Genomic DNA, 72,089 nt, shown 5'->3' with positions numbered 1-72,089 from the left:
GGTGTACTTGTTTCCCATTCTTATGCCCGCATCAAAAAGCTGTCTCCGAAAATATATGGCTATCGGCTCCAGTCCCAAGATGTACAGCATTGGTGACAGTGGGCATCCCTGTCTGGTACCCCTTTGTATGTCCCAGGGTTCAGATATCATACCTCCGGTCCGGACTCTTGCCACTGGTGAATTGTAAAGTACCTTGATCCATTTCACAAAGCCCTCTCCGAAGCCAAATTCTCTCAGCACTTCGATCAGCCACTCCCAGAATATGGAGTCGAAGGCCTTGATGGCGTCGAGCGACAACACTGCCAGATCCTCGTCTCTCGTGTATGTCTCAGCCATGATGTGTTGTAGCCTTCTGAGGTTGGCTGTTGTATTGTGTCCTGGGACGAAGCCGTTTTGGTCGTTATGGACTATAGAACCCACCACTCTTGCTAGTCTCTTGGCCAGGATGGCGGTGAGGATCTTACTGTCATAATTTAACATCGCTAACGGGCGATAGGAGTCGCATTCAGAGTGGGGTTTGTTCGGTTTGAGGATTGGGGTTATTATCGTTTCCTTCATGGAGTTAGGCAGGATCCCATTCTCGTATGATTCTCGGTAGACCTCTTGGAGTATTTGTGTGGGAGGCCGTCACTTCTGGGGGTCTTGCATGTCGCTAGGGATCTGATCGCTTCAGCTACATCTTCCGGGGTGATCTCCATTTCTAGGGATTCTCTTTGTTCATCAGAGAGTTTTGGGAGTCCTATTTCTTCCAAGGTATCTCTGATTTCATCCCTGGGCACCTGTTTGTCGTGGGCGTACAGTTTGGCATAAAATTCCGCAAATGCCTCGTTTATGTCTTGTTGTGTTCTATGTGTTGTCCCATTGTCGTCTGTGATTTCGGTTGGGAGGTGTCTTGGGTGCTCTCTTTTGCAGAGCCAGGCCAGCAATCTTCCAGGTTTGTCGGTTTCTTTATGTGTTCTAGCGGTGTGGATTGCAAAATCAAACTTAGCGAGCCTATCCCAGGCTGAGGCACATTCTTCTCGGACTTCCGTCATTTTAGTTTCCCCCTCCGGTCCAGCTTTGGGGTTCGTTTCCAGTTTCGTTATTTCCTCTTCGAGTCCTTCTAGTTCAGCCTTCAGTCTTTTGCGGATACCTCCCGCTTTTGCTATGGCTTCCCCGCGTGTTACCACCTTCATGGCTTCCCATAGTGTGCCCCAACTTGCCACTGAGCCTTTGTTGTTGTTAATGTATTCTTCCAGCGTTGTGTTCAAGTTTTCTCTGAATTCTTGGTCGGTGAGTGCTGCAGTGGGCATTCTCCACGTTGGGATCGGTGGTCTAGGTCCCCTAACCTTCCACTGCATGAGTAGGGGGAGTGGTCCGAAATTGTTCTGCCAAGGTATGTCGTTGAGTCTGCCATCGAAATTTGTTCCCGGTCTATGAACAAGTGGTCAATCCTAGTGTGGATCTTGTGCGGGGCTGAGTAATAGGAGTAGCTCCGATCCGTGGGATGTTGTTCTCTCCAAACATCCACCAGATTTAGATGATCGAGCGCACTGTTCAGCGACTGGGTTGCGGCGTTTCAGAGTTGGTGTGGAGGTTAGGACCTATCTATGGTTTCGTCCCTGACGCAGTTGAAGTCTCCTCCCCATATAAAAGTTCTATCCCTGTGGTGTGTCATTTTTTTGCACAGGGCCTTGAGGTGTGCAGGTATGCCGTGTTGTGGGAAGTAGGAGTTTACCAGGCAAATGGGCATGTGTTCAATGGTTCCCCACATAATTAGGTACCTGCCTTCTTTATCAGCTTCAAAGCCCTGTAGTTGAAATGGCACGTTCGGGTTCACCCAGGTGAATACCCCTCTAGCATATTTGGAATAGTGTGCTCCCCTTCCGGTGCCACCCCAACGCTCCGATATTTTGGACGTGGATTCTTCTGTGAGGTGGGTCTCTTGTAGCATTGCAATTGAGATCTTTTTTCTGCGGAGGTAGGATAGGATCCGGTTTCTCCTTAAGTATGAGCCCATTCCCCTCACATTCCATGTCATAATTTTAAGTTGGGATGTCATTTAGTTGGTATCTGGGTTCTGTCCCCTCAGATGCCCCCCTGTTTTCTCGGGGTGGTTCTCCCTCCAGCTGCGGGTTTTCGGGTGTTGGTTCAGGAATCTCTTTATCCCCGGGTCCTGAGTTCATCCTATCCTGTGCCTCTTTGGTTTTAGTGGTTCGAAGACTCTATAACTAACGTAACAATTAACAAAACTGGAACTGGTGCGCCCAGCGGCTGCATTCATCCTGCGGCGCTCGGGCGCTCTCGTGTCATCCAGACCCATCCGGGTATCAGGCACGAGCGGGGTCGAACTGTCTGTGGGGGTAGCGTCCTGTGCCTGGTGGGAGGCCGAGCGAGGGCCGCTTCTATTTAGCCAACTGTTGTATGGATTACCTGCTTATTTTCTGGTCGCCCTGTATTTTGCTTCAGTTGTGCTGGTGCTTGGGTAGCTGTGATCCTCACTTACCCGGGTTGGGTGTGTCTCTGGGATCTGTTGAGTGGGCATCTTTGCCTTCTGCGAGGTTATTGTCCTCCAGCCACATGTTGGCGGCTTCCGGGTTTTCCAAAAATATCGCTCGACCTTTGAAGATGACTTTCAGTCTCGAGGGGTAGAGGAGCATATATTTCAGGTTGAGCTGACGGAGTCTTGCTTTTACTGGTACAAAGGAGTTCCTTTCCCTTTGCACTTTTTGGGTGTAGTCTGGGTAAATGGATATTTTGGAGTTGTCCCGTTCTATCGGCCCTTCCTCCCTGGAGTGCCTCAGGATGATTTCTCTATCTTGGAAGTTGAGTATTTTGGCAATTACGGGGTGAGGGTGTGAGCCTGGCGGGGGCCTCTTTTGTAGGGATCTATGTGCCCTTTCAACTGAGAATCCCTGTGTTAGCTTCCCGGCGCCTACCTCTTGTTGTATCAGGGACTCTATATAGGTAGTTGGGTTCGGGCCTTCACTCCCTTCTGGCACCCCAAGTATTCGGACATTACCTCTCCTCGCCCGTCCTTCAGCTTCCTCGGATCTTGTCTCTAGCATCGCCACTTTCCTTTCTAAGTCCAACACCTTCGCCTTCAGGACTCCTGTATCTTCAGATGTTTCTTTTATGGCCGTCTCAGTGTTTGCTACTCTCCCTGTTAGGTTTCGGGCATCCTGACGCATTAGTTGGAGATCAGATTTAAATTCTTCAATCCTTGTATCTATGAACGTCCGTAGTGACGCAATGGCCTCTAACACCTGTGATTGGTTGTCGGCGGGCTCATCTGCCCTTGTATGTGGCGGTTCTGGGGTGGAAAGGCATGGTTGTGCAGGGTTTCTTGTCTTTGCAGAGACATAATTGTCCAGGGTTGTTGGTTTCCCTTTGTTTCTGTTAGCCATACTGTGGTTTTGTTGGGGCGTTGTTCAGTTGTTCTGGCTAGGGTGCCTCTGAGCCAACGGGGTATTCCAGTTGTTGGTTGTTGTGCCTTTCTGTGTGGGAAGGGGTCAGTTCCGTATCTTCCCTGGGATATGGTTAAATGTTTGGGTGACACCAGGTGTGTTGCCAGCGTGTTACTATGTTGTGCAATGTCACCCCGGCGTATTGTCGCGGCCCGGCAGCCAGCTCCTAGGGGGGGCCTTTGGCCATTTGGGTGGTTCAAGCCCCTGCTTTACATCCTGTGGAACGTGCGGTGTGTTACCGTTGGTGCACCCTCCCCATGGATCTCCTCACCTCTGGTCTCACGCACCCGCCAGGTGCTGGAGCTGAGTGGGGAAAAGGTGCCCTCAGCCGGCTGCTCCGCGCGTTGTCTTTCGCTCCGTCTCTCCCCGTACCGCTCCCGCCACAAGCGTCCCAGTAGGCATCCCAGCAGGCGTTCTCCGCCGCGGCGAGCGGTTTGTTAGGATGGCCGTTCCTGGTGGTCCTAGAAGTCGTCCCGTTCTCCTTCCTCAAGCGGGAGGCAGGATTACTGCCTCCGGGCACTTGTTCACCGATTCGCGGGTCTAGCTGGGTCTCTGCCGGTGGTTGTCGGCTCCCGGTTTTGTGTGTCTCTGGGCGGGAGGGAGAGGCAGCTCCCGGCCGCAACTGCCTCAAGGACCTCGCTGCGTGTATTTTGCACAGCGGAGACAAGAGGCGCTGTTGGTGCTGGCGGCCCCAAAGTCACTGGGCAGGCGCCATCTTGGATGCGTGTGGAGGTTGGGGGAGACCCCGTTCCCGTCGACCATCTACTTGCTGACTTGTTCGGCAGGGATAGGGAGGATCGCATGGAATTGCGTTCCCAGTGTCGGTGGGCAGTTTGTTTGTTTGGTCGTGCCTCTCCGCTTCCTCAGGCACAGGTACCTCCCTGCCGATTTGCATCTGCTGGGTCGCAGTCAATAGGTGTCCCTTGAGAGGACTGCGTGTTTCTGGGCAGGAGGGAGAAGCTCTCCTGAGCCGCGGTTTTTCCAGGAGGGTCGCCTTGGTTGTATCGCGCGGAGGGGGTCGGGTGGGATTATTGTTGCCGGCAACTCCAGTGTCACTAGTTAGGCGCCATCTTGGATGCGGGTGAAGGCTGGGGGGGATCTCCGTTCTTTTGGACCCTCACAAGTTCCACGGGTCCGATTCTTCTGTAGGTTTGCTGAAGTCTGCCGGGAAGTGCTTCTGCTACCCTCGTAGCTGCTTTCCAGCGCTGGGGGTGAGGATTAAATGCGGCGGAAAGGATCTAGAAGCGGCGCCTCGGTCAGAGCTTCGTAGCTCAACCTCTTCTCGCCATGAGCTCCAGGCCACGCCCCCAATCTTAATGTATAACCAAATCTTTGTGTGAATATTAATTAAGAGGCAATATTCTGCATAGATTCTGGCCAGGCCCATTTTTTCATTTATAGCTTAAAAAATAAAACATCACCTAGATGATGGATAGTTGCACCATAGTTGTAGGCATGGCTGTATTTGGAATTTTTGCAGACACTCTATATTGTGTGCCTCTACTCTCCTGCTATTCACCAGCAACCACGCCATGTATAATATATAATGTATCCTAGCAGTGAAACTTTGTTCTACTACAGTTATTAATTCATATTGTGCCATGGAGGCCAAAGCGGAAGCTTAGAAGGCAGCTGAAAGTGTCCTTCATTGATTAAGTACAAATGTTATTATTTATATCAATCCAACTGTTTAGGGATCACATTTCTTATGCAGGCAATTCACCTCACCATGTTTTGTACACATCATTGCTTATAATACAATCTGTAGTTGCATGTCATGATGATTTGTGTTAATATTATATATTGTGCTATATGTCCAGGCTGATATGCAACAGCTGGTTATGGATGCCAACGTCCCCACCAGATTTAGAGGTATAATTGTTCCAAAGCGAGAGCTCTACAGACTTTTGGAGGGGGCTGAAGCTGCTCGAGTTGGTGCAAGCTTCCTTTTGAATCGGGTCAGCGAGCTTCTCTTTTCCCAGAATGAGTTTGCTTCTGCTAAAGGAGTAACAACAGCCAGCGCTGGGAGTGATGTCCTTGATGTAAAAAAGGTTGATGCTTTGCACGGTAGGTCATTGAAAAGTCTCATTCTTTTTCTGAAGCTAATGCTCAATCATCACTTTGACGTATTAGTTGTATTGGTTTTGAAAACTGTACATGTCCACTTATGCATTCTATTTCTAATTGTGTGATATAAATCAATATTGCTCCAATAAAGACCATAAATCTTCTGCAGCCACAGAAAACCATGATTCATTTTCAGTTCAAATCTATCTTTTAAGTCTGTTTCATCCTTTGTGTACAAATGCATTTAAATGTAGTGACACATTTGTAAGTTGACATTTTAACATTTAGTTAATCTGGTATGTATTCTGCAATAAGGAATTTAACAGTGCCTATTCGGGTGTCCGTTTATATTCATATATCATTTTTTATTTTTTTTATTTTTTGTAGAATTTTTGAGATCTATCTGCAAGGCTAACAGCTGGCCTACTATGGACTGTCGAGTGATGAGGAGGAAGCTTGCCACCAACATTTGCAATGCCAGAAGAGGCCTAAAAAAGACTCCACCTTTCGAAATGCAGGATCAATGATTGTTTGTTTGTATTTTTGTAAACCTATTTATTCTTATGCAATACAGCTATGCCGTTAAACTGAATTTGTTGAATAAAAAAGTTGTACACTTTCTGAGCCTATGTTTGATTGAAGATATTTTATAGCCAGAGCAATACAATATTAAAATATCAGCAATTTATAGCTGCAGAATTTTACTATCACAATATGAACTAGGTAATTGTTAGCTGCTCTTAGTGATATTGAGTGAAGTGACTGGCGTAAGTCTGTCATGCCGGTAGACCTTTAACAGATTCTGTTTAGGTAGCTGGAAGTGTGTATTTTAGTGTAGCGCTTTGGAACTGTGGGGGTTTATTGGGTGTGAGGCCATGTTGTCTAGAGGTGAGAATTGAAATGCGGGAGTTGGTTTGTGACATGGGGGTTGTAGTTGTGTGCACTAAATCAGCAAACCTGGTTAACGGGTGCTCTTGCAAAGATGAAAAGTGACAGCTGCAAGATTTTTTTTCCAGTAAACTATCCAGAAGTCTAACTAGAGTCATTGTAAAGTAATGCCACCAATGTTACTCAAAAGGGATTCATCCTGTGGTAATCCAATCCCTTTTCCTAAATCTTTTGGAACCATCTTGAAATCATTTAAACTCATCCTGGAGTGGTCTGCAATAATCATTTCCAATTTAAAACCCATCCTAATGTTATCATGAAGTCATCCTGGAGTTGTCATGGAGTCATCCTAGAGTAATCCAAACTCATCCTGAACTTGTCGTGGAGTCATCCTGAAGTTGTCGTGGAGTCATCCTGGAGTTGTCGTGGAGTCATCCTGGAGTTGTCGTGGAGTCATCCTAGAGTAATCCAAACTCATCCTGAAGTTGTCGTGGAGTCATCCTGAAGTTGTCGTGGAGTCATCCTTGAGTTATCGTGGAGTCATCCTAGAGTAATCCGAAGTCATCCTGGAGTAATCCCAACTCATCTTGAAGTTGGCATGGAGTCATCCTGGAGCAATCCAAGATCATCACTGGAAGTAATCCAAACTCATCCTGGAAGTAGTTTCTGCGATAACTCTAGAGTCATCATCTAATTAAATATTTTGGCCTGTGTGAATACATCAGATGATCTTCCTGAACTATCCATGGATGACTCTAGAATGGAGTCATCGGATGACTCCAGAATGATTCCAGGATGATCTTCCTTTTTGACTGGGGCTTGGGGGGGGCATAGCCCTGGGTCTTTTGGTTGTAGTCCTGCATAGAAGCTCAGGGGCTACAATCATAAGGCGAGCCCGACTGTCTCGACATTAGCGCATCCCAGGAGTTTATAGAAACCTAGCAACAGCCCTGGCCAAATTCCTTCCCGTGGTTTTCATGCCATGTGAGTAACCATGGGGCCCGTGAGGAAAACTAGCGAAATTCACCGCTAACTACACTTTGCTTGAGTGAGTATCAGTCTTTTTCACAATTCACCACTTTTGAGCAATTTGCATTTTCCATCCCGAAATGTCAGATTTATGCCTGAAATATGAGACAATTAGGCGGACGAAATGCTGCTCAGCCCCCTAATTGGCCGAAAATTCAGATAACAATCCAAAATTCAGGCAAAAATGAAATTCCGGCCTGGAAAAGACACTAAATGGCGACATTCACTCCGTCTGCAAAATTGGTGAAGTGCCCAGATCTTGAGCAGAATTCGCAAATTTCTCTACAGAGTGAATTTTTGCCATTTCGCCAACCCCTAGATAGGCGAGATGTACCTAGAAAGAAAACAAGCTCAAATATCTGTGGTGACTGTAGCAGATTCTTTCTGAGTAGGTTACTGTGTAGGTGTCTGAGTAGGTTTCTGAGTAGGCTTCTGAGTACGTTACTGAGTAGGTTTCTGAGTACTGAGTAGGTTTCTGAGTAGGTTACTGAGTAGGTTACTGAGTAGGTTTCTGAGTCGGTTACTGAGTAGGTTCTGAGTAGGTTACTGAGGAGGTTTCTGAGTAGGTTTCTGAGAGGGTTTCTGAGTAGGTTACTGAGTAGGTTTCTTAGTAGGTTTCTGAGTAGGTTACTGAGTAGGTTTCAGAGTAGGTTACAGCTGGTAGAACTTGCATTCCAATGCGAGGATTTCTCACATCATTCCCTAACTTTGAATCAACTTAAGTGACTGATGAATGCACATGTGGACAGTCAATTGTGAGGGATCATGGAACTCATTGTCCAACACATCTGGAGAGTCATGGGTTCCAACCTCTTGCATAGGGGAATCCTGATGTGCAAGCCTGCTTCTTGCTCTACGCATCTTCTCTTCTGCTCCCCTCAACAAAGTCTTCAATTCCTACCCTTTGCAACCTACCCAGATCCTCCCCCACCTCTATCACCACGCTAGATGACTCTCAGTGCAAAATCACAATCTCTTCAATCCCTGCTGCTCATCCATCAATCCATTCAGGGTCTTGTCCCCCACTCGCTACCTGTATCCATCTCCCTCGACTCTCTCTCTCAAACTCAACGCTCCTTGTCTCTTCACAACCCATCAGGCCCCCACCTCAGCTTCCTGGTACTTCTGCTCCTTTTTCGTTCTTGCTTACTCCATTGGAATGCTGTCCTCCCAGACATCAAAGTCATATCTTCAATAGAACTCTTCAATATGAGGCACAAGCTCCACCTGTTAGCAGTGGAAGGTGCTTCCCAACTCCATGCAGCCTCCAATCCAAACTAAGCACCCAACCCACTATTTCTGCATACTGCCTTCGGAACTGCTCTGTGTACATTTTAGTATGTACCTCCTGGCCTCAGACTCTCAATTCTAAAAAAAAATACTGTAATGTCCTCCAGTCCTTATTTAAAGTTTCTGCCCTTACCCCTTCACTCCCTGTTCTTTGTCCTTCAATACAACAATGTTATTTTATAGACGGAACTGACGCTGGGACCACCGCTGCTCTCTGTTATTGCCTACTTTGTATGTCATTTCTTCAAAACAACATCTTGTCTTAAATAAATATAAGTAAATACAGAGGTGGACGCTTGCTCTCTGTGCATAAAGAGGCAGGCACACCTAGTGGAAGGGGTCAGATTTATATGCAGTGGTCCTCTCCTCTGGTATGATTCTTAGGACTTAACACGATTGGGGGCGTCCTGAGTGAATTGCAGCCTGCAGAACTTGGCATTTTTGTTTGTTCTCAGTAGAGGATTGCTCACATGGTGGATTTTATTTTATTTTTTTTTATAGCCAAGAACACTTTGCATACTGGGACTTGTCGGCTGATACCTGTAATTGGAATGAACAAGGACTAGTCCCAGAATGGAAAATGGGGTTGGCTGCAAAGGCAGGACTGGCCCTAGGTCTCACACATGGCATGGTGGTCTTGGAAGCTATAAATACATTTCACTTGGCAATAATGGGGGTATCATGTGGCCCCAACGTACACAGGTTGATGTTGGTGGCTGCAGCAGTGGTCAGGCAACCCACTGCATGAGAAGGTGCATATGGAAAGTGAGTGGGATTGGAAAGTGTTCAGGAGTGTTATGTGTTCTGAAGTTCTATAGAAGTTATTTTCATGAGCCTGCATCTGGGTTTTTGTTAATCTGAGAATGAAAAGGATGAACTGGTGTTACACTTCCAAGACGTGCTTGTCAAAGGAAGTTGCTAGTTTGCTCTAAAGCCAAGTGGTTGCAAATCTGAAGGGGTCTGTGGGAGGATGGCGTTCCTCAGTCCCCCAGGTCCATTGTTGCTGTTAGCATGCACAATGATCCCACACAAGCATGTCCCCTGTGACTGGTTGTCAGGGAGATGAAGCAAAGTGCACATGCCACAGTCCCACGCAAGCAAGTGTTGCAGGTTGCTTCCACCGTGTGGCTCATCTGCCCACCCAACCCTCGCGAGGTAACACCTGTGGTGGATCATATTGGTGGGGCAGGGGGTTAATAGGTGTTTCAAGTTCATCAAAAGGGTGGAGTATATTGGGCTCATTTCTTGTTTGTCAGTGCACTAATTCCTTCATAGAGGTGTATAGGGGATGTCAGAATTCAATTCTGCTGATGATGATGCCTGGAAGACTTGAATGGGGATTTTGGCCTGGGATGAAGGAGGGACACAGTGGTCCAAGGAATGGTTCAAAAAAAGAGCGTCAAAATGGAAGATAGTGCTAGAAAGTCATGGTCGAGAGAAGGAATCAAGTGGTGAATGAGTGAGGCTTGTTGCCTGTATTTCAAGGGGGCAGTTTAGATGACTGCGTCAAGGAGAGTATCCGGAAGGGGATATAATAGTGTGTAAAATATTGATGTTGAGGGTGCATATTCTGAGAGTCTGAAGTATCCACCATTAAATGCAACCTTTTTTAAACATACCTGTGTGAGTGTGGGAGGGGGGTCTGTGTTGCCCAGTTTACTCCCAGTGACTGATCTCAATGAGGCGGCCCTGGACTTGCTGAGCTGCTCTGCCTTAGAAGACCTCATTTGCTAAAGAGATATGCAGATTTTCTTCTGTGGATTGAATATGATGAAGATGTTTTAACGTGATCTGAAATATGATGGTGCCAGTGGAGTTGGCAAAGTGGAGGCCGGCGATGTGGTTTCTTGACCTGAATGGAGGTCAGGGTGTCAGTGGCCTCAGAAGAGGGAGTTGCAAATACCAGCCTGGAGGCTGTAGGTTTGAGGTTTTGTGGAGATCTGGGGGGCGGCAAACGTAAGCAAGCGCGAATGAGCGATTAAGGCTCAAACAGAGCTCTTGCTGATTCTGCTTCTTGTCTGATTTAGAAAGAGTTGCAGAAGGTGCCATTGGTCAAATGGACTTTACTTGTGTTTTTATGTTTCCTTGTTTTGCCCCCTAATTAAGAACTTTGTCTTGGGGTCATTGGGAACGAGCCAGTTGCCAGACAACCATCTGTGAATGCAGTCAATCCAGTTGGCTAGCAACTCTAGTGTCACAGAGCTCTTGAACTGTGGCCAACCACTGAGTGGAGCATTATAAACTCCTTCACTTTGAGTGGGGCCTCGTAGGTAAGGGTATGCAATCGAAAGAAGAGGGGAACACAACCAATTCTATAGGGTCCTCCGCTCCACAAGTGTGACGAACCGGATCCTGCTCCACAGGAGTACAAGGATGAGTAGGGGTTGTAAAAGTATATTTTGCAAGAATACCTCCTGATAGTAATCCATTGCCCTAAGCACATTCGTATCGCACTATAAATTGCATTGAATTAACCTGAAACAGGCTGAGTATGCCGCCATTTTGAGTTATCCGCCACTTTGATCTCTTCTTGCTTTCTGTTCCATGTTTAGAATTGTGTTTTCGGCAACAGCAGAGCAAAATGAACTTGGTACTGTTTCCATGATGTCAACGTAGATAAGAATGTTGAAGATGCTAAAGTGGATTGTTTGTCCTACACTGAGAAACCTTGGAGTTAAACAAAAGCCGTACTAATTCCGTAATTTAGATACCATCTGTTCCAATAGTACCTTCTCCGTTCAAACAGCAAAGTAGAATGATGAATAGTTGAACGTGCTCTTCTTGCAGAAATCTTTGTTTTCACTCCTTGAAACTAAGCTGACTTTAAACTCAAGAACAAATGACAAATATAAGCGAGCAAAATAAGGAATGTTATCTTTGTGTCTTATGTTTGGAAAACACGTGAAATGTTTAAAGGAAAACAACAAACTATTCAAAGATTTTTAAGCATGACTTAGTTATGTGGATAGGCCATGAACCCTAGGTAAATGAAAGACACGAAGAGGGGCTGGACGATGTGTCCGGGATTGTGTAAACTTGTATAAATACTTGTGTTTTTGAAATGTCCAGCACTCTCTCATCTCGCGGTGTCTGCTTGCACACATTGCGGGGGTGTTGAGAGACCAGACAGCTGCCTGTTAATAAATGTACATGGTACCTTTGGACTCATGACTGGTGTACTTCTATTATGTGGTATTAATCCTCGATATTTTTTATCTTTCAGGGTAAATTGTCCCACTTAGCCTTCACACTTCTACAAACCAAAACCCCACACAATCCTAAAGGTAAAACAGGGACAATCAAGAGATATACCCCCTTGCCCTTTGGTGGTAACGTGGGCAGAGGCATGGCTATGCTCTTAAGAGGGGTGTGAATGTGATTCAGTAGTGACCCAAACAGCACAGTAACACAGTCCGAAAAAATGGGAATGTCCAATCAAGGTTCTATAAAAATACATGTACTTTAATAAAATAAGTCATCTGTAATTGAATGAAACAGAAACACTGTACAAAGTCCACCTTTGTGAAAGACAACAAGGAAGGAACAGACTGAGGAAAGTAGCCCTGTAGGCATGTGTAGAGGGGTAATAGGCACATACCAATCACAAAATGATATGTCTTATTGAAAGAAGGTGCTGAGACCAAGTGGACTGAGGGGGCAGTTTGTGGTCAAGGGTACCTGTTTTTGGTTCTTGGTGATTTGAGGGATGTCGAACCCACTTAGGCTCTGCCCTGCAACATCCCTGTTTGCTGATGGTGCCAGAATCATCAAAATGGCCGCAAAGCCTGATGTGCGCCAAAACCTAAGGAAATTGCACTTTGAAACACAAAAAAGATGGCTGCCAAATCTACCTTGCCTGTGTCAGTGGTGGAACGGAGACCTCACTACTGAAACATGTCACTGGGCTGCCCACCAAGTAAAAATGGAAACTGCATGAAAGGCAGTGCTTTATTGAAAGAAACCCAGAAATTGTTCTTAAATCCCTTTTTCTTGGTTGCTGAAAATACAAAATGCCGGTCCAAAACACCATAAAACATCCAATATCCTTGCTGGGTGTTACCCGTCACTATATTTAAGAAATCATTATGAAGATACAATGTCATGAAAAGCTGAATCTGTCATCAAAATATCCACAGTAAAAAGTGTGCCTGCCTGTGAAATCGGTCAAAATATGGGCGCAGTACCAGTGGGCCGCCTGTATGACAGCTGTCAGTAGTTTGCAACAGAAGTTTAAACTTGTGCAATTGAAATCAAATGTCTGGAAACTAAGTGACCTGTTATTAAGAGGAACCTAGGTTGTAACTATTTAACTTCCATGGTTTAGAAGCTGGAATAAGAGTTCTAGCTGCTCGTTTGAAAATTGCAAGTTTTGTTTTAAACCAAGAAAAATGTAATAAAATGACATTGGCCCTCATTAGGACTCTGGCGCTAAACCATGGTGCTATTTGCAACATGGTCCATGCCGGAGTCCGCCATGGAGAAAGGGGGAATTACCACCCCATTCCAAGGTTGGCGGGGCGGTAATTTCCTCTTTCTCCATGACCCTTCCCCATTCCCATTTTTGCCCCATAGGGCTCAATGGGAAAGGAGAAGGCGGCAATTACGGTACCTCAAATTGCGGTACCGTAATTGCCATCAAGGTCCCTTTGCGGGTCCCTACTTTAACGGCTGGTCCAGACCAGCCGTTCAGGTTGGGAGCCGCAAAGGGACTTCGTAGTAAGGCGTTAAGGGGTTAATGGCGCCGCAGCCTTTTACAGCGCCGTTAACCCCTTAACGCCAGGGTCCTAATGAGGGCTATTGAATTTATGCTGAACTCAAAGCCACCAAACCAGTTCCACAGCTTCCCCCAACAAAAGACATCTCCCTCCTGCTTCCCTCCAAGGCCAGGAAATCACACCTTTGTGAGAATTCAATCAGGGGAGGAGATCTTGGGCTGCAGCAGAAGGGGACAATGGACTGTTTCTGGCTGAAAGGATATGCAGATTGTGAAGTGTCAAAAGTGGCCTCTCCCAGAAGGAAGGGGGCGGATTGCTTCAGACCTGCCAGAAGGAAAAGAAGGTGGGGACAGACAACCACTTGTGGATTCACAAGTACAGAAAGCATATACTTGAAAAAGACTGATAAATGACTGTGCAAATTTGTAAAAATTAGAGAATTAACAACATTGTGAATGTGATTTTTGGGTGCACATTTTAAAAGATGCCAGAACTCTGTGTGATGTTCTGGGAAGGCACAGTGAAAATTCAGATTTTGCAGCTAATGTATTTATGTCAGAAGCATGAAACTTCACACGCTTATGCCCATATACAATGCGCACATGTGTACAATTTTTGGATAAACTAGATATTGTGTCCCGGACAACAAGTGAAAAATTCTTTCAAATCCAGACCCAAGATCCCACTGTGACAGGGCTTGGAAGAGGGTTTGTTGCACAAAATATGTGATCTATGTATGTTATTGTTATAAAGATTGCACACATGTAAATAGGTATTATACCAAAAGTAGATGTTATGTTCAAAAGGCAAAGGGGAGGATGTTCTGCCTCATAAAACCACATCATCATGGTGACACCCTGTTTTCTCCTCCAATCAAGGGAGAGAGCAGACTGTAGCCAATAGACTACCTTGGGGGTGCGCTTAGTATAATTCAGCATACACACCTCTTTATCAAATGCATAAATAGAGACAGCTGAGGACTTAGAAAGACACACAGATCCACCCACCATCCCGATTTTGGTGAAGCACTCTGAAGGAGATCCATCCATACTCTTTGTTCCAGACTCCAGAAACTTTGCAAGCAGAAAGGCTCATTGCAGAGCTGAACCACTTTCAGCTGGGCCTAAACCTCCAGAACCCATCCCACAAACTTAAGGGGAAACTAAAGAAACACTGTTCTGTAGCTGCTTGACTACCAAAGAATTATCTTCAGAACCAGAAGGGCAGATTAAACCTAATCCTGTGCCGCGCCGTGCTGTGCTGTGACCAGAGAGCCATTGCAGATCCAGTCCATTCGTGCTGTGCTGTGCAGACCAGAGCACTTTGCTGTCCAGTCCTACTGTGCAGTGTCCAGAGCACCTTGCTGATCGCTGAACCAGTCCTGTCCGGTGTGCCCATCAGAATCCTGGAATCCCTGACCAAAATCCATGACGGTTCCATTCAAAACATTGGTAGTGAGTATCCATAGTATAGGATTGTCACTAGCCTATGTACTGTCCATACTCATCCCTATCCAAATCCATCCTATCTTATCTTTAGAAACCTGCATTGTTAGAAATCTTTTTGAATTGCCTGACATTTCCATCTTATCCTATAGTCCTTCTGTGCTAATATTGTTAAAATTATCTTTGCGGTGATATATTTAATCTGAAGAAGGCAAGTGTCTCGGCAGGCAAAAACCTGATCCAGAGGTGTTTTGGTCTGGTGGATGTGCTGTCGTGTAGTATTTGCTTCACCATAGTCCATCCCTAGTGTAAAGAAACCTTGTTTGTCTTTTGAAAGCGCATCCCTGTGTCATTGTTATGCCTCTCTGAAAAAATCGACCTCCACAAAAACGTCCATAACTTATTCATAGAAATGAAATTTAAGTGTCTGCTTGTAGCTAACATCCTAAGCTTTTTATAGAGCCCAAAACCGCATCTCAACTCCTTATAGTTCTCCCGCGATCGTGAATACTGCGCGTGGAAAAGTTTGCTGCAAATGTTCATTTTGGCAAAATCTATGATGTGTAAAATAGCTTTTTTTTTGCACCAACCTCAAATTTCAGTTTGCACATTGCTTATTGGTGTCAAATCATTGCTAGTGTTTGTCTGCAACCATATAAAGCAGCTCCCAAGAGAATTTAAACAATTTAAGTGATTTAGCCCATATTTAGTGTTTTACACATTCCATTCAAAGACAACTTTAAACCATTTTGACAGTTTGCCAATCATTCCTGTTTCTCTCTTGTGTTGCTGGGGGGAAATTGGGATTGACATTTGTTTGAATTCTGCATTCCTGAAACCTATTCTCTCTCCTTCTATTTCTTCATATTGCATATTGGGGGGATTGAGGGGTGTGCAAGGGGAAATAGTAACCACACCGATATTTGATTTGAAGATACACCAAAAAGTATTATTTCTGTGCTGCATTGTTTTTGCTCATCATTACTCCTTGTGATTAAAGAGATTGCTTAGTGTGACATCACCCCATTGGTGATTATGGTATACCCATTAAAATAGTGTGATGATATTGTGAACTACATAAATAAATATTTTATCTTTGCAAACCAGCCTGCTTCCTGGTTTAGTGTGACCGGGGGGGTTCCAAAAGAGGGGCGTGATAAAACTGGTACATCATTCAGAATAAAATAACTTATAGACACAAATAAATAAATAAGGATTTCAGTTGTGCATTACACGCTAGACATTGACTTAGGTGAAGTGCCGGATTTAAATCACTTACAAGGCATGCTGGATCATATCAGCCCAAGCAGAAAGCAGTTTTGAGTAGTGTTGATTGCAGTCGCTCTGTGTGGGTAAATGGGGGCTCTCAGTGAGGCAGACCGGGGCAATCCCATGATCTCTTCGCAGTTGGGACCAGGTCAAGGATGGCTTTTAGCCACTCAGAGGGGGTCGATGCGTGATGCTCCAGCGGTTCAAGACGGCGGCTGGCAGTCATTGAAGTGGTGATCTTTGCTGCATCAATGTACAGGTCGGTGAGGTGGCCGTTTGAGGGCTAGCTGAGCCGAGTGGCCAAAGTCGACGTGTGACTTGTCAGTCATTCCGGTCGGGACCCAGCGTCCAGAAGTAGATTTGGGCGTAGCAAGTGACGGGTTCAGCTAGGGCATGATGCAGTGTCGCGCTGGTTGAGGTACAAGAAATTGTTTGTTTTGGTGGAGAAGTGCAAAAGGCCATCTCGTTCAAGGTGCAGCAAACACGAAGAGACTGGTTCAGTGCGGCAGAACAGGTAGATTCAGCTGGTCTGGTCCTGGGGTGAGGCCCACTAACAGGTTCTCAATGACAGGAGGGATCCGTTCAGCGTCTGCTCTCCTAGCTTTAGGAGTTTCTGCTGCAAAGTGGCAGATCCTGGTCCACAGCAAAAGTTCACATTGAATTGTGCATGGGTGTGGTAAGGGGCAGATCTTTCTTCTGCTTTGGACAGCTCCTTCTTCACCTCAGGCTGAGGGTTTTAGAAAGTGAGTTCAGGGAGTTCTTCTCAGGTGCTTCAGAGCTGGTCTTTAGGTTGTCTCGAGAGGATCTGATGAAGTGGTGTTAGACCTCTTCTTTTAAATGCACAAGTCCCCAGGAGATTGGTCTAATGCTAGCCTGCCTTAGTGGTCCAATCCCTGCTCTTGAACAGAGTGGAATATGCCCTCCTGATGCCACACCGAAAGGGCTTTGCTCCTGTGAAAGTGAAGGGGACATGAAAGGAAAACAGAGACGAGAGAAACAAAATGGTGGAGGTCTCCCTTCATTTACCAGAGCACTCTTGCCTACTCTAATCCTGCCCCTTCCCTTCTCACTAGAGACAAAGACATTTGGAGATTCGGCACCCTGGTGTGAGGCTAGTCCTCCTGAATGGGTCTGTTACTGAGCTGCCTGGGCCCTGGACAGGTGCCTACTGTGTGGCTGCCGTTTATGTGGAAGGGTGGTAACTGCCCTCACAAAGAGATCAATGTAGAGGCCCGATTCTCCAGGTTTCTGTCCTGGCATTTGACAGTCCACACCTAGCTGGCCAGAATACACATCACCTTCCATAGCAGAGCTGACCAACAGGAGCTGACACATGTGCAATATTAATTGGGATATGGTGGGCAAGATCACGAGTAGTGCCATGCCCTATGCCTAAACTCAGGCATAGCTTTATTCTAGAGATTACCCGGCCAGCATCATGGGTTACTTATGACCATTGTAGTTTTGTTAACGGGTGGCATATCCTAAATACTGCCCCTGCACTGCAGAGCCTTGGCTATCGCTGTGATGACGAGTAGCATCTTGTGACCTTTGAGCCAGCTCAGTGCCCTGTGTAGAGGGATGGAATGATAGCTTGAATTCCAGTCCCATGCTTAGAGACCCATCTCAGGTATTAAGCGCTACTGATGCAGCAAGGCACAAGTACACTGTCCTGTTGGCCTGGAGATAGAAAAATGACTGGCAATGTGCATATATAACTTTTTTAAATGGTTGCAGAATCTATGACATAGAACCGACTTAAAGATAGATGTTTATCCCAACATTCAGGTCTACCAGGTGTTGACCATCAGGCTTTCCAACTATGCTTAAGAGTGACTCTGAGGGAGCCATCACTAGAATTGGCAAGCGTCATAAGGTTTATGCGTTACAACACAATGAGGTTTCAATAACGTTTGTTAAGCACAGGGAATTGGAGAGCAATTGGTTGATAAACTTTGAAGGTGGTACATTGAGGACTTCATCAAAACGAAAGAACCATGCACACGTACATATTATTAACGAGGTCACTTTCTCATTTGTAAATTACTCGTGCATTTTTCCCTGTGGTCGTTTTTGTTTTAAATGTGGGGTTTCCCAACCAACCCCCATCTAACCCACCCTGCAACCATCTCACCGTGCCACCACCACCAATCCCCTACCCCAAATACATATAAAAAGAAAAGTTGAAAACGATGTCGGAGAAAAATCCATTTGTATTTAAAATCCAAATGGACAAGATAAAAGACAAGGGCAACATGACCGCACTTCTACTACTAGATCTCTCAACAGCTTTTTATTTGGTTAACCATAAAATACTGTGCAGAGACCTAGCTCTAGATGCCCACTTCTCGGACCACGCCATAAAATGGGTTGAATCATTCCTATCTAACCGGACCATAAGGGTATTCTCAACCACGGCAGCTGCTCTCCCTGCCCCAGTTACCTGCAGAGACCCCCAAGGATCCTTTGCCTCCTCTACCCATTACAACATCTTCACCAAGCCATTGTTTGACCTACTAGACAAACTGGGAGTCATCTACACGAACTACGAGGATGACACCCAAATACTACTGCTGATCACGGGTAATCACAACCTTGACTCCAACACCCTAAATGAAATCTACTTGACCATACAGGCCTGGATGGCTCATATTGAGCTCTGCCTGAATGACGATAAAACTGAGAAACTACTAATTGGCAACCCCCGTCAGTTCAACAACCTTCCCATGGACTACAAAGCCTTCATCATTGACGGCAACTCCATCACCACTTCGTAAGAGGTAAAAACACTAGGTGTGTTCTTTGACTCGCCACTCACCATGTCTAGGCAAGTCAATGTTCTTGCATCGGCAGCAGCCTATACAGCCAAATTGATCACTGCCAGCTGACTACGGACAACTGCGTCACACTCGCTAGAGCACTGATTCTCTCGAGAATAGACTACGGCAACACTCTCTTTGCAGCCTCCAACACTAAAAATATTTAAAAACTTCACATCACCCAGAACAACGCAGTCAGAGCTGCACTTAACATTCCCAAAAAGGATAACATCACTGAAGCGAGACGCAAAATACACTGGCTACCGATCCAGAAATGCATAACATTCTAAATACTATCCCTGACACACAAATGCTTGTCAAAAAGAGCTCCCAGCTACCTATCTAGTCTATTCTCCAAAGTTCAGTCCACTAGACCCTGCCGTGCTGCCTATGCCTTCCGCCTGGACATCCCCCGCTTCAAGCACCAAAAAGCGGGGGCTTGCAGCTTCCCAGTGGTTGCAGCTAAACCTTGGACCGTCATGCTGCTAGAGTTGAGATCAGACCCATCCCTTTGGCCATTCCGGAAAGAAATCAAACCTTGGCTGTTCAATCAAGGGAAATAGATACTTACCCCTCCACCTGCATACTTCCCTGCTGTACCTGTAAATATACTGCTGAACTAATCTCCCTCATATGCTGTAACCCAATGTAACCTATGAGAACCACTAGAACCGATTGTAAGCGATTGAATCATTATGCTGTAACCTATTGTAACTTTGATAACCACTGCAACTGACGGAAAGCGAGTGAACGTGACCTAAATGCAACGTAGGAGAATTACTGCAACCACTATGCCTATGTAACCAGTGCCTAGATGCCTCCAGGCTAAGTGCGCTTAACAAATGTAAAAATAAATAAATAAATAAATAAATAAATAAATAAATAAATAAATATAAATAAATAAATAAGCAAACAAGGATAGGGGCCTTGATAATAACACGGCATACAGCACATGTATGTTTCTCCTATTGTCCAAGCAAAGCAAAATATCCCAGTGTTGCCACACAGAGAATTGGGTTGATCTCACAAAGGGAGGAAACAACGTACTTCTTGCCTTACCGGACACAAAGTAAATGTTCATAATTTCTAGCACGACCCAGTATTTACCATGCAACTAAAAGAGACAGCACCGTTCTCCAAAGCGAAGGGTGTTTTGTTTATTGTGCTTGGCAGTTACTTTTCCACTAGGTGGTAAGATTTGGGCAGAGATGGATGCAGAATGCAGTCTCTCTCCATCTGGCCGAGTGGAAGAGCAGTCTGAGTGCCCGCGTCCTGCTTGCTTAAGTTTCTGAATGGCGGTGTGACCCCGCAGACCGCAGGCTGAAGACTACTGTCTCATCCTGTAGAGTGGGTCCTAGCTCTCTCTTCATTTTACCAACAAGTTCTCTTACACTGGAATTTACACAGTTTATTGACTTCATTACATTATAATTTATATCCTTGGGTTTATTAAAACGGGAATACAGTTCTATGCCGAGGTCACACAACCACAGCTAAAGACCTCCAGCGTTCACACCCATTGTCTTAAACATTGATCATCAATGAGAGGATCTTGAGTGAAATTCAAATTGAATATCCAAAATGAAGATAATTCTTTTTGGCCAGGTCAGCGTTACCAGCCCGATCTTTAATATCATATCCCTTCTGATGTCAGAGGTGTTGACCACTGCCTCAAGAGCTAAAAAGGCAGGTTTCCCATTTAACCTGTAGCTGCCATGTGTCCTGAATAGCAGGTCAGAGGAACTTTAAAACAATTGCCTGTTCCATTGCTCAGTGCAGAGATGGTTAATACCACTGCAATCCATCACCCACTGAGCCATCGTGGTCAGAGCCAGCCCACATTGTTGGCTGAATGATTGCAGCTTTCTTACACGGTGAGGTTACAAAAACATCCAACAAACAGATGGCAACTAGTCAAGAATGCCGATGTTCAACTGACATTAAGATTTAGAAAGGATGATTGCGCTTGGCGACCAAGGGGCACGCTTCATTAGCGACCTTCTGCAACATGAACCAAGGGCAAACTGGCATATTTGGGCTTTAAATGCCTCACCCAATATGCTAATCTCGTTATCCACACCCTGCAGTATCTTATTTACATGCAGCGTGTTACCAAAGAGCAAATAATACATAAATGAGAAAATTAGTGTTACTCATAAGGTTGTATATTATGCTCCCAATTGGAGTCTGTTTTCAAAGCAGACTCCAATTGGGAGCATAATATACAACATGCATTATATACAACTTGCAAAATATACAGCATGCACAATATACAGCATGCATAATATACAGCATGCACAATATACATCATGCACAATACACAGCATGCATAATAAACAGCATGCACAATACACAGCATGCATAATAAACAGCATGCACAATACACAGCATGCACAATACACAGCATGCATAATACACAGCATGCCTCAGGTCTTCCCACGATTCCATCTCCAATAGAAAGGGTGGTGGGCGATGTTGATCCAAGTGGCAAAACAGTGCTACCCGCTCCCAGGATTAGAACCATCTCCGCACTTGCTAGTTTCAGGCACTGGATAAAATCACAGGTATTCAAATAGATCACAGAAACTGGCACTACCCAGTGCCCAGAGACCTTCAGGTACAACACACTACATAAGGATGGCAATCATTAATTTAAAGGCTTTCACAGTCCACCCATGTCATGCTCCAATTATAAGTATCGTCATAATGATGGCGTTGCAGATAGTTTGACTGTTTGGAGGCTTTCACTGTTAAAGTATCTAAATTAAGAGACTCATGGCAGCTTAAAACCAATAGCCCTTGGTCTACGCCCTCTGCTTGCTTTGTCTGCATTATAACAACTCCCTGCACCAGAGTCCCACCTTTGATTGCAGAGAAACCTCTGAGTAGAGCAAGGCATGGTTCCCACACTGAAGGCAACCCCTCCACCCCCACTACTAGCGATCTGCTCTGTTATCCAATGGGACTCTGTACTACATTTGAGCTAGCCAGAGCTATCTATGGTTGGCTACTCTTCAGACCCTGAAACCAGCACACCTGAAAGCCTCCACATTTTAGGGTCTCCTCGCCTCGCATCATGTTTATACACTGAGTGGACACTCCCTCTCAAGCGTGGTATGCCCCAAACATGAAGCGTCCTTCCGGATCAAATGCACTTGGAACATTTACTATTTGTAGAATTTTAATCCACCATAGTTTTTTGGGTGTTTGCTAAGCATGTCCCAATACTCCAAGCACAAGGCTGTTAGACTATACTGCATCAATGATTCCCTAAGGCTGAAACCAGTCTGCAGTCACCTATGCGTGTATTGGGTTGAAGAAGCTATGTATACAATATCACTATCCTGTTGGCCAAAGAAGGCTACTGTTATGTATTATTGTCATATATTGGTATAGTTGTAGTCTAGATAGAATATAGAATAGTGGAATGATGGGATAGGGCTCTGGAACGTTACAACTGAAGGGTTCAGTTAGGTGATATTATAAATAAAGAAGGACGCAGCACTCAACATGTCCTGTTGTTATTATAAATTGAGAGAGTAACTACACAACATTTGGTGACGAGGATAAACTGGGTTTCAGAGGAAAGGTGGTCCGGAGAACAGACAGAGCCAAAATAAGTATATACAGAGAAATCAGGAGGTGCAAAGAAACAGTATAATGAAACAAGAAAAAGTAAATGATTGTCAATCCACGGAGCTAGTTGAACTCAAGGTAAGAATATCAATGTGGGTCGTGATTTCCGATAGCGAGAAAAGAAAGGTATAGTCATCGTCACACAGCTGAAAGAGCTAATTAGAGAAAGCATTATTTGGGGCAACATACTTGGAGGTGCGAGCCAGCGCGCGGCGAGCGACGAGGGTGTGGAAAAGTGAACCCGCAAGCGTGGGCGTACGTGTCACAATAAGGAAGCGGAAGCCAGTATAAGGAAAGGACCCGCGGATGTAATAATACGTGCCGCCATATTGGGAAATACTACCCTTGTCATGTATCGGGTCGGCACAGATTAGCCATGGTAAAGTGAACGAACACTAAAAAAAACAAAAAAAAGAAAAGGAGAGCGATGCACGTACGGTAGTGCACATCGAAAGTGCGTGTCAAAACTGCAAACCTGGAACAAAGTGCAGTTACACCAAAACAAGTGGACAGAGAAAGTAATGAACACCGAAGGCTCCAATAAAAACCAAAAAAAACAGGGTGAAAAAGACCAAAAGGTTAATGAAACAAATAAATGCTGTCTAAATAGAAGCATGAGAACAACACAGAGAGTGGAACTACAGTAAAGTCAGCAAAAATAAAAATAAAAACATATATATATATATATATATATATATATCTTTTTCTCTTCACACTGATGCAATCAGGTAAAATTGAGCAGCACTCTTCAATCCTCCAAAACAGTTGGTCCGGACATCCAGTTCGTGTTAAAAGATAATCTTTATTAGTGCCTTACAGGACGGCACAAACATATTAAAAAAGCCATTAAATTAGGGCTCCCCAAAGTGCAAAAATGTGCGCGTTGGGAACGTTAACGCGTTTCGCGGCTTTTCCTGCCGCTTGATCACAACAATTCGTTCCCTTGGACCCATAGAGTTTAAAACAGCCATGCAGAGCGGAATGGCGCTCGTTGCCACTGAAATAGAAAGAGGACTCGAATGAGGGAATGCACCCATTCGGAGTAAATCTAAAGCGGACATGTTTACCATAGCAAATCTCTATTAACAGAAACACTTATGGGTTAAGGTCTGTGTTCTGGCCCCCATAGGTAGTGCATATATGGATGTAAACTACAATCCAATACATCAGTTTAAAAATATTCAAAGTAATAAAGTGCCTAGTGCATGTTTCCTGAATAATAAACTGTCCGCATTTCTGTGCGGTATACAATGTATGGATCTAAAATTCGAACCCACATGCTTTCAATTTGAGACGTTGCTTTAAATGGCATATATCTTTCATATTAACTATCGCATAGTGCAGCTGGGTAATACTTGAATTAAATTCGTTATTATCCAATATATGCCAGAGGAGGACAGTTTTAATATGAACACATGTTAGTCTATCAATTCCTCAACTTTCTGTTGCAGAAAACATTTCCATGAACTCTGCATATGCTGTTAAACCAACCTCTAATGTGCATGTGTGTTATATAAAACAGTGTATATGTAAAAATCAGTGTAAACATAGTAGTGCACAAACAATCTACAATTCCATAAAAGAATCGTAAAATACCCTTTAAAAATAAGCAATAACAAACAGGTTAAAAAGGTGTTTAAAAAATTAGTCTTAAAATGCAAACAATGGAGTATCATTCTGTGTGTACGGACTGTATAGTTCCAGTGGTATTTTTTATCTCAATATTGAAAAATGTAAATTGGCAAGAACCATGGAAGCCTCGGAAGAATGTACCATTAGGGGAACAGATGGGAGCTTTCTTTTGACCGATGTCCAACACTTGATGGTCATTGTCCCAGAAATGTATATAGTTCCTCGTCTATGTTGTGTCCTAGGGGGAATTTGCTTTCCAAGTCCAATATGCAGCGAGTCTCTTTTTGCCTCAGAGTCTTTTCTTTGTCACCTCCTCTTGGTCCCATCTCAATTTTGTGCATGCCAAAGAACCTAAAGCTGCTTATGTCATTTTCATGATGTTCTGCAAAATGTTTGGCCATAGGGTAATTTGCATCGTTATTTATAATTGCTCTTACATGTTGTTGAATACGTGTTTTTAGTTTACATTTAGTGCTCCCTATATACCATTTGTTGCACGCACAGGTCAGCACATAAACAACGTATTCCGTCTCACAGGTAATCATTCCTAATATAGGAACCAGATTCCCAGTGATCGGATGTTTGAAAGAGCTTTGTGTTGTAGCATACTTACAGATGTTGCAGCGAGTGCATTTAAAGAAACCCTCTTTCTTGTTTTTTGTCAGCCAATTACTCTCTCTGCTGTTTTCTTCTTGTGTCATATAGCTCTGGACCAGGACATCTCTGATCGATTGGTTCTTTCTGAAAGTAATCTTGGGATGATTTTGGAGGTTTCCATTAAGGTCTTGGTCTGCCATAAGGATTCTCCAATGCTTGTTGAGAATCCGTCTAATCTTGGGTGCTTGGATATCGAAGGTTAAAATTAATCGCGTGCTGTCTTTCTCCGTAGTTTTTCTTTCGTTGTGTTCGGTTCCTGCTATGAGCATTGAGCGATCCTTGGCTCTTGCTTTGAGGTATGCTCTCTCCACAACTCTCTTGGGATATCGTTGTTTGGAAAAACCTTGCGCGGTTATTCTGCTCTCCATGTCATAGGTTTTCAGGGTACTGTTATTTCTTCGTAACCGGATGAATTCTCCATAGGGAACACTCCATATTAGATTCTTAGGATGTCCACTTTGTGCATGGAGTGGTGAGTTGATCCCTGTGGTTTTCCTATATAGTTCACTGGTGAGTTTGTTATCTACTATTCTCACATTCACGTCGAGAAATGTAATCAGAGTACGACTGTGTGTTTCTGTGAACTGGAGATTGTTTTCATTGTTGTTTAGATGTCTCGCAAATTCCATCCATCCTTGTTCAGTCCCTTTCCATATAATGAAGAGGTCATCGATATATCTCAGCCAGAGAATGATGTTGTCTGTGTATTTTTGGTTTTTCTCCGTCCACACCTCACATTCTTCCCAAGCGCCCATCGTCAGATTAGCATACGAAGGCGCAAAAGTAGTGCCCATAGCGGTTCCTTGTAGCTGTTTAAAGAACTCATTATTGAACAAAAAGATGTTATTGGTTAGACATAAGTCTATCATTGACAGTACCATTTCAGTGTGCTCCAAATAGTTGAGAGATCGGGTTTGTAGGAAATGTTTACATGCCTGTTTACCATATTCGTGGCTGATTGAGGTATAGAGTGAGACCACATCCATGCTTATTAGTAAGTAATCTTTCTCCCAGGGGATATCCTCAATTCTGGCTAGAAAATCTGTGGTGTCTCTGAGGTATGATGGTAATGTTGAGACAAATGGAAACAAGACTTCGTCTATGTACTTAGACATATTTTCCAGAGCAGATCCTATCAGACAGACAATCGGTCTTCCCGGTGGTTTTTTTATATTTTTGTGTATCTTGGGAAGAAAATAGATAGTTGGTATGATCGAGTTTGTTGTTTTCAGGAATTTGCAACTTTCTTCAGACAGGAGGTCTTTTGCTCCCCATTCCATAAGTAATATTTCGATTTTGTTTTCAAGTTCTTTAATGGGATTATGAGCAATTCTCATGTAACATTGGTTGTTATTAAGCTGTTTATAGGCTTCCCGTATATAGTCCTCCCTGTTCTGCAGGACTATATTACGTCCCTTATCAGAGGGTTTGATGATGCAATTTTTAAGTTCGTGTAGCTCTTTCAATGCTTGTCTGTCTGTAAACGATAAGTTGTCATTGGGGATGTTCTTCTGTTCCTTTCTTCTGAGTTTCTTCAGATCTTCGATCACTAGACTCTGAAATGCCTCTATATTGTTTCCAAGATTTGCCATGGGGTTGAATTTGGACATCGGTTTCAGTTGACTTTTGGGTGTCCAGTCTGTTCTAATGTCTAGTTCTTGTAGAGCTATGGGTTCCCCTTGATCTCCCGCAGCCATACCTCTTTCCAGGTCAACCAGATCTGTCAAGACGGTTAGCTCCTTGATTTGAACCTCAGTGTGTCCCATTTGTATATATATATGGACATTTATGGGACAAATACATTGAAATAGCCACACAAAAATGCCAATTGAAAGCACACATGCAGCAGGGGATGGAAATGAACAGGAAATCTTACCACAGATGTCAACAGGCACGTTAATGTCAACAAATCCACTAAACTAACTGAGAAGACCAAATCCCTTCGCCTTTGAGCCTTAAGAAAATCAAAGCCAAAGGTGGCAAGAGTGGATTCAGAATTCAAGGAATTCTTGAGAGCTCTAGGGGATCAAAATGCGCCAAATAAGATGGACATATTCACAAACTTAGTTGGTAAAGAAATAACAAGCATAATCAAAACAATACCACTTCAAGAAAGAACAATTTACCCATGATTGGTGACTGCAATTAACGCACAGATAATAATCCCACTCAATAGAGATTATGAGAGATATGTTTTTAACCAGTGCACACAAAACTCTCATGAAACAATAGCGCAATTTGTACTAAGTTTGCAAAAGAAGTGCACATTTTGTGAATTTACCAACTTTAATGATGATGAAGCGATACGGTTGAGAGTGATCGAAGGGTGTTTATCGTCACAATTTAGAAAGCATCTATTGAAGAAACCCCTGCCGATTAAAAAAGTACTGGAACTTGCCAGGGTATATGAGAGGCTAGATGCACAAGCGGCCAATATAGAAAACCCCCAAAAAATGGACACTATTGCCATCATGAATAAGAATGGCCAATGGCCAAGGAGACATCCCAATCAAGGATCGCCAAGTCTAATGTGCAGAGGCATGGGAGAGAGACAATGCTACAGATGTGGCTTTGAATTTCCCCATAAAGGGCCCTGACCTGCAATGGGCCAGCTGTGTTTAAGGTGTGGGCAGGAAAATCACTTCCAGACAATGTGCAGGGAGAGAAGGAATCCAACGCCGAGTAACTACAACTCACAAGTTACACTGAACAGAAGATATGACAATCAGAGCGATGCTGGAGGACGAAATCACGTGGATAAAGACACCCGGCCTTACTCCGGGCCAAGGATGGTTCCACAAGCATCTCGGTCAGGATTCGTTAGGGCCATGGATGAATTAGAGATTGAGGTAACGTAAAAAGAAACACCACATGTGAGACAGAGAGTGATAACCACCAATGAACCCCAAATTCATGAGAAAGTAAGATATGAAGACCCATATGAAAATCCACCGATATCACCTGTGACATACGAGGGCAAAGCACCATCTATCGATTATCAATGGGAATACGACTATGACAGGTATAGCAGAGAATACGTGAGGTTGGTGAGCAACAAGGAAAGTGGGAAGAACGCAATAAGAGTGGTGGTGAAAATGAATGGAGAAGATATACCCTTCCTAGGATACGGGAGCTACGGTCAATGTTATGAGTGAGGAGATATACAGAAAGATAGCTGGACAATATCCTCTACGTGCCTCAAGAGCGGCAATCTTCCAGTGGGGTGCAGGACAGCCCTTGCTAAACAAAGGACAATTTCAATGTAACTTGATCCACATGGGAAGATGCATACCAACCAGCATACACGTTATTAAAAGCCCTGTTGTCGGCAGGTGTCTCATCAGTTGCAAGACTGCAACCGACATAGGGCTCATTGATGTATGATATAATCAATCTGAAAAAATATAAGGTGTTCCTTCAGAGCTTCAAGCCATATGACTCATGACTAAAGGAAAAGTGGATTTAGAAAAACTGAAGATGGAATTCACAAAATTATTTCAAGGAATTGGAGAATTGAAAGCTAACAAAATACATAGAGTATCTCAGGAACTAAAACAATTGAGAGATAACGACAACATCGAGAAGGTTGAGAACGGCCCAACTCCATGGGTCTCCCCGCTAGTGGTGGTCCCCAAGGCTGATGGTCGACTTCGATTGTGTGTGGACATGAGAACACCCAACACAGCCATACTGAGGGAGAGACATCCAGGTCCAAACACAGAAGACATTATCATTCCTTTGAATCAAGCCAAGAGATTCAGTAAATTAGATCTAAACCAGGGCTACCATCAATTGGTAATTGATCATGAGTCTCGACCGAAAACTTATTTCAGTACTCACGAGGGTTTATTTAGATACAAGACACTTAGTTTCGGAGTCTCGTCGGCAGCTGAAATCTTCCAGGAAGCAATCAGGAAAGTGACAGAGCCAGTGCACAATGAGTTCAATTATAGCGGCGATATTCTTGTATATGGAACTGACCAGGCCCAGCATGATGACGCTTTGAGACAAGTGTGCAAGTTACTACAAGAGAGTGGGCTAACCCTGAATGCTCAGAAGTGTCAAATAAACAGAGGAAATCTAACATTTTTTGAGCACATATTCTCAGAGGACGGTATGAAGGCAGATCCAGAAAAAGTCAGAGTGATATTGGATCTGAAGCCCCCAAGTGATGTGGCAGAATTGAGATCTTTCCTTGGAATGGTAGGATATTGTGCAATATACCTGCCCGAATATGCCACACTTACTGACCCTTTGAGACAGTTACTGAAGAAAGACATGACATTTTCATGGAGTGAAGAGTGTGAGGAAAGCTTCAAGAACATAAAGTGTGCGCTGGCAAGTGATAGATAACTAGCATACTTTAACCCAAATTGGGACACTGAGGTGATTGCGGATGCTAGTCCAGTGGGTTTGGGTGCGATTCCGGCTCAAACTAGTCCCCATGAGGCATTAGAAGACAAACAACTGAAAGTTATTGCTTATGCTAGTAGAGCGCTAAGTGAAATAGAGCAAGCATACTCACAGGCAGAGAAGGAGAGCCTCACCGCTGTGGGGGCATGTGAAAAATTCAACCACTTCATAAATGGAAAACCCTCTGTACTTGTGACAGACCATCAAGCATTGATTTCAATGTTCGGGAACCCAAGGGTAAAGATGGCCCCTAGAATTGAGCTTTGGGGTATGCGCTTGCAGGAATACGATTACAAGATTGTGCATCGACCAGGAAATGATGAAAATCCGGGCGACTATTTGTCAAGACATCCGGTGATCATAATGGATCAGGAATTGCAGATGGAGGTAGAGGAGTATGTGTTATATGTTTCATTAAATGCGTTACCCATTGCAATAACAAAGAAGATGTTCATGGACAGAAGTCAAGCTGATCCTATGATAAATGTAGCAATCAGGCTCACACGAACTGGGAAGTGGCAGTGCATTGATCAAAAAAGAGCTTGGAAGAAGGAGATATGAAAGATTTATGGAAATTAGCGAAGGTAAGCAGTGAACTGTCTGCGACAAAGGAAGGGATCCTCTTAAGAGGGCGCAGACTCATAGCACCGAAGAGTTTGAGGAAGACATTGGTAATGTTGGCTCACGAAGGACATAGAGGGGTAGTGAACACAAAAAAATCCTGAGAAATCGGGTATGGTTTCCATGCATGGATATGATCGTAGAAGACACCCTACAAAATTGCTTTGCTTGTCAAGTTACAACCCCTGTTTCCCAGGCAACACCTTTGAAAGTGGTATCACTACCTAAAGGGCCGTGGAATAGAGTGACTTTGGACTTTTTTGGGCCACTGGAAGAAGGAGGATATTTATTAGTGGCCATAGCCAAATACTCAAGATTTCCATTGGTAAAACAAGTTCTATCCACGGCATTCCATCATGTAATGGTGGTATTAGATGAACTCTTTAGTGAGTGGGGAATACCACAGACAGTCAAAACAGACAATGGTGCACCTTTTCAAGGGCATGAATTTAGTAAATTTGTGGCTCACATGGGTTTCCAGCATCAGAAGATAACACCTTTGTGGCCACAAGCAAACGGAATGGTGGAGAGATTCATGGGTACTTTAAAATGGACCAGACAAAAGGCTGTGGTGGAAAATATGTCGTTTCCACAGGTCGTCTCACAAATGTTAAGGAGCTACAGGAATACCCCCCATGAGATGACAGGCTACTCTCCAGCAGAACTGATGATCAGATACAGGTCGAAGATCAGACTTCCGGCAATAGAGGACTATACTTCTGAAGAGGATGATGAAATCAGGAAGAGAGATCAAATGAAGAGATTGAAGATCAAAGAATGGATGGATCGTAAAAGGAAGGCTGCTGAGATTGCACTACAGGAAGGAGATGTGGTGGTAGTCAAACAGAAGCAGCGAAAGAAGACAGACCCTAAATATCGGCCGATGCTGTTAAAGGTCAAAAGTATAAAAGGATCCATGGTCACAGCAACTGGTAGTAGTGGTGAAATAACCAGAAATGTATCCTTTTTCAAGAAATTTGTACCAGATGGGTGTAAAGAGAAAGGGGATGAAGGAAATGGATCGAGTGAATTGAATAGCTCTGAAATAGACATTGGTCTAACATGGTTGTATGCGGAAGAAGGGGAGTTGTTGGACAGTAGCAAGGGCGTACTCAAGGTGAAGAGGGAGTAAGTAATAGTGGGAATATGAGTCAGGGTGGAGTAGATGATGGAAATGGAAATGATAGCTCTCATGCTAACACTTGTGCTAGTTCAAGGGACCTGCACATTGGTGATGAGCCCCGAGACTTGAACATAAGACGCTTATATCAAAGAATAGTACGGAAACTAGCGAGACTAATTGAACAAATGTAATAGGTGACCGTTGATAAGCATTAAGATGATAAGTAAGGGGGGGTTGTTATGTTTTATTGTCATATATTAGTATAGTTGTAGTTTAGAGAGAATATAGAATAGTGGAATGATGGGATAGGGCTCTGGAACGTTAGGACTGAAGGGTTCAGTTAGGTGATATTATAAATAAAGAAGGGACGGCCACCAGGGGGCGCAGAGATCAGCATGCTCTCTCTGTGAGCTCCGTAACCAGCACCCCGGAAGATGGAATGAGCCCCCGTCTTTTGGAACCCCCCCGCTGAACAAATACGGGGTTTCGTCGTGTGAACATCCCCCCCACCCTGAGGAAAAATCCTGATGAAAATCGGCCTTCCACGGCCTCAGAAAACGCAAGAGAAAATCGGGGCCTCCAAGGCACGTGGAAATTGAAACCAACTGCGTGTGTCTCACCGTTGGAAAGCCCAGAAGGCGTGTGTTCGGCTCCCGGAGTGCAACACCCTCACACGAGGACGTGAGATCAGCCAACCGACCCAGTGAGCGCGAATAAGTGCTGCAAGAAGGAGTGAACTGCGGATCGCGAACATACCAATTTGTGATGGAGTGACATTGGGGAAAACCGCCGAGTGGTGCCCTCACAGATCTGCGACTTCCCTGGTGAACCCAATGGCAGAGTTGTCTAGGCCAAAAAAAGGTGCACAAACTCCACCAGAGACGGAATTCATAATCGGAAACCGACAGGGCCTACCACCCCTCCGAGCCGACTACCCAGCACGACTCCCCACCTGCCAGCGGCACTATCCCAGGCCCACATAAGAACTTATGCTGCCCCATCCACAAACTACCCGCAGCGCAACTCGAGGGAGTAGGCCGTCATCATCCACCTAGATCGAGTGAGGTGTGGATTATTACAGCACACGCAGCTTCTACCCTGGCCCACCATCGGTGATCTGTATGAGTACTAAGCATAAACTAGCTCACTTCGCCTACACCTCCACCTTGCTTACAACCGCTGGCGCCAAGATGGCGAACTACGCCACTACAGGAGACGACCTGGCTGCAGCTACGAAAGGAGACATAGCCGCCCTACTGGGGGAGATTAAGAACCTGGGAACAAATATAGGTGGCAAAATAGATAGGATCACTCAACGGCTTGATAGGATGGAGGACAGACTCGAGGGAGTTGAAAACAATAAGGCCTCCGTTGACACACTGGAAGGGCAACTCGACCAAAGAATGACCGAACTGGAACAACGTGAATACGAGTTTAAACTTAAGCTCAATGATTTGGAGAACAGACAAAGGAGGAATAATATACAAATTTTTGGTATTCCGGAGAGAGAGGGGGAAACGGAAGCGGAACTTAAGGAGACACTTCACAACATCATCAAACTTCTGACAACGGATGATGAGGTGGATGAACCGGTAACCGAACAAATTCATAGGGCAGGAGGCCCAGCGAGTGGACCACGCTCAGTCCTCGCCCAATTTCACCGATTCAGGGACAAAGCTAGAATTCTTGAGAAAGCCAGAATGAGCGAGACGATTACGCTATGCGGAGCACAAATCTCCATTTACCAAGATCTCTCCTCCTTGACCCTAGCCCTCAGAAAAATGTGCGGATCTGTAACGAAGATGCTCTAGGAAAAGAACGTTCGATATAGATGGGGTTATCCCTTCTCCCTCATGTTCCAATGCGAGGGGACCAGATTCAGACTGCGATCAGAGAATGAGATACAATCGTGCATATCTGACCTCTTAGGTTCACAAGGAGAAGAGGCTAGTCAAGAAAAGACAAATAAGGAAGGAAGATAATGGCGACTCCAAGGCCCCCGGAGAAGGAGAGTGAAGGGGTCACGAAAATTCAGGAGGGGCAATCTCTCCCCAGAAACGGACAACTGATACCAGATGATACCGGTAAGACAATTCCAATCAAAGTATGTAAATGGTGTGATATGGACACACAAACGCACACACATTCCCTGGACTCTAATGAAGATACTTAGGGAGGAACCACCAGGGGGCTCACTCTGGACTACGATGACTTATTCTGGTCAAGGGGCGTGAAGTAACGACCCCCGGAAATGGTCCGATGTCGACCTGGGACAACCGACTGGGCACGACCGGACGCCATCAATTAGGAAGGAGGAAGGTGGGGGAACAGAGGGAGGGAAAAGTGAAGGAAACAAAGAAGGTCAGAGCAGAAAACATAATGAACCACAACAGCCACATCAGCGTGCGGCTCGTGAGCATAGAGCATCGCCGAGTGTATACAAAGAGACAACTCCCAGCGAGAAAGAACTATGGCTACAAACGTTAATAAAAGGAAACCGGTGTCCTTAAGAGTTGGAACACTCAATGTTAAAGGGCTCAACTCACCGACGAAACGGTCCCTTGTAGCCAGAGAATTTCATAGAAGCGGACTAGATATTCTTCTACTCCAGGAAATAAAATACATAAAAGGAGATGAACGACGGATTCTTGGGAAACGAGCGGGAACTGAATTTTGGGGCTCTGGCCCACTCAGAAAGGGAGGGGTGGGAATCCTCATTAGGCATAGATTTTGTGATGACCAAGGCATGGTCAGACGTTGAAGGACGAGCAATGTTAGTAAATGGGCAATTAGGTAATCTGAACGTCACAATTGCCATCTTGTACGCTCCGAACACAGGCCAGTCTAGATTTCACTCCAGAACAATCCCTAAAATACTACTTAAAGCCACCGGGCACATCATCTTGGGGGGGGATTTTAACCAATGGGCGAACCCGGCCACAGACCGGAATCCTGGGAACTCTACCACGACTCATCAGAATAGACCTGAACCGACTGAGTTAGCTCATATGATGGAACTGTATAACATGGTAGACGCATGGAGAGCTCTTCATCTGGAAGAACAAGGCTACACTTTCTATTCTGCTCCCCATAATACGTACACCCGTATAGATTACATGTATCTCTCCAGAGATTTCTCTGAAGTAACATCACAGGCAAAGATAACCCCGATCACTTGGTCCGACCATGACATGGTCCTCACAGACATCCAATGGGCCGACCTACCTAAAAATAGTGGGAAATGGCGCTGCAACGAGAGCCTCTGGAGGGATGTCGTTTTCAGAATTGAAATGGAGACAGAAATCTCTGAATTATTTAAAACAAATGACAATGGAGAGGTACCCAAACAAACAGTGTGGGAGGCCGGTAAGGTCACCTGGAGAGGGATCTTGATAAGAGAAGGCTCATCAAAGAAGAGAGAACGTAATCTTATTGAACAAAGGCTCCGAACTGAAATCTCCCAATTAGAACGCACACCCAAAATAGGCGAAGAAGTGGATCCTCAGAAGATGAACGAAGCCAGAGAGAAAAGAAATGAACTGAAACTATTGGAGCATGAACAGGTCGTGCATAAACTAATATTTTTAAAATAAAAATTCTACGAGAAGGGCGATCAGGCCAAAGCACTTCTCGCCGCCAGGCTGTGAGAACAAAGAGCGGAGTGAAGGGTATTAGAAATTAAAGGCGATACCTCCCCCATATCACACGCCCACACCACCATCCCAGAACATTTTGCCGACTTTTATGAAACTTTATATTCTTCTGAGGTAGACCCTGAACGATCACAGACAGAGTCCTATCTGTCCTCAATAGATGTACCCCGTATTCCTGACTTAGAGGTCGAATCACTAGAATCCCCTATTACGCAACTAGAGGTCCAAGCCGCCATAAAAAGATTAACTTTGGGCAAGTCCCTGGGCGAAGACGGCTACACCGCCGGATTTTATAAAACTTTCATCACCGCGCTGGCCCCCTTCCTAACACTCCTCTTAAATAATGGACACAGGGAAACCCCCAGACTCTTTTATCAAGGCACTGATCACTGTTATCCCCAAGGCTGAGAGGGATCCTACGAAATGTTCCTCATACCGCCCCATCTCTCTACTCAACCTTGACACAAAGATATACACCAGAATCTTGGCAGCAAGACTCGAAACCCTCATCTCTCAACTTATACACTCCGATCAGGTTGGGTTCATACTGGGCAGACAAGGGGCAGACACAATCCACAAAACCTTACACCTGATCCACGCATCCCAGACCATGGAGAATGACCCAGCCCTGCTTTCCATCGATGCGGAAAAGGCCTTTGATAGGATGTAATGGGGTTCCTTGAGGCAGTACTCCGAAAGGTGGGAATGGGCACTAGATTTAGGGGAGCGATACACGCAGTTTATACAGACCCCAAGGCATCTATATTTGTGAATGGGGAATACTCACGATGGTTCAACCTGCAGCGTGGAACACAACAAGGAAGCCCCTTCTCAGCGATTCTCTTTGCCCTCTCCTTAGAACCCCTGGCAATCGCAATAAGGGCAGACCCTACGCTAAAAGGTATTAAACTGGGGACAACAGAATACAAAATTGCGCTCTACGCAGATGACATCCTCCTCCACATCACAAACGCCTCCGTTTCCATCCCCCGGGCTCTCTGCATGATAGAAGAATATGGTAAACTCTCTGGGTTCAAAATAAATACAACAAAGTCCACACTCTTTCCCCTCCAAGGTCAAAAAGACGAGAATACCATCAGATTCTCCCCATTCGGTCTCAATATCGAACACTCACAACTACAATACCTGGGGATACAACTAACGAAGAATCTAAGTGACTTATTTGAAGCAAACTTCCCTCCCCTATTGAAACAATTTAGGTTAGACTTGACAAGATGGGACAAGCTCACAATATCCTGGCTAGGCCGGCTTAATGCAATTAAGATGATATCCCTGCCCCGGTTCCTATATCCTTTTCAAGCGATACCCATTAGGATTCCCAAAAACGTTTTTACTGAGATCAAAAGGGCCATGCTCCAATTCCTATGGCAAGGGAAAAAAGCAACAATTCCATATAAGACCCTAACGTCCCAAAAGATAAAGGTGGAGTTGGGCTTCCCAATTTTCAAAAATATTACGAGGCCGCCCAACTTAGGGTATTGATTCCACACCTCCGTAACCAAACAGACACCCAGTGGGTCAATATGGACAACCATTACCATACACCAGCTACAGTATCTGAATGGTTATGGGCACCTAAAAAAAGAATCTGTAGAAAACTCAAAGACCACCCGATACTAATGACCATCTGGGACATCTGGACACATGGCAAAAACATGCAAAACATTACTACCTGGTCGGCTCCCCTCAGCCACTTATGGTCTCCAGGAATCAACGACCACATCCCAGAAGTCGGAAGGTTCCAATCATGGTATGAGACTGGATTAGAGAGAGTAGGGCAACTGCAACGGAAAGACTCCTTCATTTCTCTCCCTGAACTAACCGAAGCCCTCGGAATAGGCCCATTATCCACTTTTCAATACTTGCTGATAAAAGGGGTTTTGACAAGAGCCATGTGGAAACCAAAATTAATGAGAGAACTCACCCCTTTTGAGTAAATACTGGACTCAAGAACTGTAATGAAAGGCCTAATCTCTGATATGTACAAAACACTGATAGAAGGGGAGGGGGTGAACACGGACTCATTGAAAAGCAGATGGGAAACAGATTTCTCCGAACAGTTCACTCCAGACCTATGGGATACCATATGCCAGGCAGCCACACGAATATCCATTTCAAATCAATACAAACTCCATGCAATCAAATTATTACATAGATGGCAATATGATTCAGTCAGATTATCTAAAATGTTTCAGACTACGAGCCTGGATTGCTGGCGTGGATACGGAAACAGAGCAGACTACTGGCACATATGGTGGGGATGTCCCAGAATACAAGTGTTCTGGTCGGAGGATCAAAGAAGTCGACGGTATCGACAGAACACCTACTCCCTACCTCATATTGTTTGGCCTCGAAGAAAGATGAGGATGACTGGGTCAAGATAAAGGATCTAGCACCACAATTGCTATTAACCGCTAGAGCAACACTAGTAATGAGGTGGAAAGCGCCTACAACTCCCACGAAAAATGAATGGATCCATGTTTCCAATAATATATGCATAATGGAACATATAATAGCGTCGCTACATGGAAAACTACCTCAGACTGAAATCTTATGGATGGAATATAAAAGTACATACCTGCCCACCGGCTTTTCTCATAACAATGCCCCTACCATGACGATGGAGGCACAAGAATTGACCTAGGCAACATATGAGCTGAGCTCTCCAACTGACACTCTCAAAACCAACGCAATTTCGGCATTGAACACTGATGCTGCTCGCCACACGATGAATGCTGCTTGACCTGCAATACAGGTTCTGACCAGGGGGCAGGGGGGCACAAAAGGGGAGGAGGGCAAGTCATGTTTTTGCGAGAACCCTATGTATGAAGAAGGTGTTAACAGGACAGACACTAAATACGCCAAATTTTAAGGGTTCGCTTCTCCATTACGAGATAGTTAATTGTGTACTTAAATGTATCTTTTCTTTGCATGACTTGTATCTGTAAAAGCTAATAAAACCAAATTTACAAAAAAATAAATAAAGAAGGATGCAGCACTCAACATGTCCTGTTGTTATTATAAATTGAGAGAGGAACTGCACAACAGCTACCATGTGGGCTAATTTGCATACCCACAATGCTTTTCTCTTGTGGCTCTAAATCCGAGGTGAACTTGCAGTGATGGCTATTTGGGTGGTGCAGTAGAGTGTGGGTCTTGGCTAAAATGGCCTACTCAACTTTCACTTAGAATTAACCTTACAATTACCTGTCTGTAGAAGAAAATGCGTTTTCCATATGTAAATGTCTTATCCACTAATCTTCATGACATTTTCTGTTTCAGGGGAGTTGTGTTCCCTGGGGAATTAGAGAGCAGTAACAGGAGGCTGGGTTGGGAAAAAGGTCTCACACTTACACAATAATTCGAGAATTTGAGGTTCATTCTCGGATCCCATCCTGTGCCGCTTTCGTTCTTAGGCACACCTCATGGATGTACAAAAGAAGGACCTAGAAAGTCAAAGCTGGTCATGAAATTGACCATTAGGATTTGCAAAGGGTGCAAAATATTGCAGGACATTGTCTCTCCCTCTTCCCTAAAGAGTTAAGAGAAGCGTGAGAGGAAGTCAGCACCATGATAGCACGTGTGTCGGGTGGAATATACTGGGCCGTATAATTTGGCACTGCAAAGAACACTTGTGAAATGTTGCTCCATCTTGGGGGAGATGCATCTCGCTTCATTGCATAAAAACTCTATTATTCTATCTGCAGGTCTGGCGGCCATCTTACAAATCATCAGAAATAAGATATGGGTTCCGCGCAGGTGAAAATGAATTCCTCCCTTATCAGCTCCCAGCAGTTGACAGTGCACCTGTTCTTGTTCATCCAGCAGATCCGGCTGTAGACCAGTGCCAAGAGTGGTTCTGCCCGCTTAGCCCCACCCCTTTGCATCTATAGCACCACTCCTCCTCACCACACCTTCTACAGAACAGAGACGACGGTTGGCAACATTTGGAATGGACAGCGAAGGGCTGCCAACTCCTCTGTGGTAGAAGGCATAACGGTTCCATTGAGTTGTGGTCCACTCTTGGCCAATTGACAATCTTCCAGTCATCTCCAAATGAATGGAGAATCTGTTGTTCATCTAATGCAAGGGCTCTTACGCCGTCCATTCACTGTTCGAACTGGAATTGGGCCCGAAACCTTGCACAAAAAGAACCCAGCCAGAGTCTCGGGAGGATATCTCAGGGGCAACGTGCTTGCCTTGGAAGCAAGACGACATGGAGCACCAGAGGTTCTATCCCTGGTCCATGCGGGTCTTATGCCCGTTATAAATAACCAATTATAATTATTAAAAAAGTGTGGGATGAGTCGATCAAAGTTGGTAATAGTGGCCTGCCTGCTGCCATGATATGCCTTGACATTACAGCCCCCCATGAAAGTGTCAACAGGACCTTTCTTTTGGTTGCCTAGCCACTCCCGTGGAGCTTCAGAAGGCTTCCTGCTGTTCCCAGTGATCGTCTGTTGATAGGGATCAACTTTGTTCTTGCTTATAAAGGGATTCTGGTGAGCAAAGAATCCTGCATTTATTTCCACAAGCATATCCTCAAATCCTCAAGCTTTGGACCCATTGAAGCACAGCCTGTACAACATCCAACACTGAAGGCTGATCAACTCCCTCCAACCTCACAGCGACAAGGCAAAGTTGTTTTGATTGGCTGTAAAAAGGGTATATCCTCTATTTCACTACAGAATTGTTCTACCTCGCTTATTTACTAAATATTTTGTGCAACATGCAGGGCGTTTGGGTGAGGCTATGTGCGATTGGGAGAGCATGGTTTGTGCATGGGAAAAGAAGAGCAGGGAATCTCCTCCAAATTGTAATCTATAAAAATGCAGTCAAAAAATAATGCATCACATTTTCTACAGTAAACACATATAGAACTGTAAAATGCAGACCTGTCAAAGATCCACTTACCTCGTATGTGGAGCTCATGACCTGATCACAAAGAAATCAGACCATCTAGTGTTCCTAGGGTGTGATGTATCTAGACCTGGGCGCTTAGAGCAGCGACGGCTAGAGTATGTTATATCAGTGTGGGAAATTCAGCAATACATAAAGTGAGGCATTGCTTTACAAAAGAAGCAGTGGACAAGGAAGCAGATGTTGCAGGTGAAGAAAGGAGGGTTCTGGTAGGGATGCCCCCAGGCCCCCAGAGAGAGCATTGACTATTCCTGTAGTGGAATCGCACCCATCAGGTAGGTGGATCACACCTTCCAGGCTTTGAGAGAAGTTAAAAGGCCTAGCTCACCATGGCAGTAATACACACAAACTAGTGCTGCTACTTGGAAGGCTTCATCTCGATTATGTGTCATTGAATAAAGCATGACTTAGTTTAAGAAATCAAGGAGCCTTCCCTGGTGTTTTTACTAATGGAATGGATCATAATTGAAGTATTTGGCCCAGAAAAAGGATAAGTCCAGAAGAAAAAACACCATATACTCACTAGGGGTTTGTGTAAATATATAGGTTGTATTAAATACACGTATTTACAGTTTTGTGTGGAACATAAAAGACTGAACCATAGTGTTTTTTCAAATAAAGAAAAAATATACAACTTGAACATAGTGTGATGAAGAGAAAACAGTAAATTGTAAGACATAAAACAGAAAAATTGTTGTTGCTTGATCAGCAATTTGAACTCTTCATGGGTTTACATATTGTAACAGATTCATAGGTTGATCCAGTGGTCTAAGCGTTGTCCATCTGGGTGGATTGCGTATAACTCGCAGTGGTTGAAAGTTAATATTAGGACAAGTTTGTCCGGGCTGGTTGAATCCCAGACAGTTCCAACTGGATATATGCCAACATTGCAGGGGGTAGTGTAAGTGGGAATCCCACTTTCTGTAGTGTTGCAATCTGAGTACAGTATTGTATCACTTGACCAAATTGAGTTGGTGCAAAGGACCCCCTTGCTTGCAAAATGGCGTTTCGGCGGCCTTGGCGTCCATCTTGTATCTAAGGTTAGAGGGACGTGGAAGCTGCCTTCTTCAGGGCGGTTAGGTGACCCCTATGGAGGAGAGACCAAGAGAGAAAAAACATTGTTCAATTTTTCTCATGGTACATTGGTGTTTCTCTGCTGGACTTACAAGGGCGGATTAGTAAAAAGTTGGCTGGATCAGAACTGAAAGGGAAATAAATCCCCACATATTTAAAAGTTTTTTGGGAGGGAAGAAGGAACCTTTAATGGAAAATAGAGTGAACTAGGTATGGACTCTTGTTTCTATAGGTCTGTGGTGGGCTTAATAAATGGAGATCTCACCACAGGCTCCTTGTGGACGTTCTCTTAATATTGCAGACTCTCCTGACTGGGCGTAGCTGGATGGAGAGTTGGTTGTAGTAGTCGTGCGTGGGGAGGCAGGTAGAAAGAAAATTTGTTGTTGTAGCTGCCTTGCTGGGCTGCTAAATGTAGCTTGCACTCACGGGAAAATGCTCTATAGAAGTTGTTGCAGAGAAAGAAATAGAATTATGAATTTGAGGAGAAGCAAGAATCTCCTAACGTGTGGGCCTATGCCTATCTTGTGAAGATAAAAAAGAGAATGAGTGTAGCACAGTACCTGGATACGTAGATTCATTAAGTATTCCAGGTCTTTCTGTGTGTACAGAAGTGCTCCCGAAGTTCGGGAGGATCAAAAAGGTATGTGGCCGTCTGATTTCTTTATTTCTGTAACTAGAGGCGAAGAAAGAGAAAGCTATTTGTAAAGATTGAAAAGAGGCCGGGATGCATTTAAATGTAAAATGCAAGGCACTGGAAATTAGTCCCCAAACGCTGTTAGTCTGCCACGGGGTTCGGGGAAGGCTTACCTAAGCTGGGGTGGTGCTGAGCGCCGGGTCAGGACTCGAAGGACAGCCTGCTGCTGAAAGACGTGCGTTCGGCAAGTGCAGGGCTGCTGTAATGAAGGCAGGAACTGGGCTCGGGGTGGGTCGAGGGTGTGTGGGTCTCTGGACCAATCAGGATATGGAAAAGTTCAGAGTCCTGATTGGCCAGAGCCGGTGCAATGCGGAACTGGACATGAACGGGATGATAGTCGTCTTTGCGTTTGACTTAGTTAACACAAGTAATGTGGAGACACCCATTAGATTTAAGAGCCTCGGAGTCAACACAGGTGGGCCCTGCAGCTGTAGACCGCGATGTAGGCGCTAAAGGTAAGTGCAGCTAAAATAAAAAAGGGAGGGGGTTTGTTTGTCGCGCGAGCTGGAATAGCTCGAAAGTCTGGATAGGAGGCTCGACTCCAGAGTACTGGAGTGTGTCTGACTGGAGGTTGAAAGTGAAAGTACGGGTCACTCGATCTAATTTGACGGTGACACAGAGAAGATGGAACCCAGTGCGGTTCCAGAGTGGCGGAGGCAGTGACCGAGCCGTTACGTGTACGGGGCTGTTTGTAGGCAGTACACGGCCGTGGGGTGTTGATAGCTATGACCCATACGGGGACAGATGTAATAAATAGAGTCTCCGTGTATGGGGGGACAGAGTGCTGTGAGTTAAGGTTATGGCGGTAATCTTGTGGTGCATGATGGCCTATGTAGTAGGAAACCAGGAATACACTCACAACAGTAGTGAATTATCTTTGAGGGAAGAGTTGTTGTTCGTTGAGGCCGTGTGTGACAGAATCCATTCAATGTATCCAGCGGCATTCAAGATCTAACAGGCAGCCCTGGATGTTGGGTGCGTTGCGAACCCGTTCAATGACCCACCATTTTATATCCTGAGTGTTGTGTTTCTTCTCCATATGGTGCTGTACTAGTGGAGATGTCATGTTTTTGCACCGGATTCTTGAACGGTGTTCAGATATCCGTATACCGACATTTCGCATGGTCTGTCCAATATATCGTAGATTGCATGGGCATTCTATGCAATATGCCACTTGATTTGTTTTACAATTTGAGACATCATTGAGGATCCATGTTTTTGTTCCGACCTGAAATTGTTGGAGTTTCACAGTAAATTGACATACTGAGCAGGTACCACATGGATAGTGCCCTTTGAGTGGTCGGAGATTCCAGATATGGGTTTGGGGAGATTTTGTGTTGTACATGGAATGTACCAGGTGTTCTTTCAAATTGCGTCCCCTCTTGAATGCGAATCTGGGTTTGTCTAGGTCGGGGAGGCAGAGTCTAGCTATGGCCCAATACTTGTAAATGATTTTTTTAATTTGAAAGGCATGTTGTCCGTGGGTAATGGCACATGTGATAGTATCGTTTTCTGCATCCCGGCTTTTGGGTGTGAGAAGTGAGTCGCGACATGTGAAGCGGGCTCTCTTGAGAGATCTTGACACCAATTTTTTGGGGTAGCCGCGTTGTTTGAGTCTGTCACTTAGAAGGTTGGCATCTTGGTAAAAGTTGTCTAGTGAGGTGCAATTCCTGCGAAGTCTTAGGAATTGTCCATACGGTAAATTTTCCTTGATATGTTGAGGATGATCACTTTGGAAATGTAAAAGAGTATTCCGATGGGTAGGTTTGCGAAAAGTGGTGCATGTTAATTTGCCTTGGTCGTGTTGGATTCTTAAATCTAGGAAATGGATGGAGGAATTACTGTATTCAAATGTAAATTGGATGTCTTGGCTACATGTGTTAAACCAGGAGCTAAATTCTAGTAAGGCCTCTTCTGTGCCTTCTCATAGGCATATGATGTCGTCTATGTAACGACGCCATTGTTTGATGTTCTCTCTCTATCTATTGAGATGGCTGAGGACAAATTTGGCCTCAAAATTTGCCATGAATAAAATGGCCAAACTTGGGGCAAATGCTGCCCCCATGGCGGTACCTTTTGTTTGTAGGTAACATTTTTGATTAAATTCAAAAAGGTTTTTGCAAAGGGCCAATGTCATGATTTCAATGATAAATTCTGGGGGAGTTTTTGTGTCGATGTTGGTAGCAGTCAGATATTCATACACACAGTCAATGGCTGCTTGTTGGGGTATGCTGGTGTATAGTGCTTTAATATCTAGAGTGACTAATAACTGTTTGTGTTGGTCAACGTCTAAGTTTTCAAATAGCTGGATAGTGTGCATGGTGTCTCTAATGTATGTGTCCGTTTTGATACTTATGGGTTTTAAGAAATGGTCAACAAATTTACACAGGGGTTCAAGTATGGACCAGCAGCCCGACACAATAGGTCTCCCTGGAGGATTGGTTGGATTTTTATGTATTTTAGGAAGGGCATATAGGCAGGGTGTTCTGCCTTGGGATGTCTGGAGAAATTCGGATACTTTTTCAGATATCCAATCTCTTTCCAGTGCAAATGCTACCTAAGCTGAGATTTCTGTTTTCAAGTCTTTGGTGGGGTCTTTCTTTAGTAATTTGTAACTCTCTGAGTCATTCAGGAGTTCCTTGATCATGTGATGGTATTGATCTGATTTCATAATTACGATCCCGCCCCCTTTATCTGCGGGTTTGATGATAAGCTCCGATTGTTTAGATAATGCAGAGAGGGCTTCTCTTTCTTGTCTGGTAATATTTTGTTGTTTGAAGGTGCTATTTCTCTTACTTAATACTCTGAGGTCACGCAGAACGCATCTTTTGAACGTAAGGAGATCATCTGGGACCTGATTGTCAGAGGGTGTGAATGTGGATTTAGGATGTAAGCCTTAGTCTGGGACTGTTTCTGTGTTTTCATGCTCCTGAAAAAACGAGCGTAGTCTCACAGTTCGGAGGAATCTTCGAATCTCCATCTCACTGTTGTACCAATCTGTATTGCTGGTAGGTACAAATGATAGGCCTTTAGAGAGTACTGAAATTTGTGGAGCTGTGAGTGGAGCCTTTGCTAGGTTGAAGATAGGTAGTTCTAGATCTGGTTCTAAATTTGTCTTCTCCTGCGTCTCGGTCGTCTGCGTTGGCCTTGGAAGGCGGGGTTCCATGGTGGTGGGCCCCAACCTCCACCAATCCCTCCCCGGCCTAAAAAAGGATGCGGGGGAGGTGGTGCAGAGTTCTCTGGTTGTGAGTAGCCAAATTGGTTGGGTTGAAATGGGTTGTAGCCCCAAGTGGAATTACCACTTGATGAGCTGCTGCTTGACCCTGAGAATGGCAAACTGACCCTGGGCACTATTGGGTGGACTAATGCTGCCGCTGCGGAAATCTATCTGTGATCTACAAGCTGCAGGGTTGAAGCTTGGTTCCGCATTTCATGCAAAACCTGGCTGTTCCCCCTGACTTCATGATCCCCTCACCTCCAAGTGTCCACTCCCCGCCTATCGCACACACTTTTCATCCAGCGCCCCCGCAAAACGTTCCCCCCACACCCTAGCCTCATCTGCCCATCTGTCAGCCACTATCCACTTCTTTCCTTTCAACCCCTTTTCTCTGTGATCCAACCTTCCTTGTGGGATGCCAAGCACACCTGGAGGACTTGGGTAGTGACTCCAGCAACTCGCACCTACAACTAATCCTGACAGAGGGCCAGGTATTTTGACCACATGGGTTTGGAAAGGGGCAATGCATCGCACTTAAAATGTGCCTTGGGAAAATCATGCTGATCATCCCGTAGGAGAACATTCTGGCACTGTGGATCCCTCACTCGTAGTTGGCATGGCAGGTAACGCCAAAGCCCAGGCTGGTGGGCCAGGCCACCGCGTGTAATCAAAATCATGAAATGGGGCCCTTGTTTGGCACTAGAAGGAACTAGGGATGGCAATCTCTCACTCTAAGAGCATCTAAGAGGGTGAGTATTATGCATTCATCGAGCACTTAGATTTCATGTGAACGCTGCACTGCTCCTTGTATATAGTTTGGAACCCAGGAAATATACATTGTTGTTTGTACAGTTAATCAATTTCTCCCCTTGCACATTGCACATTTGCAACTTAGTGGAATGTACGTCTCGCTTCACACACCCTGCATACTCGCACATAGCACAAATACTACTGCACATCACCTCTGCTATATAATGAAGCTACTTTTAAAGACAACAATTCGAACTGTAGCTTCCACATAACTCTCTATCGGCTTAAACACAATACCCCTCTTTAGTGCATAGTATACCTCCGCTGCGCCCATACACACTCCACTTAGACATCGGTGACTAGCGGGGTCATGGCCTCCCCCGCACAACTTTAATGGCTAAAATGCACACAGGCATAATATCACCTCCCAAACGCTCCCAAATATTTGGACTCTTCTCCCTCCGAGGGCTTCAACCAAAAGCTCCTTTGGACCACAATGATGGTGATAGGCATTATAACAAATGACAAAATGAATGAATGAATGTTGACATTGAAGAAATGGGTGCCAATATTGTCGACTAACTGAAATTTTGCTTCAGGCTTTGGAAGCTTCTGAATACTTTGAACAGTACAGTTTCACTAATTATAAATGCTTATTATAACAATGCTATTTTGGTATGTTTCAAAACATTGCCACAAACTCAAGGACGTTTCAGTGCACCATTGGTTCTAATTCAAGGCCCAGAAGAAATCCTCCGGAACCCGTCATGACATCCATCGCCCACTTACACGGGCTGGGTAACCACACTGTCTGCCAGACACAGCTCTTTATAACAATGGCCGAGCCACATTTACACTAAAGCACTGTATATCTCGAAACGTTTGATCTTCGTAAATGAATGGAAATTACTTGGAGAGTGAGGGAGGAAGTATTAAGCCACTTAACTGGAACTCGACGCATTTGCATTTCGGCGTTTATGATGTTTGATATTGTAATTGTGGTGTTGACAGCATGACATCTCTGGAGTATTGCAAGATTCCCGCTCTCACGCATTGCCTGGACCGTGAGCTGGACAGAACATCACTTGACTCAAGGTACAAGAGTGAGATACTCCAGGAGTAAAGTTAACACAGACTTCAATATTTATTTATTGAGGTATCAAAGCGCATTCAAACATTAAACAAGCACAAGACGAACAAAGCGCAGAGAAAATCTCACATGGAGACAGGCAGAAGAGGCCGGACTAAGCTTGGCCAAGATGGGCTTTCTAAGTTCAGCTCGGGGATTTTAGACACAGTCTCCCAGTTTGCAGCATCCTCAAAGGATTTGTTTTGTGAATTCGAGCTCGATATGCCTGGGTGCCAAACCAAGAGGTTCTTTGGGTTTGCTCATAGAATCTGAACTCAGTATTCCAGTAGGCAATATTTTCCCAATGCAAGATTCTTTCATTTCACTGTTTAGAATGTGAGCTCTGTATGGAAGCATACATTGTTCACACAACAATGAATTCTTTCAGCTCACTCTGGGACTTTCAACCATGTATCCCAGAATGGAGTGCTTCCAAAAGAATGGATTCCTTCTGTCCCTTTTCCGCAGCGCTTTGGGCCCCAGTCTTCCAGTCAAATTCCTTCTGAGGATCCCGAATTTGCTCCCTTCCCTCACTTTGGTTTGGGGTGCATGTCTGTGGGCGCCCATCTTTCCTTGGCTCGGACCATCGTCTCTTTCTTCTGTTTCAGAGTGATATTGCGGTTCGCAGAATTGATTGTTTGGCAAAGGCCTTCCTCCTCATCCTCCGTCTCCACTGGGTCTGTATCAGAGAGCCCCTTGTTTGATGGCCCCTTGGGTTATGGCCTCATTGCATTCGTCCTCACCGGTTCTGCAGGCAGCAGACCAGAGTTCATCGTGAGAGTGACAAATCAACTTCCGGGACACCCATGGTCCAGGGATGACTATCAGTTTCTAAACCATCAATCAGCCCCACACCTCTAGTACACCAGAAGGGATCCGAACAGATTGGAAACACAAACAAATTATAAACCACTTTTTCCAATTTTGGTAACTTGGATGGAACGGCAGGCCTATCTCTGCAAGGTTGTGGATCGTTGGTTATTTACAACACAGCGAAAATACAATTATTACCGAATGATAAAAGGGCTGTCCAGTCAAGGTTGTATAAAAATATTGATTTTATTACTATCACAACAGACAGTTCTAGCACACTACAAAATACAACCCACCCTGTAAAGGAATGCAGATGACTGACAGTTTCAAGAAGGAAAGGGGATGCACTCTAGATACTAACAGGAGGGTAGTTGGTAAAGTCATTAATCACAATAGTTCAAGGATACATGGTTTCAGCACAAAGGGAGAAATAGGTCATAAAATGCCACTAGAGCACTTCGGAGAAGGACAGGGGGACAAACAACAATGTACCTGTGCTTGTAGAAGTTCTTGGTGCTCGACAGTGTAGAGTTGGTTCAGGGCGCTTTGCAGCTTCTGCAATAGAGTTCAAGATGGGAGACAGCTGCGGGTATCAGGCGGAAGGCAGTACGGAGAGCGAGTCTGAACGGACGGCTGAAGGCTGGCCTACATGGTGGTTTGGATCAGGAATCGTTGTCTCAGACACATCTGGGGCTCCCTTACACCCTACAGCCCCTCCAGCCCCTCCGGGTCTGTTGCCTGCACTGTCCTCACTAACATCTTTGTCATCTTCGACATCTCTGCCTTCTCCTTGCTCTATCTCGCAGGCACTCGCACAGATTATGGTGGGGAGGCTCCGTCCTCTGCACACACACACTCATAAGTCTTTCAGAAATGACAAACAGCTCCACATTACCACGCTTAACTCTCACTCAGCTGTCAAGCACTCCTCAGACATCTGCCACCTCCTTGAACACCTGGACCTTGAAGTTCTTGCTCCCACTGAGACCTGGCTTAAGGACAGCTCTGTCACGAGTTTTGACACACTTCACCATGATGGCTACAAGATCATCTCTGAGTCCAGGCCCAACTGGCCTGGATGGGGCATAGCCCTGAACTTTCCTGAGTGGATCCCTGTTTCCATCATCTGCACCTCCTATATCCTTAAAAACGCCACTTTCTTGGCTTCTTTAAGAATATTTCCTTGAATTGTATTAAATTGTGGTGTGCACCCACCTTTCCCTCCTTGACCGATAGAAGGTGGCCAGAATAAGAAAAGAGATAGGCGAGAGAGAGAACCTGCAGACCAGGCATTCAAAGGAAGAATAGGGCTGAGTGGGAATGAAGCAGTTCAAGGATATTTCCTCATTGAGGCCCATTGGATGTTTTGTTTCCAGCAAGTATATCCAATATTTTTCTCTCTGTGCAAGAAGCATTGTATAGTTCCCACCTCTCTGTGGTCTTTTTACAGCTTCAATAACTTGGAATCTCAATTGAGAAATGTTATGTCTAATTTCCATTAAGTGTCTGTCCACGGGTGATTTTTGATTCTTAAACCGAATAGTTGATTTGTGTTCAGATATTCGTTCTTTCAAGGGTATATTACGCCTGCTGACAAACAGGTTGCAAAGTGTTTGATTTTGATTTTTCTCCCTGTTTGTGGATGTGAAATGGTATCACCTCTGATCACATTATTACAATTATTGCAATTTAGGCAAGGGAAGGTTCCCATCCTTTTGGTTTGTAACAACTGTTGTTTCGCTTTTGTCGGTCTTTCTGCCTTCACAAGTCTGTCTCTAAGGTTGCGACCTCTTTTAAATGCCATGATAGGTGTTCTTGGAAACAGTTCCTTCAGGTGTTGATCATTGTGGAGTATGTTCCAATGTTTTCGGATTGATTTACTAATCATAAAACTTTGTCGTGAAAACGTAGAGATATACATTAAAGGGGTTGTACTATCTTTGGGTTTAGGTGTCAAGAGATGTTCTTGTGTTAACTGGTTGGATCTTATACTAGCTTCTTGTAGTATATTGACTGGATATCCTCTCCTTTCGAAGCGGTCATTGAGTTGGGAACACTGAACATCTAAACCTGCTGGATCTGAGATGATTCTTTTTAGCCTGAGTATGTGACGATAAGGCAGGATAGGTTTAGGGTGAACGTTTGTAAAATGTAACAAATTATTGGCATCTGACCGTTTGTGTTAGATTTTGGTAACAATGTTACCGTCGTGGATGTTCAATTTGACATCTAAGAAGTGTAGATGAGGTTCTCCAATCTCCATTGTAAATTTAATCTTGGGGTGTACCATGTTCATGTGAAGCAAACACAGATCTAATTCAGCTCTTGTGCCCCACCAAATCCCAAAAATATCGTCTATGAAGTGTTTCTATAAAAGGATTTTGGAGGACCACGTTAAGTTGTTCAAAACATGCTCCAGTTGAAATGTATACATTTGTATTTGTATGTGTATTTTATTTATTTATATAGCGCACCAAGCCCAAGGGCATCCGATGTTTACGTAGACAGGGACCATTGCTGAACCCATAGACTTTCCCGATATTTGATTGTAGAATATGCCTTGAAAGCGAAAGTAGCTATTTTGTAGAAACAATTGTATGACAAATTCTGGATCACCTCTTATGTGGTCAGAGTTGGAGAGAAGCCATGTAATGGCATTGATGCCTTCATCATGTGGTATGGAGGTGTAGAGGCTACACACATCCATGCTGAAGAGGAAACAACCTATTGCTGAGATTTCTTTAAGGCAATTCATGAAGTCAGTCATATCTTTAAGATACGTAGGGATGTTTTGAATGAGAGGTTGTAGTAATCGATCCGCATTGATTACTAGTGGGTCAAAAATGCTCTCTGTTCCTGCAACTATGGGACTGAGAGGTGGATTATGGTTGTCTTTGTGGATTTTGGGAAGGGCATAGAACACAGGTGTTATAGGGTGTTTTTTGATGAGATATTGGCTGGTTTTAACACTAATCCACTCATTGTCCAATGTGTTATCTACTGATGTTTCAATCAAGGATCTGATTCTTTGAACGGGGTCACCATTCAGTTTGATGTAAGTCGTGGTGTCATTCAACTGTTCCAGGCATCTGTTGGTGTAGTACCTTGTCTCCATAACCACTATCGCCCCACCTTTGTCAGCCGGTTTAATTATCAAATCTTCATCTCTTGCTAATGCCTCAATATGTTCCAGTTGGCTATTTTTGATATTGAGTGGAGATGTTCTCTGGTAGTTAATCCTTTTAAAATCATTGAGTACACTTTTATCAAATAAATCGAGGATAGCATTCTGTATTGGCGGGTCGAATGTGCTCTTTGGGCGCAGCTCCAAATTTTCTCCCCTCCCATCATCATGTCTTGGTTCACTTTCAAAAAACATCTTTAGTCTGATTTTCCTCAAGAGTCTATGTAGGCAGACTTGTTGTTCAAATAGAGATGTATTGCACGTAGGGACAAATGGGAAGCCTCTATTCAAAATAAAAAGTTGGTCACTTGAGAGTGGTTTACTAGAGATATTGATCACTAGATTCTCGGTTATTTGTTCTTTACTTTTGGTTGTCTTTTTGCCTGTTCTGGTCTTTCTCTTTGTCTGTCTCTCAGGCCTAAAAAAGCCCCTGACGGTGCTGGTGTTGACTCAGTTTGATGTTCAGTTGACCTTGCAATGGGGGTACCTGAGGTTTCCCCTTGGGTTGAAGGAAGATGTCTCGATGTTTGTGGGATTGGATCTCCTATAGGTCCACTGCTACTGTCACTGCCGGAGTTTGGAGAGTTGGATTGTGCTGGTCTATTTCTATTCAGATTACAATGATGGTAGAATTCTTGCCATGTATAGACAATGTCATTTAGGTTATCGAATGTATCTCGTTTGAATTTTCTCAATTTCCTTTGTTCAATGTCCACTTTGTAGTTGTTCAATTTGTCATTGATCTCTTCCAGGAGGTTTTTAAGTTCTTCGGCTGATTTAAATTCAGATAATTGAGTTTCCAATGCATCAATATCAGTGTCAATAGTGGTCAATGATTTAGATATCTCCTCTATGGTTAATAGGATGAGATCGAGTGAGCATTTGTTTAAAATCTGATCCCATTTAGCAAGAAATACCTTAATTTCGCTGCAAAGAGTCGGTCTTAAATATACCCCTAGGCCTCTAGGAACCCTCTGGGATTTGTAATACTGTACGAGTGTCGTAGCGTGAAGTTTCTGTGCTATTTCTCATCTGACAAGTTTTTCTAGTTGAAAGACTAATCTGTCTGGGTTGGCTGTAGTCTGCAGGTTTTTCTCTGTGTTTTTGATGACTGATAGGATGCGTTGTGCTTCATCTGCATCAAATGCTAAAGTGGTTGCATGCTTGTTGGTTAATTCATTAATTTGGGAAAATGACATGTTAAAAAGTCTATGTGTCGAGGGTGCTACCTACTTCATGTGCCACACTGGGAATCCCCAGTGAAGAAACAACAACGGAAAAGGAGGGAAAAGTGGGTGCACACCACAATTTAATACAATTCAAAGACATATTCTTAAAGAAGCCAAGAAAGAGGCATTTTTAGGGATTTTAGGAGGTGCAGAGGAGGAAAAGAGGCCTGTCCTCCCTCTTCCTCTTAGAATGGGCTGGCCTGGCATCTTCTCTCCTTTCCTCCTCCTCCCAACTCCTCCTGTTGGGGATCTTAACATCCATCTTGACTCTCCTGACTCTTCAGGTACTTTCTGCAACCTATGCGACTCTCTCTCACTCTCTCTCTCTCTCTCTCTCCATGCTGGCCACACCTTGGATACTCTCATCTCCACAGACATTCCTCTCTCTATCTATCCCAATCACTACCTCACTCTCCTTTACTATTCACTCTCTTCTCACTTGAGGCTTTCTGCACCTTAACACTAGCAGACCCTGCATTGCCTCCCACCTTCAAGGTCACCCGACCCATGAAAAGAGTGTCACTGGCTGCCTTTGCCTCTACCTACTCTCCTTCTCCTACTCTTGCGGCTGACTCCCACCCTGGCACAGCCCACTCTAACTTTCACCTCTCCATTTCCAACACTCTTGACATCCTCACCCCTGTTCGACTGAAGCCTGCCAAAAAGTGCAACTCTTGGTATGACTCAGATTTCGCTAACATTAAATGCAAGGGCAGGGCAACGGAACGGAAATGGGGGTCTTCAGGTGCACTCCCTGACTTACTGGTCTGCCGCCTTCTGCAAAGGCAACACAGACCTTGCATCCGGTCCAAGAAAAAAGTCCATATTCAAGCATGCATCTCAGCGACATCCAACAACACGGCTGAACTCTTCAAATTCTACAAGGAACTAGCCAACCCTACCGCAGCCTCATCCTCTATTGCACCCACCCAGGACCTTTGCTCGGCCCTGGCTGCACACTTCACCACCAAAACACAGGACATCCTGTCTCCTCTCTCCTCCACACCCACTCATGCACCATCCTCCCTTGGGCCCCCCCCCTCAGCTGCACCCTCGGCTCCCCCTCTTCTCTCCTTCCTCTCCCCTGTCACACTTGGGAAGGTTTTCAGACCAGGTCGATCTATGAAAGCATCTTCCAAACAGGTGGAACCCTGCCCCCTCCAAAACCATCAAGGACAAAATTGACTCTCTCGCTCCAGCCTTGGCAGACCTCTGAAACCTCTCCTTCGCCACTGGAATTTTCCTCACCTTTCTCAAGCACTGTCTTGTGCACCCACTGGTAAAAAAATCCCTCTGCTGACCCTTCCAGTTTGGCAAACTATAGCCCGATCTCTTATCACCACTTTCCTGGGCAAACTCTTGGAAAAGCCGGCTATCTCTGCTAACCATCCACACCAAATCTGTTGGCTGTCTCCATGACCATCAGTCTTGCTTTAGAGCAGGGGTCTCCAACCTTTACGTTAGCTAGAGATACTTGTAGTGGAGGTCAACAGTGGAGAGCTACTAGCGGGCGATATCGGGGTGGAGATATTTATAAACCTCTGAATTTTTACCAATATTTTTTTGCCCCAATTATTTCCTCTCTATAAACAGATGGAATAACATATGCCTTTACAATTATATTAAGAACTTCAAAAACCTCTTTGTTGCATTATTATTTATTAGTAGCTGTCTCAAAAAGACAGATATTTGTTGGACTACCACACAAATATCCTGTAATTTTTGTGCTCTTCCTTTGCGTTTTATACAGGCTTTCTACATGCTAGGCACACTATTGTTTTCCAAATGTGCATTTCACACTTCCAGAAAAAAAGTAATTTCCAAATTGAAAAATGCTGCTTGCGTTCACTAGTTTTCGTTGAAATGTTTTTTTCTGTCAGCCACCACACATACTCTTATTTGTGTGCACCTCTGTGTTTTAGCACAGGTTATATTTATAAAGATGGTATATGCTTGTCAAACTGGTTAATCACAAATAAATGCTTCGGTTGTGCTGACAGCAGTTTTTAGGAAATGAAACTGTGGGTTCACGGGTGCCAACTTTTGATTTTCACTAGAAGGGCAGAAATATCCCCACTTCCGTCCGGAATATAAGCAAGCGACCAGTCCAACCCATACCCTGGCCAAACTCATTTTATAGCACTTTTTCTATGCTTCCAGTGCTATGCGGACGATACTCTGCTCATTTTCAGATTACCCTCAGCCACCTCTGCTCCCTCCCTCATCTCTGACTGCCTGTCCGCCACCCAGGAGTGGTGTGTCGCCAATTATCTCTGCCTTAATGCCAGTAAGACCGAGATTCTCCTCATTGAAACACCTGCTCCCTCCTTTCATTTCACGGTCTGGCCGGCCTCTCTTGGCCCTCCCCCTGCTCCCACCTGTGATGCTAAAAACCTTGGGGTCATCTTCGACTCCACACTCTCCTTCTCTCTTCACATATCTGACGTCTCTAAGAAGTCACACTACCAGTTGCTCCACCTGAGAGGTAATCTTCCTTTCCTCTCCTTCCCCCAGAAGCTCACTGTCTCCAGAGCTCTGGTTCTCGACAGGCCGGACTATTACAACAGCCTTTTTCTAAATCTGCCTGCTTCTACTCTCTGCCCTCTGCAACTCATCTAGAACAGGACTGTGAGACTTGTCCTTGGTCTCAAGCCCAGGTATCGTACCTCTCCAGGACTGAAATCTCTGCACTGGCTCCGAGTGGCTGCGAGGATTAAGTTCAAAACCCCCTGTATTGTCCACAAGGCCTTCTGGTGCCTGGGGCCTCAATACCCTCAGCTTTCTCTTCCAAAATATCTTCCTTCTCGAGCTCTTCGCTCATCCGCCTCCAACTCCCTCAGGGTCAGTCGCTTCTCCAAGCAACAAGTTGGTGGTAGATCTCTTTCCTCGGCTGGGGCCTACCTCTGGAAAAGCCTCCCTGACACTTGAGGAGAATCATCTCCGGTTCCGGAAGCACCTCAACACCTTTCTCTTTGCTTCTGCCTTTTCTCCTCCGCTCCCCTGGCAGATACTGAAACTGCACTGGTCACCTGCACTAGTCACCTGGCAACCCCCTCTGCTCTCAAGCACAGCCCTCCACCCCCAGTTGGCCGCCTGCACTGCCTTCCTGGCAACCCTCCGCGCTTAGAGATTGTTCTGTACCACTACAGTTCTACCACTAGCACTTGACACCTGATGTCTACACTACCCTTTCACTTGCCACCAGCTGGCCGGACGCTACTTATGTTATTTATTATCGCATGTACTGCACTGTCCCCTTACTCCCCACACTTTCCTCCTTCCCCCTTCCCATGCACTTGCGCAATCTGAATGACAACTGGCCTAATAGGATCATTGTCTGTCTTGTCTCTGTTCCCCCTCCCTTGCCTTGTCGCGCTTTGAACCACTTATCATATGATATGATACGGCATTTAGTTTTGAATATATAAAATCTCAGCATCAGTCTGTCAACCTGCTGAGCTACCCTGGTAGGCTTCTACTGTACAGCGTGTCTACGGATCACTTAATGTACTAAAAGTGGGTGTACCTGTGTCATGGAAGTGATTTAAAGTCGAAAAGTACAGTGTTGAGTTTGGAAAGAAGCCACATGAAAGAAATTGCACCATTTTTTAAATATTATTTTGAACATTTCCGGTGAGCGGCAGTGCTACTGTGATATTTTCATTGAGTGGTCACAATGATCCTGATCCTGCCCCAGCCCCTCTGGCATCTCTGGCAAATAAGAGCAGCTTGCTTAAGCAAGACAGTGTCAGGGGCGCACAAGGCCAACTCTGATACTACAGGCAGCCTCCAGAAGCAGAACGTGATATTGACATCTGTCAGGGAATTTGCAAGCAGCTCCATGTGGCACAGCAGTCAAGCTCCCACCCGCAATTGGGATGACCAGGGTTCAGATCCTGATCAAGGAAAATAGCTGCAAAACACATCATTGAATAATTGAACTTAAAAAAGTGTTTATTTTCAGTATTTAGAGGCTTAGGCGAGCTACTATTCGCCCGCGATTGACTGTTTGGCGACCTCTGCTTTAGAGCATCTAGAGGCACGGAAAATGATCTTCTGAACACCTATGAAGACCTGCTCTCAAATCTTGACTCTAACTCTCCCTCTGTTCTCATATTTCTTGAACTCTCTTCTGCTTTTAATAAGGTAAACTACAACATCCTGATCTCCCGTCTGCACGATACCCTGGGCATCACAGAGCAGGCCCTGGCATGGCTAGCATCCTTATTCTCAGATCTTCCTTCCTAGGTGGAACGTGGGTCCTTTCTCTCCACCATCGCTCTCTCTACTTGTGGTGTTCCCCATGGATCTAATCTATCCCCATGGTTCTTCAATGTCTATATGGCCCCTTTGGCCGACATGATCTCTTCTTTCACCTCCAATTTTCAGTGTTATGCGGATGACACACAGCTCTCTTTCATGCTACCCTCAGCCTCTTCCTCCTCCTCGCTCATTCCTGACTGTCTGTCCGCCATTCAGTCCTGGTGTGCTGCTAATGATATCTGCCTTAATGCCAGTAATATAGAGATCGTCCTTATTGGGACCCCTGCTCCCGCTTTCCCACTTGCACTCTGGCTGGCCTCCCATGATCATGCGCCCTCACCCACCAGTGAGGCAAAACATCTGGGGCTCATCTTTGACTCCACGCTCTCCTTCTCTTCTCACATATCGGACATCTCTAAAAAAGTCCCACTAACAGCTGCACCTTCTAAGCAGTTGTAGTGATAAGCAGTACCCGCACCTCCCTGGGATCCAGCCCTTTGTGCAAAGTAAATCACTCCTAATTACCTTCCCACACAAATAAGGTTTAAGACGCACGATGATCTCAGTCTGGAAAAAAGCCAATCACACAGAATATATGATGCTTGCATTTATTATCTACAGTGGCTAATGAAAACTAAGCAGCAATAATAATGTGGAAATAGAAAGTGCAAGCTATATAATGCCAATTATCAATCACAGATGAATATGCAATTATTTGGTCTTACGCTCCTAATGAAATGTAGATGAAGGTACGATCTGATCACACCCAGGACCCTCGCCGCTACAGGTGCCCGGCACTCCTCAGAAGAGGAGGGGAGGACTGGCCAAGCCCCCACAGTCCTACACCAGAGCAGGGATGTGATGTTAGGAGTCTCGGCCCTGATAGTGCACAGCTGGTCGTCCAGGCACTGTTCTTCTTGATACGCGCGTCTTTCCAACAGCCCAGGATGAGTCCCCCCTTCCCTGGTCCAAGTATAGTTCTCTTATTAGGAGCTGCACGTCAATCATCATGACGTGTCAGCTCTTCGAGAAGCTTCGAGAAGCTTCTAGGCTCTCCCTTCCCGGCAGTAAACATGTTTTTTGCTTGGAAAGTTACAAGACTGGAAACAGCCAGTCTTGGCTCCCAGGCTTCGGGCACTGTGTTTTGAAAAGATCAGACATTCTTGCCTTATCAGTGCACCTGACTCGCAGAGTGAAGACGAGCAAAGCTGTGCCTGGCTCCCAAGGGCTGAATAGGCTCTAATACACACAAGATAGCTCAGTGGGTTAGTGCAAATGCAGGTTACTGCAAGCGCCTAGCAGCTTATCACGACAGCAGTATTCTACCCTTTCTCACTTTCCCCCAGAGGCTCACCATCTCCAGAGCCCTGGTTCTCTCTAGACTGGACTACTGCGACAGTCTCTTTCTCAATATTCCTACCTCTACTCTCCGACCTCTTCAACTTGCCCAGGTCAGAACCGCAAGACTTATCCTTGGCCTCAAGCCCAGGGACCGCATCTCTCTGGTGCTGCAATCTCTCCACTGGCTCCCAGTGGCTTCATATCCCTCTGAATAGTCCACAAGGCCTTCTGTGGCCAGGGACTGCACTACCTACAATGCTCTCTCCCTAAATACTCCCCTTCTAAAGCCCTCCACTTGGCCTCTTCCAACTCTCTGCGGGTGAGCCGTTTCTCCAAACAGTGATTTGGGGGTATAACTTTATCCTCTGCAGGTGCCTCCCTCTGGAATAGCCTCCCTGCCTCTCTCTGTCTATCTCCTCAAGCTCGGGAAACTCCTCAAGACCTTCATCTACTCTTCCTCTTTCAATCTCCCTCTCCCCTGCTAACCCCCTTTATCCTACCTCCTGCTTTCCTCCCCAACTCTGCTCAGTTTGGCTGACTGGTCGCCTGGTGCACATCCAGAGCCACACAGGTCCCAGGCTGCCACGCCAGTCCTACACTTGCCTCTGGGACTCTGCGCTTTGTCTCTCACTCTGCACTCAGAATAGATTCCAGGTGAGAGGCAACCTCTTCAGCCCCTGATGGACTGGGCACACTTGCCACCCCTACCCCTCCCTCGCACTTCCTGTCTGCGCACTTGCATGACCTTGAATGCACTAGGCCTAGCAAGATTGTTTGTCCTGTCCTCCCTTTGTCTCAGCTCCCTAGCTTGGTAGCACCTGGAATACTTGTGTATAGGATAATTATTGATGATGACATAGCATCATTCAATATGAATGTCGCCAGGCCTAGCACAGTAGTTTATTGTTCTGTATGCCCCGCCTTCTCTCCACACTCCTTGTCATGCACTTGTACTATCTGGCAAGTTGTTAGGCCTAGCACGGCATCTTATTGTTTGTTTGCTCTTCCCTTCTCCCCCTCCCTTCTCTCCTTCCCTCCTGTCATACACTTGCACTAGTAGAAATGCAGCTGGCCTAGTATACTAGTTAATTCTGTTAGATCATTTTGTTAGATCATTCGGAAACTTCAAGGCCTAAGAATGACAATTGCTTTCCCTTGTTCCCTTCCCGCTTTGATGTTCCCTTCCCGCCTTGAAGCTCTTTAAAGCACTTCACTTGTGTATAAACGCTTTACAAATAAGAAATTACAAGATTACAGTGCTGGTTGGTGGGTCGGAAACACTGGTCGAGGTGTCTCAGATGACGTTAGTGACTGCAGCGTGACAACTATTAGCAGTGCAGTCAGGTGCAGCTCAAGGAGCTCGACTGGCTCGAAAATGTCATTTAAGGTGGATGCTGGTCAATGCTTGTCGATGTACTCCTCCTGGCTTCTTCACTGGGCTTGTGTCATCCTTTAAGGCTGACGGCCCAAAGCTGAGGAGAGTGTTGCAGGCAACGGCCTGGTCCTTGGTTTGGTTCAGAGACTCAATGGCACTTCCCACCTAGGAAGCTTGCTTGCAGAGCCTAGCAGGGCACACTGACAGCTAGCTGGGTACCGGTTCTGGAGCTGCTGGAGGGTCTTCTGAATTCAGTATCTCCCTCTGTTCCCTGGAGATGTTTAGGGGAGGGATCTTGCTTCCCTCTTTGGAAATCCTGGACTTCCTTCACTGGAGGAAGCTGTAAGGCAGACTGTACTTTCAGCCAGGGTCCAAAGTAGTTCTTTCTGTTACTCCTAGCAATGTCTTCAGATGATCTGCCAAAAGAGGGACTCAACCCTCTCTTAAAGCCAAATGAGCTCCAGTGATTGGTGTAGGCTAAGCCTACCTTAATGATCCAATCCTGAGTCCCCACCAACACTCTCTTGTATGCATGATGTCATAACCAGAGTGTTTTGCAACAGGAAAGGTCAAGTGGTGAAAACATGTACTACTAAGTCCCACCCATCTTCCTGTCTGTTGTGGATGAAAGGGTCTCTCTGGTTAATTGAGCTCTCTGTGGTTACTGATTAAAGCTACAGGTTTCCCTTGAAGATGTGGCAATACCAGACTTTCTGTCTCCATGAAATCACATACTTCTACCCTCTGAATGGGGTCCCCCTGTGGGGGTTGCTGACTGTAAACACATATACCAGATATGATAGCTCACTGCCCTTGGTACTGAGAGGCAGGGGCTGGCTTCAGGTTGGCACAGTGCATCTCAAAAGCTGTGGAGAGTTTTCCTGTCTTTTGTTAGCCCTGCGACCAGGCCTCTCATGAGGCTGCTTAAATTAACTCTCATCAGTATGCATAGCTGCCACCAGCAAGGCCAAAAAAGGATAGGACGGATCCAGGGAGTCTTTGTTATTTAATTAGGCCGGCCATGGCAGGAGGAAGGTTTTGCCTTTCCCATTTTGAGATGCCTTGAAGTACCACCGGGAGTCACATTCCAACTCAATGTGAAAGGGAAGACTATGCCTGTAGTCTGTGTCCACCCAGAGTACACAGTTTTATGTGTATGTCGTGAGGTGAGCATAGAAAAATGCGTGCAGATTAGCCCCACACATTTTCCAGAGTTTGATCTACCATCATTCAATTACATGTAAAATTTCAAAAAAGCCCAGGTGAGCCCACACTCACCGTTCGGATGGGCTAATTCCTCAGAGTGAATAATCCTGTACTCCTCCAGATTCAAAGAGTGGGACTGGCAATCAAACCTATGCTAAATGGGATCCCAAGCCGAGCAGATTGCTTCTGAGCTTTCCCCCAGTTCTCCCTTCATCTCACAGATACTGCTTCTCGTGCTCCCACTCCACTCCCCAATAGTAAGATATGGGGGACCACAAGCTTTCCACACAATGAGGGTGCAAGTAGGCTGCGGTGCTGCAGCGCTGCGGGCCACGTCTCATGACTGGTGCAAAGACAACAGACTGCAGAGAGCACCTAACTCACTGTGTTATAATAGGCATTTTAGCATAATACCCATGGTTCTGGCAACCCTGAGGTCCATAGCCTAAGGCCACAAAATCATATTCAGAAAGGGAGGATGCCCAAGGTGGGTGAACTTCATGCATCGAATGTTGCCCCAGTACTGGAGGAAGTTGCCCTCAAAATGCCACTTCACCTAGAAGTTCTGTTCGTATGACCCCCTTTCTTAGAACACATGTATGTAGAAATGCCTTTTGTTCACAAGGACATAGTTTAAAGATGTGCTGTTAAGTGGTCCTGCGTGTGATACATTATGAATATTTAAAAAAAAAATCTAATTTTGTTAGGTTTGCAATTTCAAACTCCTTTTATCAGGAAGAACCTCTCTTTTGCAGCACGCTCATGTGGGATGTCACAGTAGTGAGCCAGATAACCAACCGTGCGTGTGCGCACGACCAAAAGGCACGGGTGATAGATACATCGTCAATCACACTGATGGTGGAGGATTCAATTGTTGACAGTGTTCTCAAGTCAGGCTGATAATACTCCATCAGGGGGCTTTCATCAAGGTGGGCTTGCTCTGGGAGGGCATTGGCTCTTTCAAAAATCTTTCCTAGGAAAGAGAGGCATCAGAGGAGGTGGTAATTGGACCATCGGCCATTTTGCTTTTGAGAAGAGAGATGTGGAGCGTAGAGCACTGTCTGGGAATGGCACGGGTGTCCCCAGGATGAAGGTTTTCTGAATGACTCAATGGATGGCATTTATATGGGGCTGTTTCAAAATATTGCCACAAACTCTAAAAACTTTTTCATATATAGTTGCTTCTACTCAAGCCCTGTAGGAAATCCACCAGAATCCATCATAACATCCGGAGTCCATGAAACTTAGAAGGGTCGGTCATCACACACTCTAGCACACACAGAGACCTTCAGATTCAAGGCTGAAGCCTCATTTACCCTAAAACACAGTGTCTCTCGGAATGTTTGATTATTGTAAATTGTAGCAAATTATATGGAGAGTCAAGGAGGAAGTTTTACGCAACTTAACTGGAACTCGATCCGTGTGTCATTTCTGCATTTATGATGTTTGATATTGTAATTGTGGGATAGGCTTGATAATCGCTCATGACTTAAGCTAAACTCCTACTCCGACAGATGCGTTGTACCTTGGGCTGGCCGCAAACGTTTTCAACAATAGTTCTACTTAACACTGAACTGGATAATATGATAACAGACTCAAGGTGTGGAAAATGATGGACTCCAGAGGTAAAGTTACCAAAGACCTGATTAGGCTGAGCCTGGCCACTTGCCGGACTCGCTTTCTCAGTTAAGTGTGGGAATCTAGACTGTGTTTGCCACCTTGAGTTTAGACTAAATGTGCAGTTTGTCAAACCAAGAGCTTCTCTTCGTTCGCTCTAGGAAAATCAGCCCAATATGCCAGCAGGCAGTGTTTTCACAAAAACAAGCTTCTTTTATTTTGCATATAGTCAATTCTTGACTCAGCAGTGATTTACACCACAAGCCGTTTCAAGCCCAAGCTTCAACAGCCGGGTGGTTAGATCTGGGATAATGCATAAAATGCCACGTCTTCATCGACCTCCACACTTCAAGATTCCGCTTCAGCATATCCTGATCCCATTACACACCCACTCAGTATTCACGTGAATCACAATGAAGTACATAAACCTACCTACAACCCAGACCATGTACTGGTTCATCATGTTAACCCTGCACCCGCACCAACACCTCTCAACCGATCCACTCTATGCAAGATCCTCCAAGCAGAAACAGGCCTTTCCCCATCTTCCTGATCTAACTAAACTTCCCCGTCTAGACTACCTTCTCCTTCCATTTCCCTTTCACCTCCACAGACCCATGGCTGGATATTCCAGGTGTGGTCACACAACATTCTCCAGTCAAGCCTTGGCTCCAAGTGACCACTGGATACTCAAGATGGAACCGCTACAGGGATCACCTCCACAATATCTAATGTACATTGATCCGAGGAACGCTTAATTCCACGTCCACATCTTTCAGGGGTATAGACTATTCCTGGCATCTATGTCCTGGCTTCTATGGCAGCAATGTTATACAGATGCTGTACATGTCTATCCAGACAATCTCATTCATGCCCCATCCCTACAGGGTGCATGGATGGACTGTTCTTTGCATTCTCCTGGAGATGTTCTGCTTGGTGCTGAAAGGAAGAACCACCCGCCCTCAATTCTCACACAAGATATGAAGGGCTATTCAAAAGCAGAGAGAGGATGGCATCCCTACCTCCACACAGAGTGTCACCCCTCTATCATAAGGACTGGGCCATGCACATCAATGGTTGACTGGCCAGTGGATATGGCACCAACAGGTCTTGATGGTTCTGTGGGCCAGGCTCTACATGGAATTACTGGTAATCCATTTCCTAGTTCACTGGAATGCTGCCTCAGTGGGTGTTCTAAAGAAGATCTGAGTGTCCTCTCATATCAGGGAATGCTGAACATTGTGGCCCAGAGAGGATCATCTCCAAGGTTTGACTTTAGAACGGCCTCAGCGCCCGGATCCTCATGACAAATCCCAGTCTGGAACTATGGGTAAGTACTCCCGGCGTCACCACCTCTTCCCCTTCACAGCCCTTACTGCATGAAAAGCTTGGCTTTTGCACAACAATAATAGTGTAGTGTAAAGTGATGGATGAACTTATCAGCTGGCAACCAAGTGATTGCCCTGCAAATGTGACCCTTGATTACAGCCAATGAGGCCGACATGGGCCTAGTCGAGCTGCCCTGCTCCACATCTGGGTGAGGTCAGCATCATATGTCCTGATAATGGTCCTCTGCCTCTATCTGCTCACTGCTTAGAATTGCTCTGGTTGGATTCCTACTTGAGTGCCCAGGGCGGAAAGTGACAAATAGCTCACTGCACCCTTTACCTCTTGCATTTTGTCCATGTATAACCCACACTATTCTTCTCATATCCAGGGGATGAGGGAGGTTGCCTTCAGCACTCTCCTTGGAATCGCTAAGAGTGGGAAGGGCAGGGTCATCATGAAGGTGGGAACTGGGTGTAAACAGGCGGGAAGGGAAAATAATCAGTCCCTCCGGTACAAACCTACGGTTGGCCTGAGTGGAAAGGGGTATCCCCAAATTGCTGAGACTTCACGTGGATGCCTTGGCAACTAGAAAGGGACCCATATGATAAACACATGCAGTGATCTATTCCAGAGGCTCATAGAGCGTAGGAGGGGATCTCACATGGGGAAGTGTTTGTGCCCTTTGTATTCCCTAAAGAAGGTGTCACGCCAGTATTTGCACTGGAGTAGTGTGGCCCCACGAGGCCCGGAACACAATGATGGATGCAAGGTGTGCCCTGTGTAGAATCATGAAAGGACAATGTTATGCACATTCTATTCCGGCCTCCCTACTTAGCTCAAAGAATTGGCCACCACACCCCATCCAGACCCCCTGGAGCAGCCTATACTAACAGAATCACTGTACCCCTTACCCGTAGAGTGCGTGCGGGCGGTACCAGCTTCCCAAACATGGCGGCCACTTACTAGAACTCCCAACCCCCCTCTATCAGGATGATTGATTCCCATGTGACCTTCAGGAAGGCCATCAAAAACAGGCTCTTTGTCTAACAATGCAGTGCTCCTTGTGCTGTGTAACCTGTCATGAAAATGTTCATTGATAACAGCAACTAAGCTCTGTGTACTAAGTATTTCTGTTTGGGCCGCATTCTTGTAACCCTGAATCAAGCCTTCTTACGCCTCCTCATAGTGCCTCAATGCCCACGGGCTGTAGTGCGCTCTACACATACAAAAAGCATTAAAGGAAAGCATTAGGTCTCTTAATTGCGGTCTGTATTCTCTTTTTCTTTAGACTGCAACCCAAGTTCTCACGCTCACTGCTCTTGAAGTGTCAGATGATATTTTAGATGAGGTCTTCCTCGTTATCCCCATAATCCAATCAGAGAAGAGCTTGAGGTTATCCTCCATCTCCGGTTAGCATATGGTGCCACCTCATCAGGAGGGAGGGACATATGATTTACAGCCTCTTGGTTATTTTTCAGCCCAACGGGTTCCCTTGTCTTCATTATTAGTGAAAATACCAGTTGCTGTTTTTATCACTGTTTAATCAAGGAGCAGTTTGATTTCAATGCTCAAAATCGAGTGTAACAGTGATTTTCACAGATAATTTTTAACTAACGCTTTAACGCATTGTCTTGTTTTATGATTATATATGTCGAGCACTCTGATGCATTCGTGCCATGTTCGCACTTTATTAAAAAAAAGAAACCTGACCACTCCCTCTACTCGCTCCACAACCAGCCTACCCACTCTGTCAGGAAATCTCTTGACATTGTCTTTCTCCCTAATCCCCCTTCCCCCGCCGCCTCTCCATTGACTACTCGCCCCTGATCCCTGCATTGGTCCCTTTAACATATCGATCCCTCCACCTTCCATATCTTCTACTCCTCATCTCTCCTCTTCAATGACGAAGAGGAAATTAATTCTCTCTCGTGTCTCCATCCTATATTGTGCCTCTTCCATTGACCATGCTTTCTATATCACTATGCATTTACGACTCCATTTGAATAACGCTATCCAGCAACACTATCCTGCACACACATTCACACCTTCCCATACACGTCCTCATCCTTGGACCACCACTGAATTTCAGACCCTCAAAATAAACATGAGTGGTGAACTACGACACTGGCGCAAATTACAGACACCATCCCTACTCCTAGCCCACAAACATTCTCTTGCTGTTCTAACTTCTGTACCGGACTCTACAAAATCCTCCTAATTTACAAACCCGATCTTCTCCCTTTACAATCACCCCTCAAACGTTCATCTACCCCCAGTCGTTGCTCACACTTCCCGAGCCAATATCCTTCACCTTATCCCTTAAAGCTAACGACTTTCCTCACTACATTTCCTCTTAAATCTCTAACATTGTTGACACTCTCACAGCTGTGAGGGGTCAGAAATGTGAGGCGGACAACTTGGTAAAGGTTTTTTCACACAAATACATTGCATTAACTTAAAAGGGTGTGATAAACACCTCACTTTCCCTAACCTAAAGTGGGTTTCCCTACTTATGAAACAAAGGCTAAAGGAAAACACTCTAATAAAAGGAATCTGTCCCTCACACTTATACATACATCAAACTCATAAAAGTAAGATATGGCAATTCAGCTTTAACATAAATAACAGTTATACTCAACATAAACATAGTAACTGTTTATCTTTGTAACCTGGGTCAGGTCCCCTTCCCCAGATTCAAAGCAGGAGTTGGAATTAAACAAGAAAGTTCCTTTGGTAGCCACGTTCTGATTATGAAGTTCATCTTGTTCCAAAAGTCTTTCACTTGGCTTTTAACAAGGGTTCAACCAAACAAAAAAGTCTTTAGTATCAATAAAAATGTTTTGTTAGGATGATTTCACCACAACTCATAAAACACATCGGTGGCTTTGGCACTTCTTCTCCTCAACCTCCAATCCCAATGTTGCACTTCAATGTTTTCTTCCTGGTCCACTAACCTGCCAGGACTACCACTATAAATCCCTTTCCCGGTATACTCGCTTGCCAGGACAAAACTGCTAACACTACTAAAAGCACTCTGTGGTGAGGACCGCTTCAAACGAAATCTCTTTTAGTTTCAATAACATCGAATTTCGCAACTTCTTCTGGGAAAACATGATAAACATCGGTGCTGGTTGTTCCACTGTTCCATTTGCCAGATGTGATGCAGGGTATGTTCCTCTCCTCCCTGATACTTTCTATCAGGAGGGTTTCTCTCCTGCCACTCTTGATGTCCCACTTTCACATCAAATAAATGCTGACAATTTTTCTTTATTATACTTGCCCATCTTTGACTTAGGCAATCACTCTGAGCATAATGGTTACAATCTTTCTGCAATAATGTCTCCTTGTTATTTTGCTAATGCAGGTTTTTATGTTTTCCGAAGTATTGCCCCCCCCTTAACTTTGGCACTGGTGGTTATAGTTTTCTTCAGTATTGCCCCCTTTTTACTTTGGCAATGCAGGGTCATAGCTTGCTTCAATATTGCCCCCTCTTTATCTTGGCAATATCCTTGGCCTTGACAATAATGATTCTAACCTTTCTTTTCTTGTCCGCTTTCAAAGTTCTTATTACACCAATATGACTTTCTTACATTCGTTCTGTATTCAAAATAATTTTCAGGGGTTTCAAATGTTCAAAGGTCCCACTCACACTCAGGTGTGGGTCATTAGAACCACTAGACTGCACACTGCAGTTTTGCGCCTATCTGCTCCTCTTCTTCGTCCGAGTGCGTAGACATTGTGGGGCTTGGAGTCCCCAAAGGTTTGGTTTCTCTTTGCTTCATGATTATAACCTTTAACTCTATATGATTTACCCTGATTATTAAATATATCCCTAAGGAAGGGTTTTAGAGGGGTCAATGGTTGGTTCAGACATAAGGGGGAATTGTATTAATAAGTAGACAGGAAATTAAGGTCTGATTCCCATCTACATCATTCCAATTATGATCACAGGAGTATTCACTATCATCAAGATGGGTAGCCTTGGGAAGGGGAGCCTTACTCTGACAACAAGCCATTAAATATGCTGGCACCATGAAAATCTACCTCTTTGAAGAAAATAAATACTGCATCTCTCCCAAGAGAGTCGTCCTGTTCCCTTGGGGGCCTTCTCCTCCCTGGTGATCCACCCCGCTACTACCACCCTCAAGGTTAGGATCAGGTAGTGGCTGCCTTCCCCTGGCCACCTGGGAGGAGACTTTAGGCAAGGATTCTGTGAGGACTCCGCAGGATTCATCACACAGCCCTCCTCTACATTTCAAACCCTCATTCTGTCCATCTGTCATGACCCTTGCCCCTGGCCCTCACTGGCAAGTCAGCCTTCCAGTTAAGGTCAGGTCAAAGGCCTTAAAACCTCATCCAAGGCTCTCTTGGAGTCAGTCTTTGGCGCCAGGCTCATAACCATCATGAAGACCAACATTAGAATGGGACTATTTACTTGGGACTATTTAACTTGGGGGGGATTCAGCCAACATGGAGGCAGGCACATAGCTCAGTTACAAGGAACTGAGCTATGCGGTCTAGTTTTTTTGGTGTGGCAGGCCTGGGGCTACTTTACCTGGACTACTTTGGATGTGGCAGGCCTGGGACTATTTTACCTGGACTACTTTACCTGACACTATTTAAACCGCAACCAAACAGCAGAACATGCTTTGCATTATTCTGCTGTGGGCAGCGTAACGCTCACCGTGTTCAGTTCTTTGATGCCATCTTACCTGACCTGCAAAGAGAGAAAGAACACTACGAAACTTACCTGGAACAGTATCCTGTCTTCAATCCATCGCCGACTTAATTTCCACTCACCTGAAGGTACGAACTCCATCATCCTGCACCGCATGCATCCTGGAATACCATAACCTGGAAAGAGGAGAAAGAAAGACAGCATTAGTAAGCGTTTACTCACGTTTCCTCCCGAATGAAGAAAGCCACACAATTCTTATCTGGGTAGTCATCTCCTGGTCAGTATCATTGCTGGAACATTACGGCACTCAGCAAGGAACATCGCAACCTGCAAGGAGAGAAAAGACACAAGTTAGCAATATGAAAGACGAAACAGTGCAGCGCATCGCGTATTTCTCACAGGACAGCATCGCGCACACCGTGCTTTCGCCTACCGGCCCATGCTCATCTTCAAACTTTATGACAACACGAAAATACCTTTCCATACCTAAAAGGAAAGAAGCAAGACATTATTATTCGTACTAAGAGGAACATAAGAACTGCATATAAAGACTGTAAAGCAGCAAACCTACGGAGTCGCAGCAGGCCTGGATTCCCACAGGGGGGCTTCCACCAGTGAAGTAACTTGGTCGCTGCTCACCCCCCACATCTACGCGCCCCTGCCACGAGGAGCAGGATGGATAATCCACCTTTTACAATATGAAGGTGAGGAGAGGGCCCAAAGGCGAGGAAGGAGTTGAGGCCAGGGAGGTGGGAAAACATAAAGACAATCTGGTATTGAATCCAGCTCTCCTATATTGCAGACCCATCTTTGACCATAGGCCTTACAAAGGGACCGGAAGAGGGTTCGAGAGTGCAAATCATCCAACCAGGGCTCGGTGGCGTCCCCGTGGATACCAGGTGAGCATAACAGAACGTAAAGCCTCAATAATATTATCCACCAGAGCGTCATGGAGACTTCAGAGACTGACCAGTTAGTTCAGTTGTTGCGACAATTATGCGCAAAAGTACATTCAGCCAGGCAAGAAACCAACGCTTTTAGGAGGGATTTGATTGTTACTAATGATCGCAAGAAATACGTAGACAATTGCTCCAATCACAGGCAGGACATTCCCCATTGCCTGGTAACATTCCGCCAGCATCTGTACCAACTTCTTCCACCAATCCAGAACAAATAACCCTTCCTGGGGCAGTTCCTTTAGCTCCACCTGAACGATTTACAGAGGACCCCAAGAAGTACGCAACGTTCATGAACCAGTGTCATCTTCATTTCCTTTGCAGACCTGGGGCTTTTCCTAACGACCAAGTGCGGGTTGCTTTTGTCTTGTCATATCTGAGTGTCAGTGCTGCGGATTGGTCGGTACCATTGGCAACTCAGGATAACCCATTGTTACATGACTCTGGGGGTTTCCAGATGGAAATGGAAAAACTCTTTGCTCGTCATACCCAAGGCCAAGCATTAGACAACAAACTTTTGTCACTCTGTCAAGGAAGTCAAGACCTGCTTACATATAAAGGAACATTTAACAGACTAGTCATTGGAGCTGGGTGGCCTGAGGAAAAAGGGACCACACTATTTCATCGGGGTCCACGAGGGGAACTAAAGGATGTCCTTGCTCAAGTGATTAACCCATCTAAAGACTGTGGAGAATTCATCAACCTTGTGGTGCAATTAGATCACAGATTACAAGACCAAAAAGCAGACCGGATAAGGTTAGACACTCGAGCTGTGTATGTCCGGTCAAATGATAATGTACCACGTACATTGGAAAACACGGTAGAACCCATGCAAATCGGAGGTGTACGGCTCCCTTTAACTAAAACTGAAAGAGACAAGAGAAGGCAACAGCAATTATGCTTATATTGCAGAAAATCAGGCCACTTCCTCAAAGAATGTCCAGTTAAACCAACAAAGAGAACTGTTGGAGCCACAGAGAAGGAAGAGAATAATAAGGAGGCGATAAACTACCAAGCCCGGCAACCGTAGAGGTCTGCTTGTCGAGCGAGAAGGATGAGCCACAGACCTCACACTTTGCATTACCAGTAATTTTGATCAATCACCAACAACCGTCTCGGATGCATGCTGTCGAAGCATACATAGACAGCGGAGCAGTTGGGAATTATGTAGACCAAGATCTGGCAGCAGAGATGGGGCTTCCCTTATGCTCTAAGTCGACTACTGAAAAAGTTACTACAGTTGATGGGACAGAAATAGCTTCCGGACCAGTAACCCAATGCACAGTAGCACTAACCCTACTGGACACCAAGAATCTATTGCATTCTACCTCATCATTCTACCTCATCATTCTACCTCATCAAAGCTCCTCGGTTTCGACTAATCTTATGGATACAATGGTTGGTAGCTCACAACCCTCTAATAGATTGTCGTGCTAAGAGGTTGGACTTTTCCGATGATTGTGCTTGCACCTGTTATTACCAAGAAAAGGGGAAAACAGACTTATGTACATCTGCTACTCCCAGTACGGCGGCGATTGTACTCATTGTGACTAGTACTCTACCAAATGAATACCAAGATTTTCAAGTCGTGTTGCAGAAAGAACAAGCCAATACTCTACCACCGCACAGGCCCTACGATTGTCAGATCGACCTCATACCCGGTGGGCAAATTCCTTGTGGTCGAATCTATGCACTTACTGAACCAGAAAACCTCCATTTGAAATCTTATCTTGATCAGTACCTGGCAAATGCTTTTTTTGATTGCTTTTAACTACACAGGTCTGTGCATTTGACACTTCCTGTGACACCCTTGCACTTTGTGCTAAGTCTAACACTCCCTCACCTTGTGTTTACCACCCATAGGGAGGCACAATCCTTTGGCACAGAAGAAGGCACCAAATCCTGGAAGCCGAAACATCCATGGGTCCAGCTTCAATTGTGTTGGCCCCAAGTACACCTTTGGGAATTTCTTCTGTTCCCGACGTAGACCAAGGATTGATCACCTATAGCCAATAGACTAAATATCCAGATACATATAGGTCTTGCCCTGATTATATAAGGACAAGCACCTTTTCTACATGCTTGCGCTTGCACTAAAGAAAAGCGCCCATTAGACATGTTCTTGCTTTACTACAGTCTATCACCATACTTCACTGCACTTAACTTTTTGTAAATGAATTTTATGTTTTCTTTTGTATTTAATTGTTTGTTTTTTCTATTTTGCATTTATACTCATCAGTTTACAATTAATGTGATGTTTTGATGGAATATATATATCTGTGAACGACCTATACTTCTGTAAACTTCTCACTGCAGAAGGGTTTGTAGGGCTTTTTTGTTCCTAGAAAATGTTAACTGATTACTCTTGTAAGCATCCAATTCTTTTACCCTGATTAAACCCTGGTGAATATATTTGTTGTAATAAACTTACACCATGTACAAATTTTGTGTCTACATGTACGAATGAATATGCATTGTACTCCTTTCCCTGTTGGGATCCTTTAGACTTTGACACAAGTTCAGAATAGTGGTGACCTTTGTAAACACCAACTAATCCCCTTGTGTTTTGAATAATGGCATATAGCATTAAAAATATGCAATAATTATCGTCAGGCGGCTTCCCCTGTATGTGATATACAGTTACACCCTGTGGCCTCCTGGTAACGAACATTCTCACCTCCCGAACTCAACTATGCTATCACAGACAAAGAACTCTTGGCTATAAAATCAGCTTTCAAGGCATGGCAACACTATCTCCTTGGTGCTAGACATACTGTCACGGTCATAACTGATCATCAAAACCTGCAATACCTAAAAACAGCAAAAGCTCAATCATCCCACCAACTGCGGAGGGCTCTTTTCTTCGCTGAATATGACTATGTGATCACCTACTGGCCAGGAGTCTGAAACGGAAAGGCTGACGCCTTGTCCCGCATCGGTGTTGATGAAAAGGTATACATAACTCCAGATCCAGTAGCCATCATTCCAGAAGACAAACTCCTGGGTCTTACGACAACATTGACACAGGGTGAACTCCAAAACAAAATCCAACTCTTAATGGATCCCACTTTCTCACAAGAGTGGTGTACTCAAGGAGAACATTACACCATTAAAGACCAGTTACCATATTTTAGGAACCGTCTATACTTGCCAAGTAAAGATTTACAAGAGCAGGTTATTTCTGGTTATCACGACTCCCTGTCCATTGATTTCATTACAGATCTACCTCCCAGTCAAGGATTCAACACCATCTTAGTAGTTGTAGACTTGTTCTCTAAAATGGCATGCTTTATTCCTTTTAAGGGTCTTCCAAATGCATCCAATTTAGCAAAAGTATTCCTGGAAGAAATCGTAAGGTTACATGGCTTTCCATCGGTCTTGATCTCAGATCGAGGTAGTCAGTTCGTATCCAACTTCTGGAGGAAATGCTGTTCAATGGCCCAAATTGACATTCGACTATCCACAAGTCACCATCCTCAAACAGATGGCCAAACAGAAAGAACAAACCAATCCATCGAGCAATACTTACGTTGCAGCTTACATCAAGTGGAAAGAAATTGGAAGGACTTGTTATGGATAGCTGAATATGC

This window comes from Ambystoma mexicanum, chromosome 1q, assembly GCF_040938575.1.
Source record: "Ambystoma mexicanum isolate Mex_15411 chromosome 1q, UKY_AmexF1_1, whole genome shotgun sequence".
NCBI classification, from domain to species: domain Eukaryota; kingdom Metazoa; phylum Chordata; class Amphibia; order Caudata; family Ambystomatidae; genus Ambystoma; species Ambystoma mexicanum.
The sequence above is the reverse complement of the archived record's forward strand: the minus strand, read 5'-3'. Positions refer to the sequence as shown.